Source organism: Heterocephalus glaber, unplaced genomic scaffold (assembly GCF_053883595.1).
Source record: "Heterocephalus glaber isolate CG9 unplaced genomic scaffold, H.glaber_assembly_v1.0 deba00001457, whole genome shotgun sequence".
In the NCBI taxonomy this organism is placed as follows: domain Eukaryota; kingdom Metazoa; phylum Chordata; class Mammalia; order Rodentia; family Bathyergidae; genus Heterocephalus; species Heterocephalus glaber.
In genome coordinates, this window is record NW_028258305.1 from 16,739,736 (window position 1) to 16,811,824 (window position 72,089).

At 34.7% G+C, this 72,089-nt stretch overlaps 1 pseudogene; it reads left to right on the forward strand.

The window, feature by feature from the left end:
- Positions 1-35,885: 35,885 nt before the first annotated feature.
- LOC101717027 (serine/threonine-protein kinase VRK2 pseudogene) lies at positions 35,886-37,476 on the forward strand (annotated as a pseudogene).
- Positions 37,477-72,089: the final 34,613 nt, after the last annotated feature.

Below are 72,089 nucleotides of genomic sequence, written 5' to 3' on the forward strand. Positions count from 1 at the left end.
ACAATTTTCCTGAAACAACTTTACAGAAGACTGGAGTGTTCATAAACACTGAGGAGAGCTAGTGGGGGTGTCCTGGCTGTCCCTAAGGGTGGAAGTTGGTCACTGTGATGAGGCTTTCTGTTTTCCCCTAATTGGTACTTAGGGAAGTTAGAGTCCTAGCATACGTAATCACTGGTGGTAAGGAGTCTTATCTTCATGATGATAATATTTCCCAGGTCTTTGGGGAAGATATTCCTATATTCTAAGACTGCAAGAGTTTAGGAGAAGATTTATACCTTCAAGGAGCAGGAAAAGGATTGACAATTACAAATTTTCTTGGGTAAATACTTGAGGACAAAGAAGGTCAGGACTCTGGAGCTATGGAATAGACTTTAAAGATTAGTCAAGCAGAGAACATCAAATGTATCATGTTCACTATCTTTCATTTACCACTTATAACACTTTGCATAGTAACGTATCACTGTCAAGCTCAGATTTATGAAAATATTTATGTTGATTCATTCCTACACAGAGTGGGTGTTTGGGGTAAAGCAAATGTACCAGATAGGTAAGATAAACAGTTGAACAGATCACAGTGTTTTTGTTTTAGACGGTTAATAATATTGTGTCCTAAATGAACCTTAGTAGATATTCCTTTTGAGAATATAGCTTGGAGAAAGAATTTTTGAGCTACAGAAAAAAAGAAAAATAGTTCAATATGGTGTGCAATACTTATTAAATCTTTTAATAATAACTGTTTATGACAAAGGGAATTTTTGAAATTATTGCCCAGTGATTTAAATTTTTTAATTAAAAAGGGGTTGAGGTTATATAATATGGCACAAATCTATTCAACTTATCTTTTAGTGCAGTGTATTCCCTTCCCAGTTTCTCATTATTCTCTTGTATAAGAAAAAAATGAGGCTATATAAATTTTTAAGATGTTATATTATTTCAGGTTTTATCTCTATTGTTGTGGCCCAATAAAAATTGCTTGTGTATTTCATTTGTTACATATACTATATCTGGTTTATTTTGAGTCTTTTAGGGATGAGCAATCTTCATTTAACTGACAGTATGTAACAAAGTAGGTGGAAAATAACATTTATTGCTAAATCTAGTATTCCGTATCAAACATTTTAGAATTTTACTTATATAAGTTCAACTTTCTTATATAGTAGAACCTGCTGTTTCTCATTTTTATATATGTAAATAATAATAGTGGTAAAATCTGTCTTGGTTGATTTGGTGGATTTTTTTCCATTCTACCCCTACAATCTAATTGTAATATAAAAACTCACCTCAAACTGCTTGCCCACTTGTGATTTTGAGAAATGAATACTTTTAGCAAGGCTGACACCAACAAATTTAGGAATGTGTGTTGAATATATGTTATGGATGATATTATTATTCCAAACAATTTTTTCCTGTAAGAGACATGCATTCTCACACTTTGCCTTGCGATATTCAGTGTTGTCAGTAGAGAAATCTGTGTTTCCATGGTATTGTTGTACATGTCCAAGTGACTGGTCTGGTTTTAACCAATAAAGTATGAGTAGGTATTTCTTAGGCATTTGCTTTTTTATTTGGACAAAATACTCAACACTCACAATTTATTTATGTATGTATGTATGTATGTATGTATGTATTTATTATTCTTAAGTTCTTTTATTGGTACATTTTAGGTATAAAAAATTTACATTTATCATTGGGTGATTGTACCTGTACATGATGTATCTTGGTTCTTATTTTTTTCCCCATTATCTGTGCACCCTTCACCCCCTCCACACTTCTCTATTTACATGGACATCATTTCCATTTTTTTTTCTTTTCTCACAATTTTTCCTTTCCTACCTTTCCTTTCCCCTTCCCCTCCTTTCACGCCTACCTCTTTGAACTTTTTCCTATTTTAAATTATCAATCATTCATTTTAATCATTTTAACCCTTATTTACACTTTCAGTTTCTCATAGTAGAGAAACTATTTAGTGTTTACACATGTGTCCTATTTATTTCACTTAGGAGTATGGCCTCAATATGCATCCATTTAGCTATAAATAATTCTAGTTTCTCATTTTTTATGGCTGAGCAGTACTCCATTTTATAAAAAAAAACAAACCACATCTTCTTTATCCAGTTTCCAGTTGATGGACATTTGGTCTGTTTCCAAGCTTTAGCTATTACAAATTGTGTCACTATAAACATGTCAACACCCACAATTTAAAGGAGAGTTTTATATTTTCTTACATTTTCTGTCCATGGTTGGGTGGTTCCAAGGCAGAAAGAGCATGGTGGAAGGGTCTAGTAGAGGAAAGCTGCTCATATCATTGGGGCCAGAAAGCAGAGACAAGGGAGGAGACAAGGAGAGCGATATACCCATCTAAATCACCTGCTGAACTTGTTCCTGGATGACTATAACATCCCCATAATCTAATCATCTTTCTAAAGCCCCACTTCTGAACACATAAGACTTTGGGGGGAACATCCTAGATCTAAAGCAGAATAAGGTATGGTCAATCTATTTGCTCATTTCCTATTTTATAGAAATACTGCATTGCACTTGCTTATGGCGTATATAAAACACAAAGAAATACTATGTTGCAGCTATGGGCTCCTAGATCCTAGGATTAAAGGAGTAGGGGAAGTGGGACAGGTAGGGGAAAGGAAAGAAGGAAAATAAAAATATATGAGAAAAGGAAAATCATGGAAACAAAGTCTTTGTAAACAGGGAAGGGTGGAGGGGGTGAAGGGAGGGCAGAGGAATGGGGAAAAAAATAAGAACCAAGATACATCATGTACAGGTACAAGATCCCAATGATGAATGTAACTGTATTGTATACCTAAAATGTACCAATAAACTAAATGGAAAAAAAACCAAACAGGAGTCGCAAATTCACAGTGATCTCTCTGTGATATAAGTAGAAACAAATGTCTGCTTCTTTAAGCCTCAGAGATTTTGAAATTGCTCATTGTAGTGCCAATATTAACTAATATGGTACATGTCTTCATTTAAGTAGGGAACTATTGATTTATTTATCTATGAATAACAAAAGTTCAAATGATATAGTAAAGTCTGGGGTGATGGAAATTCTTAGCACTAGTGTAATTTTATTGTACAGAATGAAATTTTAATAAAAAAACAATAGTGAGGAAATTCTTTGAAGTACAGATACAACTCAACATAAAGACCTCTTGCTGTACAAGGATTGACTCATTTTAGTACTTCCTGTGGCTTTGGTCAGTAACATACATTTTCAATATGTATAATAAGATCCATTCTTTGATCTACTACTCTTAAAAAGCACATTCACTCATACCTGCCATAGTTTTACTTGCTATGATTCATGACTCTCTCATTAACATTTAACATCTTGGTTTGTTATAGTCTGGGTACCAGGCAGAGCCCTTGCAGATACAGATTATCTTTAAAAGATTTGATTCCTGCTAGACACACCATTACCTGAAAATAGGACTCTTGGTAAAGCAGAGCTTAAAACTGAGTAGAAATGTATAGAAATTGTCAACTTACTGAGAAACACATCTTTCCTCTAGACGGCCTAATTTATGTTTCTGGTCTATATGACTATCTTTCTTTCACTGGCACTAATCACTATCATATTAAATGATATATAGGGGCCGAGGATTTAACTCAGTGGTTTCGCCGCCTGCTGCGCAAGCGCAAGGACCCCAGTTCGATCCCCGGTACAAAAAAAAAAAAAAAAAAAACTTGTAGCTTCTACACAGTCGGCTTTCCGGCTATTGATTGTCTTGTCACTTACCTACCTGTAATACTGCAAATCTATATTGCTTGGATTTAGGAATGTAGAATCATTAAAAAGAATAAACATACATATTTACATGAAGCTTTAATAATTGGAAACATAGGACATATAACTTAGCTAAACTGGGTACATATAATTGACCTGACTGCTCTCTTTTTATAGGCAAATACCACAGAAGTACTAAATCTCCAAATTTCTGATACATTTTGAGGTTTATGCTTAAAAATATCTACTTTCTTTGCTTTTTTATGGGGGACATTACTGCTGCCTTTATGTTCTATTTCATCAACTAATATGGGACAGGCATTCTACAATGTCAGAAACATTTTATCTTCATTACTCCTGGAACACCTTGTATAGTAAGAATAATTAGAGAAATGTAACACAGACTTGATTGATGAGATCGCACACATGAGCAAATCAGAGGTAGAGACTAAATACACTTAACAGTTTCCATCAGCACTGCTTTGTTTTCATTTTCTATTCTAGACTCCACAATAGTATTGAGTTGGGCAGGGAGAATGCAGGTGTAATAGAAAATGATGCTGTAATTTTTCTCCTTAGATTTTCAGCTATGAGGTTGTAACCTCAAGATAATTATCTTTTCCTTCTAAAACTTTAAACCAAAAATGTTAACTTACGTATAACTTTGCGACTGGAAAGTAAAAATAGCTTTAATTCTTTTTTTTTTTTTTTTTTTTTTTGGTACCGGGAATCAAACTTGGGACCTTGCGCTTGCAAGGCAGGCACCAAAAATAGCTTTAATTCTACACCAGAGAACTATTACCAAGCCACTAGATTGGATTGTAAATACTGATAACTACAGTTTTTCCCGTGTTAGAAAATAAAGTTCTAATTACCTAAAACATGCCCACCTTGGCACTCTCAGTATAAACCTCCTCCTTGTCTTTCCACTTCTTTACCTCCATAAGCAGACCACAATAAAATCCCTTGCTCAATACTGTTGTGCTATTTAAGCTTTCCTATATAAATGATCTGAACACAGCTTTCCTTCTCACCTAGCTTCAAGATTTGTGTTTATCTATATTCATAGATCTAGTATTCTAGAAAATTTTCTTTTCTATTTAAGAAGCTTCTCTCTTTGAGCTTCATTTGAGCTTTCCTTCCTAACACTAGCACATTCTTAGCAAGCAGCTGCCATCCCTATACATCCCAATAATAATAGGGATCACTGACATAGTCACTATGTGCCTTTTCAACCAGTTAGGAAAACATCTCATTTAGTCCTCATGACAACCTGATGTGCTAGTTACTATTATTTTAACCATTATAAAGGGAAAGTGAAATACAGATGTTCATTAATTTGCTCAGAGCCATACAGTTAGTAAATGTCTTAACCAAGATTTGAACTAGGATATTTGACTAAAGAATCCACATTCTTAACACTGTTTCCAAACTACCTTAAATCCCAAGTCTAATCCATTAATAACTCTGTCAGTATCTCTGATTCTATCCCCAAAATTTCTCCCCTAGAATATTTTCAATAGATCTTGCTGAATGTTGTCCTCATATCAAAATGATTATCTAGATCTTCTTGGATTGAACTCAAGCAGAATTTAAGGATGAAGATCATTTTGTAACCTTTGTGTGTACTTTCTTGAGCTTTTAGATCTCTTTGGAAATGTTCACTGGCCCCATGACTCGATGTAATACAACATACTAATGGCAATAATAGGCATCATTTAGGAATTTTCATATGGTGAGAGTGATTGCTAGGCATATCTATTTTGTTTTATTTTGCTTAGATTTATGCAATTATATACCTTTAAAATCTATTTTCATTACCTTTTCTCTTTCCTCTTGCATTCCTCTATCTCTTCCCTTCCTTTATTTCTCCTTCACTGTCCTTTCTCAGAAAAAATTCTGCCAGAAGATGAGTAGGAGAACTTAGCAAAGTAGGCTTGGATGTGGGACTAGGGGGAAGGAAAGACCCAGCCAAGCTGAATAGAGGCAATGGTAGCTGTGGGGCGGGTGCAGAGTGCCACTGCACAAGCAGTGAGGAGAGTGTCCCAGCAGGAGAGCTTAGGGTTAGGGACCAGGCACAGAGTGCTGGATTCTGAGCAGGGAGAAGGGACCTTCCACAGGAGATGAGCAGAGGTAGTCACATGTCTGTTTCACCTGGGCCTCCCTGGCTCCAACAAGCACTGCACTGAGACTAGTGAAGTTTAGGTCTCTCACTTCCAATGAAAAGAGCTACAGATAACAAAATTTGTAACTAAACCTGGGGTGTCAGGCCTGGATTACAGATATGAGTTTAAATAGAGTTATCAATATAGGTATATATGGAAATGAATATAAATGTGTGCGCATATATGGACACATAAAGTGTGTCTAAATGTATGTACGTACTAATTTGCACACACACACATGCACACGCACACACTGGTGTATATATTCACAAGCTTTGTCCTCTGAACTGAAAAAGTACCAGCACCTTGATATTGCAGTGGCAACATCTCAGCACACCTAGCACCCATATCTTAGTTTTTAAATGCCATTCTCAATTTAAAAGAGCCAGAGATTCTGGGAGAAAGTTGTTGTCAAGACAGAAACAGGAGGAGTCTGAGATGAGCCTGGTGCCCAGAGTACAATAACAACATAGCCAAAAAACACAAAATGTAATTTGAAGAAGCTTCTAGGAGGCAAATTTGGGCAATTTGAGCATCAGAATAATTAGCTGCAATAATCGATTACAACTCATCAGTACAGTAGTAATCCATGAGTTCTTATTCACATAAATAAATCAATGGACATATTTTCAGAAAGATGTGTAATAGAATATTTACATATTGTTACAAAGTATTTTCTTTAAATTAATTATTATTAAAAAGAATGAAGAAGAAGATAACTTCAAAGTGCAGAAACCTTCAAGCCCTACCTGGATTAAGTGATTACATTAACTTTATTAATACAGGACACACTGAAATAGTCTGCTGAATGATAGGATCAAACAAGAATGCATCTATTTTTTGATGACCTTCCCTGAGATTCACAACTGCAGCTCCTTATTAAGATCAGAAAATGCCAAATTGAGGCATATTCTACAAAATAATTTTCTTGTTATCCTTGAAATAGTTAAAATAACAAAAGTAAAGGAAAGATTAAAAGACAGAAAAGATGTGATGTCAAATGAAAAACATGATCTTGTATTGATTCTTTTTTAGAAAAAGAAATTATTGAGACATTTGCAAAAGTTGAACATTGGCTACAGAAGGGATATTAGCAATGTGTCAATGTTAATTTCCTGGTTGTGGTGGTTGTGTTACAGTTATATCAAAGAATGCCCATGTTTATAGAAAATATACTTTTAGGTATTTAAGGATGACTAAACATCTTGTGCGCAATTGTGTTCAAAAGGTTTAGGGAAAATGTTCTTTGCACTTTTTATGCAAATTTTCTCTGTGACAAAATAAAAAAATTAAAGACATCATTTTATATGTTCTTATAAAATGGAGAGAAATTTAAGGGCTATTTATATTCATCCAATGATATTTTGTGAGCCCCTTTTTTTTTTTGGTACCAGGGATCAAACTGGGGTCCTTGAGCTTGCAAGGCAGGCAGCGGAGCCACTGAGCTAAATCCCCAGCCCTGTGACCCCTTTTTATCTGAGATACATCTTACAGTATCTGATAGTCACATTGCTCACTACCTACAAGGTATTAATTTCAGGCAAAAGATTGTTGCTTTATGTAGCCCTAGACTTCATCGGTTTTGAAATTTTATTTTGCATTTGGTGAGTTGTTCAATTAAGTCAATCATTGAAGACAACCAATCTAAAATATTAGTCTACAAGATATATTTTGGGCATAAAACTGTCAAGCAAAGCATATCTAATTAATACTTTCCCTTTTCCATGGGTTGTGTCAAAAGAAGAAAAAATCTACATATTAGTACTTGTTTTGACCTATGAATTTGTCATATAAGACTTATTAACTAATCAAGTCATGGATATTTATTGAAAAAGTAATTGAAATAATGATAAGTGCATGATTTCATACTTGAATTGATGTGTATGTTGTATGTATGTAGTCTTTTTTCTGACTTTCCTTCATTCCTAAAAAATCAAACCCCTAAAGGATTAAGATAAAATCATAATATCTGGGAGTTTTGATTTTCAATATATTTATTATTTCATTAACATACTCTTTAGATTTGGTTATCCTTAACCTTCTACTCATTATTATTATGTACTTGAAGTTTTCATCATCCACTCCAACTAACTACCCCCAGCTAGCCTGAAGATTTTCTTAGTGGATTAGAAATAGAACTGGAAGAAGAAAACACAATCTAAAGTAAATTTTTAAAGTTTTTATCCAAACAATCTTGCTGAAATTGTGAGGAAAATAGTCAAATTTGTTTCCATAACCTTAAATGTACTTCAAATATATGTCTGTTCTTTATGTTATGTTTTCCCACAAATATTTATAAAGATGAGTTCTTAAACATTTTCTTTATAGATCACACATATCTTCCTTTTACTGGGTCAGTCAATGTTATAGATTTAAATTCTACTTTTTATATAACCAATAATTAATGTAGTTGATAGTTTGGGATCAGTAATAATATTATTATTTCCTTATCTCTCTCTCTCATCTATCCATAACAGCTTTTGATATTTATAACTTTTGCTTATATTTTAAATCATTATGATTCACTTTATAAAACATAAAATATTCATTTTTTTTCTTTTTTTTTTTTTGTACAAAGGATCGAACTGAGGACCTTGTGCTTGTGAGGCAGGTGGCAGCACCACTGAGGTAAATCCCTGGACCAAATTTTCATTTTTTAATGGATATCTAAACGGAGAGAAGTCTTCACAAAAAATTAATAGAAATAAAAGATCCTGTAAAATTTAAAAAAATAGGTACTGTAGGTATTCAGATGCTGGTTTTATACCTGTTGGTAAATTTTTATACAACTGGTACTAGATTGGAGCCTAGAAATTGATTTAAAAAAAAAACCTCGAATACTTTGAGAGTAAGAAGTTGTGGTGATAAGAAAGTAAGATTTTTTTTCTAAATTATTTGACACTGTTTCCATTTCAAAGATAATAAATACAACCAGGGCCTTATTCTACAACATAAAATATAATTTATAAATCATTTTGGAGAGCACATGAAGCCCCAAGTGTGCATCACTGTCCCTTTCTACTCACTTCTATGCCTTCAGAGGTAGATACTGAGATCTGCAGAGAAATTCTCTTGGAACCACTGGGTTATACCAATTAAACGGAGTTGTAAAAGTAAATCAGTGAAAGAGTGGTGAAACTTAAATGTTAGGAGGAAAATCTATCTCACATGTCGCTCGATACCCACTCAGCCTAGTTAGAGAACCAGTGAGATAAATATGGAACCCTTACACTCAAAAGATAAATACAGATTGGTCTTGACTAGGACCTTTGGCAAATCAAATCAAATGATTCTTTCCTCCTTCTCTTCCTCCTCCTCATCCTACTTGACATTTTTATTTAGATATAGGCACAGAATCCTTGTTATTTATAGACATGGAGAAATAGAGCAAACAAACTCTGAATAATAAGAGCATTTACCTCTAAAACTCAAGTGGGACTATGGAAGCTATGCAGTTTTAATAAGGATTGAGCAAAATTGATTTTAGGGTATAACACATCATTATGGTTTCTTGCTTCACTGTGGTCTTTATTTCCAAGCCACTGTGATAATTCATATCATCCTAAATAGCAATTAACTCATTCACCAATTTATGTACTAAGCCAGAGCAATTGTTGATGGAGAGTAGAGAAGGTTGAGATAGGGCATTCAGCTTAGGAGTTCGTGGTCTAGTTAAGGAACCATGTAAATAAGCTTGGCACAGAATGAGGCCTTTCTGCTCTGCCTACCCATGGGCATCAATTAGCATTCTCTCTGCCCAGATACCTTAAAACAATTCCTCTAACTCTAGCAAATAAAGAAGCAACCAGACTTACCATGGGTGCAAGGCAGCAGTCTTATTACAGCAGATCTACACTCTGCTGAAGAACACCATCTTTTTTTTTTTTATTAGTATGTATTTGCAATACACACAGTTTACAATGATCTTGGAAAGTGGGTACGTGTACATAATACGGCTTGATTCTTTTTAAAAAATCCTCCTACCCTTTCCTCCTGCCTCACTCCCTCCTTCTCTAGATCTCCTTTCCCCATTTTCATTCTTGTTGATACTATATAATGAATAGATTCTGTCCGAGGACTTTTATGTTGACCTAAACTACTGGCCCTACTGTTTCTGTATACTATTTGTTTAGTCATGTGCTGAATATCTCATTCAGACTGAACAGGAGTTTCTCAATGTCATACTCTGTTCAAGGTCAAATTCAAAAGGTCAGTGTGTTAGTTACTTTTCTCTCTTGCTGAGACAAAATACCGAATACCCAAAGTTAAAAGGGAAGGGGTTTATTTGGCTTACAGTTCATAGGGGTTTCAGTCCATAATCTGCTGGATCTGAGGCTGGGATGGCAAGCAAGCATTACAGAGGAGAAACAACATGGCATGGACAAGGTAGCAAAGGCAATAAGGGTTTAACTGTCTTACTGCCCCTTTTATCTTATTCAGACTACTTAGGGCTGGTAGCACTCACATCTTTAATCCTAGTGCCCTTGAGCCTAGCATGGCATCATGAATCAATTCCAGCTTCATACACTAGATCAAGCCTATGACCACATGAGGCTTTGAGGGGACATCTAGACCCAAACCATATCCATCAACTTAGACAAAATATTCTATAATTGTAAATGCTAATAAGATAGAGCAAAAAAAATGTTGTATATGGAAAATGTATTAAAAATTAAAAACAACTTTAGAAGAAAAAATGTGTTACTTTGAACAAAGACAAATATTTTTTTCAGCAGAAAAGCTAGTGATTCTAACATAGTTGATTTCGCAGTCTAGAATATATCACTTTAGGTTAGCCGTAATTTAAAAAGACAACCATGCTTATTTGGCAGGAGGAGAAATACCTGACGTGTCTAGAGCTGTTTTAACTGTGGTCATCCTCAATGATGAAATTTCCTTATTACATAAAAGATTTAATTTAGTCTTTTGTAAGTGAATTTATCTATAAAAGAATGCAGAATCTTCTGTTGGAAGTTACTTCATTGTCTTGAAAAACAATCCCTTCGAAATAGCTGAGAAGAGTAAGGTCACTATGAAGACTTTTTCAATTAATGTGTTAACAGATGAACTAACACTCAAATATTCTCCAAAAGCTAAACAAAATAGATAAAAGGGGTAATAGAGTAAAACAAATAAAAAAGCTATAGATTTCTAGTGGTAGAAGTAGTCAATTCTAATTTTTCTCTTGTTATTTTCTTTTATTGAAATAATATTCAACAATATTGGAATTGTCCAAATGTTGGATAATGAACTAGAATATGTTTGCAAGCATTCCACAATAACTAACAAGGAATAGACATTTTAAAAAGGAATAAGTCATAGCCATTTTGCTCTATAAAACAAGATATTACTGACAAAGTTAATCCAGTATTAAGACAAAATGGATACAATAGCAAAATACATTTGGAATGAATTGAGTTAAAGAAAAATTATCTTATTGTGATAAATTCTCTAAATGTAAAGACTATCTATGTAATTGGTAGCATAGATAATATTTATGTAACAAAAACTAGGTAGGCATGTAACTTGCTAGTTTGAATAACAATCTGTTGTAGATAATTTATTATGTCCATACATAAAAATCTACCTTATTCTTTTTCACTGACTGGTGTTCCTTAGCATATATGAATCATCAATAATCCAACTTTTATATCCATGGATTCTTTTCAAAATTTGCAATTTCAAAATAGCAAAGACATGTATATAAGAATAGCATCATTTAATCCTGTTCTTATTTAAATACTTACTCTTCCTGTTTACTTTCTACAGGTTTCTTTAGTATTTTTCCTTCTCAGTACTCCATAGTAATATGATGTCAAAATGAAAGAGAAACCCTGCTAAAATCCTTATTGTTAATGCTTTATATATATTTCATTTTAGAACAGATTGGATTGTTAAAATATTAAAAATTTTTTAAAATTTTTAAAAAAATATGTTAAAAATTTACCTTGAGGAATAAACATTTCTTAATATATTCTGAACTCTCTACTGTTCAGAAATATGTAGAGTTTTATTCTATTAAAGGCATTGTGACATTTTCTCAAATGCATTACCATGTGTTTTAAAATTTTTGTAGGTAGCAAAATCTTTTAAAGTTCTTTGGCAACTGATTGCCACTAATATAGTGAGATCCTATTATTTATACTGAATTTTATATTATGAGAGATTTCTAAATATATTCTGATAATATTTCAATGAACTTGTTGAATCCAACCTATTTCAAATTAGTGAAGTTTAACCTAATTGTTCCCATTTTTATTTGTTTTAGACTGTTCTGTCAGATTCAGATACTGGAAAACAATGACTTTACTCTTGACCTAGTTTTTAAATTGAATGAGAAATTTTATAGTATTTCATAATCAATATCTACTTTCGATTCCAATGAAAACTGTATTTATCTTATATTGGAAATTTTTAAAAATCCTTTTATATTATATCTATTAGGGTAGGCTATGAAGTTTCAGTAAATGTATTGGCTTATAGATTAATTAAATGGCATTTCTTCTTAAATTAATAAATATAACAAATTAGGTTGTATAGCTCCTATTTTGATACTGGGAGATTTATTATATTAATTTACAGAATTTTCTAACCATACTATCTAATTTGCTGAATAATCCCTACAATAATTTCAGTTATGCTTAATTTTACATCATTTTTCTATTTTACAGGTCCACTTGGTTTGTATTTTTAAGTATCTATTTTCAAGATATTATTCTCTAATCACACTTCAGTATTTTTAAGCATTCATTATATTACTTCTTTATCTGATAGTGGGGGACACATAAGAATCAAGTCTTGTGGATTTCTTCCTACCAGTCATCATTCATGGTGGCCCATTTCTTCCATGATTTGCACTTGTGGCTTGAATTTCAGTCATTTTCTGAAGCCAGTGTTGAGGATTCAGTCCTTGGTTTGGTTCTTCTAAGTATTCCAGGAACTTTACCAATGCAAGTCTAATGTTTGCATTATTTTTCTTGACTTGGGCATTCCTGGGCAATTTTGAGTATGTTTAGACTCCAAATGTGAAAGACATAAACCCTAAGTGCAAATTTTCAGGGAAAAAAACTTTTAAACTAACAATGCCATTCCTAGGCAAACCCACAAGCTTATAATCTTTTATAGATTTTCTTTTGTTTCTGAACCTAGAAATGAATTCTACTGTCTTTAAATATGAGCTGTGATTATAAATGTACAACTTCTATATTTCTAGGTGTTTTCTCAAATCTGTAGGTTTTTAGTTTGCCAAAGTTTAACCATTAGCTTTTTAAACATTAGCTTTTTTTTTTATCTATTATGAACATTTCAATATTCAACCTCTTTCTCATCTCCAAGTTATATCCTATTCACCAGCTCCGTACCCCACTAGACTTTTGGAAAATGATAAAATGCAATATACTTTCTCCTACTTTCTTTCTTCCCTTGAACTTTACATTACTCTACTCTTTTAAAACAATTATTAGTATATGTTTGTGAAACATAATAAATATATTTATCATTGTACATACACATATCACATCTCAGTTATTTTTACTTCCTCTCCACTCTCTCTTTTCTTCATCCCCAGATACCCTTACCAGCTCCACAAAGTCTATCTCCTTGTTGCCTATCATCTTTTTCTACTCTTTAAGGAACTGGTAGAATTGATATTTATCTGGCCTTTTCTGTGTAGATGGTACATTTTAATAAGATATAGAATGTACTGAAGAGTGTGACCTGGAACAATAGCACTTTGGGAATGTACTCATGAGGAAGAGGGAAAGAGGGCCAAAGGACACACACCAGTCCATAGGAGGCTGGAAAAGAGTCAGAAGAAAAGGCACTTCAGGGACAGGTGAGGAGAGTCTGATAACTTTTCTAGAAATGACAATAATTAGGTTTCCATTCCGTAAAGCCGAAATTTGTTTTATTTTGTTTTGTTTTCTCCCCATTAACTTTATTGGTACATTTTAGCTATAAAATACAGTTACATTCATCATTGGGATCTTGTACCATTACATGAGTCTCTTGGTTCTTATTTTTTTTCCCCTTCCCTTGCCCTCCCCTCACCCCCTCCACCCTTCCCTATTTGCAAAGACCTTGTTTCCATTTTTTTCCTCTTCTCATATTTTTTCCTTTCCCTTTTTTCCCTTCCCCTACCCCTCCCAATTCCCCTGCTCTTTTAGACCTTTCCTTCCTGTTACACAATATCAGTTATACATTTTTTAAATTATAATATCAAGATCTAGGAGACATTACCACAGATTTTACAGAATTTAAAAGGATATAGAAAGCATATTACAAAAATCTTTTTGAAATAAATTTGACAACTTCTAAGAAGTAACTTAGAAAACAAATTAATCAAGCTAACTCTGGAGGAAATATAAAATTTGAATAGCACCTATTAAAGAAAGTATATTCCTAGCTTGAAAACCTACCTATATGACAGCAGCAGGCTCATAAACATTTTAACTGATAAATTATATCAAATAATTAAAGCAAAAAAGAGAAGGAACACTTCTCCCCTCATTTTAGGAACTCAACATTGTGCTAATCCTAAAATTGGATAAAGGATTGATGAGAATTTTGGCTGTTTCCAAGATTTAGCTATTACAAATTGTGCTGCTATAAAGGCATGGTGGCACTTGCCTGTAATCCCAGCACTTGGGAGGATGAGGCAGGAGGACCTCTGTGAGTTTGAGGCGAGCCTGGGCTACATCCATTGAGGATGCCCTACCGAGATCCCGAGTTGCGAAAATGCCGAATCACCCCACTGCAGACAGGCAGGTCTGCCCATGCCCTACCGAGGTCCTGAGTCACACGGAACATGCCGAATAAGCCTGATGCAGACAGGCAGGTCTGTGCATGCCCTACCAAGGTCCCAAGTCACGCGCAAGACAGTGAATCACCCTGCTGCAGAGAGAACACTACAAAGATGCAGAGGACACCAGACCACCAGACCAAGGTACTGAGTCCCGCTGCTCCTGGCCCAGAGGTAAGGGTTTCTGAGCCGCAGTCCCACTGCTCCTGGTCCACAGGAAGGGGCTTCCCGGTCACCATCCCTCCCGCTGCTCCCAGCCCAGAGGAAAGGGATCTTGGTTCACCTTCTGTCCCACTGCTGCTGGACCAGAGGAAGAGGATTCCAGGCCACCATCCATCCTACCACTCCCAGCCCAGAGGTAGGGGCTTCTGAGCCACCATCCCACTGCTCCTGGTCCAGAGGAAGGGGCTTCCGGCCACCATCCCTCCTGCTGCTCCCAACAAAGAGGAAAGGGCTTTTGGGTCACCATCCCTACTGCTGCTCCTGGCCCCTGAACCACCTCACCCAGCTCAGAGGAGGTAATCCCTGAAGGTGATAACAGCCACCCGCCCCAGTCGAAATGAGAAAACATGTAAATAAATCTCAAAACCAGATTTCCACATCACCTACAGCAACCCCAAAGGGAAATGAGATGGAACACTCTGATACTCAACCACCTGGACCCACTGAACTGGCAACAAAAGAGGATCTGGGAAAAATGAAATCAGAAATAATTTCTCAGATAACAGGAGAAATTGCACCCCTAGTGCAAGGCATGATTAATAAATCTAGAGAGGAGCTCAGGAACATAATGGAATCCCAACATAAGAAACAAATGGAATCCATAAAATAGATGCAAATAGATTTCCAGGACATGAAAAACTCCACTGAAAGTCTACACAGCAGAATGAGCCAATGTGAGGACAGAATTTCAGACAAAGAAGATAAGACTGCAATTAGTGACCAGGAAAAGAAAAATTACTTCAAAATTGTAAGGGACCATGAGAAATCAATCCAGCAGCTGCTAGATGATGCAAAGAAGAATAACATAAGACTGATTGGGCTCAATGAAGAAACAGGAGAGATTGGAGATGACGTAAAAAAATCTCTTCACAGAAATAATGGCAGAAAACTTCCCAAGCAGGGGAAAAGAGCTTGACATACAGATAAGTGAGGCATACAGGACTCCAAATAGCTTTGATCAAAAAAAGATCTACACATAGGCATATAATTGTTAAGATTCCAGAAACACAACAGAAAAACAAAGTTCTCCAAGCAGTCAGAGAAAAGAAACAAATCACATAAAAGGAAAGCCCATCAGAATCACAGCAAACTTCTCAACACAAACCATCTAGGCAAGAAGAGCTTGGAGTGACATATTCCAAGCCCTAAAAGAAAACAGCCTCCAATCCAGATTGATGTACCCTGCAAAACTATCTTTCAAAATTGATGGAGAAATAAGATACTTTCATGACAAAGAGCACCTTAGGAACTTCGTGAATACCAAACCAGCACTCCAAAGAATTTTACACAATATCCTAGGAACAGACATTGAGGATCACAACCCCAGGAAGCAAAGCAGAATGAACCCATCTGACATGACAAGAAATTAAATGTAAAGGGGGAGAACCCAAGAAAAACAAAAAGTCATGGCTATGACAAGTCAATACATTTCAGTTATAACCATCAATGTTAATGGTCTCAATTCACCAATCAAAAGAAATAGACTGGCAGAATGGGTAAAGAAGCAAAATCCAACAATATGCTGCATACAAGAAACACACTTCATTAAAAAGGAAACTCATAGACTGAAAGTTAAAGGGTGGAAAACAATACTCCATGTGACAGGAACCCGAAAAAAAGCAGAAGTAGCTACCCTCTTTGCAGATCAAGTAGATTTCAAACCAAAACTGATTAAGAGAGATGAAGAAGGACACTACATCCTTGTAAAAGGAGAAATCCAAGAAGAAGAGATGACAATCATAAATATCTATGCACCAAACACTAGTGCACCCAACTATATAAAACAAATACTAACGGATATGAAAAGTCATATATGCACTAATACAACTGTAGTGGGGGACCTAAACACCCCACTGTCACAAATAGATAGATCAACTAGACTAAAAATAAGTAATGAAATACTAGAACTCAATTGAACTCTTGAACAAATGAACTTAACAGATGTTTACAGAGTCTTCCACACCACAAAATCAGAATGCACATTCTTCTCAGCTGTACATGGGTCATTCTCCAAAATAGACCACATACTCACCCATAGAACATGTTTAAGTAAGTGCAAAGGAATTGAAGTTATCCCCTGTATATTATCAGACCATAGTGGGATGAAATTGGAGATCCATAGCAAAAGAAACTCAAAAAATTTCATAAACACATGGAAATTGAACAACACACTTCTGAATAACCAATGAGTCACAGAGGAAATTAAAGAAGAAAACAGACAGTTCCTTCAATTAAATGAAAATGACAATACAACATATCGGAATCTATGGGACACAATGAAAGCAGTCTTACAAGGGAAATTCATAGCAGTGAATACACATATTAGGAAAATAGAATGAGCCCAATTAAACAACCTCATGCTGAACCTCAAGGTTCTAGAAAAAGAAGAGCAGGACAACCCCAGAGCTCATGCAAGGGAGGAAATTATAAAGATCAGAGCAGAAATCAATGCAATGGAGACTAAGAGAAAGATACAAAAAAATCAATGAAGCCAAGAGTTGGTTCTTCAAAAGAATCAACAAAATGGACAAACTTTTAGCCAACCTTGTCAGAAAAAGGAAAGAAAAGGCCCAACTCCATGCAATTAGGAATGAAAAGGGTGAAATTACAACAGACCCAGCAGAAATCCAGATGATCATCAACACCTACTTCCAGAACCTATACGCCAATAAGATGGACAACACAGAAGAAATGGACAGATTCCTAGATACATATGAATTACCAAAGTTGAACAAAGAAGACCTAAAAATCCTGGACAACCCAATATTAACCAATGAAATTGAAAAAGTAATTAAAAACTTATGAACTAAGAAAAGCCCAGGCCCTGATGGCTTCACTGCTGAATTCTACAAGACATTTAGAGAGGAACTGTTGCCACTACTGTTTAAACTCTTCAGTGAAATTGAAAGGGAAGCAGTACTCCCAAATTCATTCCTGGAAGCAAGCATCACCTTGATCCCCAAAGCAGAGAAAGACCCAATTGAAAAAGAGAACTATAGGCCAATCTCACTAATGAACATAGATGCAAAAATCCTTAATAAGATAATGGCAAACAGAATGCAGAAGATCATACACCCTGATCAAGTGAAATTCATCCCAGGAATGCAGGGATGGTTCAATATATGAAAATCAATCAATGTAATACACTATATCAATAGAGCCAAGGACAAAAACCATATGATTATCTCCATTGATGCAAAAAAATCATTTGACAAAAGCCAACATGCATTTATGATAAAAACCCTACAAAAAATTGGAATAGATGGTCTCTACCTCAAACTGATAGAAGCCATCTATGAAAAACGAACAGCCAATATCATGCTAAATGGTCAAAAACTGAAATTCTTCACACTAAAATCGGGAACAAGACAAGGATGTCCACTATCACCACTCTTGTTCAATATAGATCTGGAAACATTAGCCACAGCAATTAGACAAGAGAAAGAAATAAAAGGAATAAAGATAGGAAATGAAGAAGTCAAATTGTCATTATTTGCAGATGACATGATACTCTATATAGAAGACCCCAAGAACTCCACCAAAAGTCTTCTAAACTTAATAACCAAATTCAGTCAAGTAGCTGGTTACAAGGTCAACACACAAAAATCAATAGCTTTCCTCTACACCAATGACAGACTTACTGAGAGAGAAATAGGGCAAATAATTCCTTTCACAATAGCATCCAAAAAACTGAAATACCTAGGAAACAACCTAATGAAAGAAATCAAAGATCTCTTCTCTGAAAACTCTGGCACTCTGAAAAGAGAGATTGAAGATGATATCAGAAAATGGACAGACATCCCCTGCTCCTGGGTAGGAAGGATTAATATAGTGAAAATGGCCATACTTCCAAAACTGCTATATAGATTTAATGCAATTTGAATTGAGATCCCAGCAGCATACTTCATAGACCTTGAGAAAACAATCCAAAAAATTCATTTGCAACAAGAAGAGACGCACAATAGCAAAAGCAATTCTAGGTAACAGAGACATGGCAGGGGGTATCACAATCCCCAACCTGCAACTATACTACAAAGCTACTGTGATAAAAAAACAGCATGCTACTGGCAAAGAAACAGACTGGAGGACCAGTGGAACAGAATAGAAGATCCAGAAACAATGCCAGACACACTCAGCCACTTCATCTTCAATAAAGGAGTCAAACACCCTCACTGGAAGAAAGATAGCCTCTTTAATAAATGGTGCTGGAAAAATTGGGCTTCAACTTGCCAAAAGTTAAAACTAGACCTATATCTCTCGCCATGCACTAAACTAAAATCAAAATGGATTAAAGTTCTAAATATTAAAACAGAAACTCTGAACCACTTGGAACAGAGGTTAGGTAGAACCTTTGAAGACATCGGTGTAGGAAAAGATTTTATGAACAAATCTTCAGGTGCCTGTGAACTAGCACAAGCAATCAACAAGTGGGATCTCTTCTTATTAAAAGGCTTCTGCACAGCAAGAGAAACCACCAGCAATGTGAAGAGACAACCCACAATGTGGGAAAAAATCTTCACTTGCTCTTCCTCAGACAAAGGTCTACTATCTTGAATCTATAAAGAACTTAAAAAGATCAGTCCGCCCAAATTTAAAGACCCAATCCAAAAATGGGCGTCTGAAATGAACAGATATTTCTCAGACAAAGAAGTAGAAATAGCAAATAAATACATGAAAAAATGTTCAACATCACTGGTCATTCGAGAGATGCCAATGAAAACAATGCCGAGATTCCACTTCACGCCAGAAAGAATGACTGCTATCATGAAATCAACCAATAACAAATGCTGGAGGTGCTGTGGGGAAAGAAGAATCCTGCTCCACTACTGGTGGGAGTGTAGACTGGTGCAAGCACTGTGGAAATCAGTATGGAGATACCTCAAAGAACTAGGACTGAAAGTCCCATTTGACCCCACTATTACACTGCTGGGGATCTTCCCCAAAGAATTAAAAGAAACATACCACAGTGATATATGTGCACCCATGTTCATAGCAGCACAGTTGGTAATAGCTAAAACTTGGAAACAGCCCAAATGCCCATCAACTGGAGACTGGATAAAGAAAATGTAGTTTTTTTAAAAAATGAAGTACTACTCAGCCATAAAAAATGAGAAATTAGAGACATTTATAGCTAAGTGGATGCACATTGAAGCGATACTCTTAAGTGAAATAAATAGGACACAGATGAATAAATACCAAATAGTTTCTCTGGAGTGAGAAACAGAAAGTGTAAATAAGGACTAAATGTATAATAGGTAATGAGAAATAGGAAGAAAAGGGGCAAAGGGGAAGGAAGTGGGAGGGCTTGGGGAAAGGATAGAAGGGAATGGGATTGATATGAGAAAATGGAAAACTAGGAACAAAATCTTTGTACATAGGGAGGACTGGAGGGGTTGAAGGGAGGGCTGGGCAAGGGTGAAAAATAAGTACCAAGAGAGACTATGTAAAGGTGCAAATTTCCAGTGATGAATATCATTATATTGTATACCTAAAATGTACCAATGATTAGAATGAATAATTGATAATGGGAAATAAGAAGAAAAGGTCCAAAAGGGTAGGGGTAGTGCGAGGGGCAGGGGAAAGGAAAGAAAGGAAAGGAAAAATGCTGAGAAATGGAAAAAATGGAAATAAACTCTTTGTAAATAGGGAAGGGTGGAGGGCATGAAGGGAGGGCTAGGAATGGGGAAAAAATAAGAACCAAGATGCATTATGTAAAGGTACAATTCCCAATGAGAAATGTAGTTGTGTTGTATACCTACAATTTACCAATAAAAGAATTTAATAATAAAAAAGAAAGAAAAAAATAAAAAATAAATTAAATTGGATAAAGATAAGACAAGAAAAATGTATGAACATAGATAGAAATTTGTTTAACAAAACAAACTATTAGAAGTCAGATCTGGCAGGATGTAGAAAGTGCTTTTGTTATAGGGATGGCAGTGTTGGTTCAGCATTGGAAGATCCATCCCCAAAAGTCATCATTTTAACAGAGGAAAGGAAAAAGATATATGATCCTGTCACTAGTTGGAGAAAAAGTATTAGACCAAATTCTATAGCTGTTCATGGTAAAAGCTATCAGGAGACTAGAAGTAGAACAGAAACTTCTCAACAGATTAAAGACATGTACTCCATACTTCCAGTGAGAACGCCTTGTATGAATGGAGAAGATACAATGCTTTCTCCTTAAGGTGGGGAACAAGGGCAGATACGCTTACTCTTTATCTGGCCATTAAACTTTGAAACCTAGTCCCCACCAAAATAGTCTGGCAATAAAATGACACAACTAGGATAGGATTGGGATGGCACAAGCAAAATCTTTATATGTAGATGAAATGATCATCTACAGAGAACATACTAAGAAATGTCGAGGAGCCCCTATAATTTATACTTGAATTTAGGAGGATTAGAAAACACAAGGTATATATAAAAATTCAGGTCTGTGTACACTTACTATAAATGAAGAACTGGATATTGAAATTTTAAAGTTATGAAGGAGTACAAAGGACCCAGAAAAGCCAAAAACAAAAAGAAAAACAGTGTTGGAAGACGTTTAGCACCCAATTTTAAAACTTCTTCTAAAGCTACAGTAATCAAGGCAGTGTTGTTATAAGGAAAGACATATAGATCATTTGAAAAAAACAGAGAATCTAGAAATAGAACCACACATATGTGGTCCACTGAGTTTTGAAAGATTATTTAACATTAGCATTTTATAGAATATAAACTCGATTCAAGAGCTGAGGAAGAGATAGTCTCTTCAGCAAACAGCACTAGAACATCTGGTATCTGTATATAAAAAAATTAACCTCAACCCTTTTTTTCCATACATGAAAATAACTTGAAGGGATCTATGAACCTAAATAAGAAAACCTAAAAGCATAAAACTTTAAGAAGAAATTATAAGGGAAAATATTTTTGAATTCAGGGTAGACAAGAACTACCTAGGATACAAAAAACATGATGTATAAAAGAAAAAAAATTGATAAATGAGATTCCATCAAAATTTAGAACTTTAAATGACATCATTAAAATGAAAAGTAGTTCTTAAACAGACCATATTCACAATGCATATAACCTATGATCAGAATATATAAAGAATTCTTAGAGCTCATTAATAGACAACCCACTTAAAGTATAGACATAAGAAGACGATAAATAGCCAGTATAGCACAAGGAATGTTGTGCAACTCTAGAATCAGAAAAATACTAATCAGTACAATAATAAGATTGAATTATACACTCAGTAGGGGGATGAAGTCAAAAGTTTTAAAAGCCTTGTCATGACTTTTTCTTTTTGTTGGATTCTCCCCTCTTGCGTTTAATTTGTCACACCCAATGGATTCATTCTGCTGGGTTTCCTGGGGTTGTGATCCTCATTGATTTTTCCTAAGGTATTGTCTAAAATTTTTTGGAGTGCTGATTTGATATTCATGAAGTTCCTGAGGTGCTCTTTGTCATCAAAGTATCTTATTTCTCCATCAAATTTGAAAGATAGTTTTGCAGGGTACATCAATCTGGGTTGGAGGCTGTTTTCCTTTAGGGCTTGAAATAGATCACTCCAAGCTCTTCTTGCCTTGAGGGTTTTCATTGAGAAGTCTGCTGTGATTCTGATGGGCTTTCCTTTGTATGTGATTTGTTTCTTTTCTCTCACTGCTTGTAGAATTTTGGTCTTCTGTTGGATTTCTGGAATCCTAACTATTATATGCCTATGTGTAGATTTTTTTGATTAAGGCTAGCTGGAGTCCTATATGTCAAGTTCTTTCCCCCTCCTTGGGAAGTTTTCTACCATCACTTCTGTGAAGTTTTTTTATGTCATCTGCACTCTCTCCTCTTTCTTCATTGACTCCAATCAGTCTTATGTTATTCTTCTTTGCATCATCTAGCAGCTGCTGGATTGATTTCTCATGTTCCCTTACAATTTTAAAGCAATTTTTCTTTTCCTCCTCACTAATTGCAATCTTATCTTCTATATGTGAAATTCTATCCTCACATTGGTTCATTCTGCTGTGCAGACTTTCGATGGAATTTTTAATCTCTTGGAAATCTGTTTTTATCTGTTTTATGGATTCCATTTGTTTCGTATGTTGAGATTCCATCATGTTCCTCAGATCTTCTATTTTTTTATCTGTGTCCTCTCTAAATTTATTAATCATGTCTTGCACCATGAGCAAAATCTTTGTTGTTATCTGAGTAATTATTTCTGATTTCATTTTTCGCAGATCCTCTTTTGTTGCCAATTCAGAGAGTCCAGGTGGTTGAGTATCAGACTGTTCCATCTCATTTCCCTTTGGGGTTGCTCTAGGTGATCCAGAAGTCTGTTTTTGAGGCTTGTTTATGTGTTTTCTCATTTCCACGGTGGGGTGTGGGGGTGCTTCTGGCACCTACGCAGCTCACCTTTTCTGCTCTAGGAGCTTGGTATGGCAGCCGGGGAGCTTCCTTCTGGCTGCTGGGACAGGCTGAGTTTCTCTACCCTAGGAGCCTGGGATGGAGCCAGGGAGCTTCCTTCCAGGTGCTGGGTCAGGCTCACCTTCTCTGCCCTAGGAGCCTGGGATGGAGGCGGGGAGCTCCATAAAGCCAAAATTTGACATGAAATCACTTAAGGGCCTTTATGTACCCTCACTTTATAGGGTTGTAGGTGGCAGAGCATCAGAGGGGTCAGGCTGTGCCTTTAAACCAGAGGGCAGTCTGCACAACTGGTCTCAAAGGGAAAATCCATAGCGCTCTGCAAACTCCACAGCTGCAAATATTTGGAGACTGAATCAGGCCTTGAGTAATTATCTTGACATTCCATTGTAATCATTTGATAACTCAATAAATAATCAATACTGGCTATGTAATTAAAAAATAGTTAGAAATTTCAGCCCATAATTTAATAAGTAAAGCAAGTGTCTCAGGCACTTGTTTAAGTTATTGTAGAAATAATTTTTCAGTATACATTACATTGATCCTCATCTTTCAAATGATAATTTGTCTTAACATCTTATTGACATTTTAATAATCTTTAGAAAACCAGGAGACCTATGATGTGAGCCAATCCTGGTTCTCTTCCCTACTCTCTGGGCTCCTCCACTAATCCTTGAAGAATAGTTCTGGGGAATAAGTGACTTCCATAAGGCCAGATGACTAGGCTTAAGTTTAAACTTTTTTGAATAGTGTTTGTTCATAATGTGATGTCACATCCTTGTTTAAGGAGAAACTAAGTAATTAGTGACTAAGTTAACAGTTTTGCAACAAACAGTACCATCTGCTTCCTGTGAGAGATGTAGGTAACATGAAGACCGAATTTATAAAAATGGGTAATGTGGGCCAGGGATTTAGCTCAGTGGTGCCACTGCCTTCCTCTCAAGCTCAAGGTACCAAGTTTGATCCCAGGTACAAAATACAAAAGAGCAATGGGCACAGAATAATCACACACCAACCCCCCTCCCCCCATATATATAGGATTCATGCATGACAAATTATTTTTACCCTAAATTCATAAAGATGATCTTTCCTCAGACAGAATATTCCTATATGCATCTGACCAATTTAAATCACATTTATTAAACCTTATCTTTTCTACCTTCAGGGAAGATGCTGAGTGTGCTTATTCTGTTTCAGAAAATTCTGTTCTAAAAACTCATTTAATTTGAATAAATGTCTTATACAAGAAGACTGGCGCATTTATAAATGAGGTTAAAAAGAAAAAGCATTGCTGTCTACATGAAATAAAACCTTTCAAGTGAACCTATTTGCCTTTTAAACCAAGAAAATTCCGGTGTTCTGTGATCTAACAGCAAGGCACAGAACATTACCCGACCACTCACCCTGACAGAGGCTGCTTTTCCTGCGTAATTGGTGACTTTGAAAACAAACCACATGCTACTGTGCAAACAAAAAGCGACTAAATGGCAAGGGGGCCCAATCTTAGGTTTCTAGGATGTTTCATTATCACTTTTCTTGTTAGAATAACAGAAATGTTTTAATTATTTGTGTTTCTTCTTTTAAGACTGTCTATGTTTTACCAAAGCAATTATGGTAACTAGATTAGCTCAGTTATTTGGAAGCTTCTTTAGCTCATGGAGTACAGCCAGGGCTAAAATAAAATGCACATCTTGCAACCTTGCTACATAATGTGTAGCCCACAGACCTGCATCAGAAATATCACTGGGAGCTTGTTAGGACGTCTCAGCTTCCGATCCACACTTGAAAATTCCAAATGTGCATTGTAATAAGATCCGCAGGTGATTTATATTCTAGAAGAGATGAATAAATGCATACTTTGCATTTTTCTGTCAGTTTCCTGTATTGCCAATCTCTGACAGGTCTCCATTTTCAACCCCGCGGCCCCTAAGTTTATCACATCAATTTCCTGCTTACAAAAATTGCCTCGGTCCATTTGGCTGTTAAAATTTTCTTTTCATTCAGTGGTTGTCTGGGCTCACTGGCCAATTATCCTGTCCCTTTTTGGGGTCTGTTAGCTCTCTGCTTTTCTTCTTGTATCCTCTTGCCTCCCATGGCTTGTGTTTCCTGTCCCCTATCCTCCAGCTCCACATATTCCCCACTCTTAACACATAGATATGCATGCTTCATTAGATTTGCACACTCATATTTTATTATGTTGAAAAATTTATGGCAATTTTCTTTTCTTAATCAGAAAAATATAGTAAGTAGTATATGGGAGAGTTTTCTTTAATTCTAGTTATTTTGTGTACATGTACCTCACAACCTGAAGAAAAGCCAAGGATTCTTGCCATAAGAAGGATTTTAGGTTGTCGTTTTAGAAACTCAAAGTCTAACCTTTTTAATGACTAAATGTCAAACAATGTTTGAAACAAAGATCCATCATGGGATTTCATAGTGCTATCAGCATATTTCAGTTTAAAAAGTCAGTATTGCCTGATTAGACATGCAGTGTACTTTTGTCTCCAGCATTTTTAAAATTTGACAGAACAATATATTCTGGAGTCTAACCACATCTCCGATACATAGCTATATATTAATATCTTCTAATAATGTATAAATTAAGTCACAGTTAATTCCATGAAAAAAATAAAACAGCTAGTTTGATGCAGAGAGAGGAGTTTTTACTGATTGGTGGATTGTTTTATTTCAATGTCCAAACATTTTTAAAAATGTTGACCTAATAGAGACAGTCATACAAAATTTACCAAACTTAACTTTTACTTAAGATACAGTAAAAATACAATATTAACAAGACGTACTTCTATATCCGTAGCTTTCTGAAACATATTGATCATTCATGAATCTATGTCAGTTTCTTTGGTTTATATCTCCAGGTTTTTTTCTAGTTTACTTGTCTGAATTCTGCTATTGAATCATATTTAAAATTTGTCTATAAGGAATATAAAATTATAGATGAAGTTGTCAGTGAAGAAGACACTGTGAACTGGCAGCCCAGACACCTGAGTTCTCTCTAATTCAAACCTTGAGCCCTCAAAAGTACAATTTAATTTCTCACCTTCCATGTCCTAATCACAAAGTGAAGAACGTCCATCTCTTCTCTAAGGTCTCTTTTTTCTGTGGAAATCTCCCTTTCCTACCTCAGCTAAGATGTTCAGTCCTCTTTCAATTTGTGAGACACTATTTTTGAACATTTTTTGTGTGTCTGAAAATTTTTCCTTTTTGGCAATATTTTTTGTCCCACTTAGTTTATTGCTCTGGATTTCTGGGCATAGAGCCTATTTTGGTTTTATTTTTGTTTATGTTCATCTTTATTTCTATTTTTGAAGTTGATGCTTCATAAATATATTATTATACCCTGTAAAATTGGATAATAATAGTACAAAATTGATTTTCTATATTTACACATTCCTTGAGAACCTCCAGTGTTTACTGCAATTAGTCTAATTCTTCAAATGGAAGTTGTCACCTCCTCCCTTGCCTGAGGCAAAGCAGCAGGAAGTGCAAATCACACTCCACAGCCTGACACCGGGAAGAGGAAATAAATACCTCTGCATAGAATTTACACATCTGACAGTCTGTCAGCCTTGCAGGAATGGAAAAAAACCCTTTTATTGTAAAGAATCCTGGCACACCTTCTAATAATTAGAATAGCAAAATAATCAACATCTGCAGTGGAAAGGGATTGCACAGGTACACTTGAGTTGCAGAGTGGCCAACACATAGTATAGTGCCTAGCATATCATATCCTAGGTACTCAAATGTTTGCCAAGTAGAGTAAATGAATCAATATTGTTTCAAATAAATGTGTGTTGTTAATAATTACTAACAACTCCATTGTGTAAAGCCTTTGAGAGTCATCATCTCCAACCTTACAAAAATGATAACACAAAGTTTGACAAACTAAAAAATCAATGAACTGGGTTGGATTCATCAGACAGGTGAGATTGCAGAGCAGATAGCCTCTTGATGGCCAGAAATACAGAAGAACCTGGAAAGTCACAGCTGAGATTTGCTTTCTTGAGCCAGAAACTGCTGGCAATAAAAACTAATAGCCATATTTATATGACAACTTTGGCAAATTGCTGCAGGCTGAACATGAATTATTGTAAGAATGAGAAAACCTCAGGGTTTTAGGAGAGCCTCTCCTGTGGGCCTTACCTATGGAACTTCAAGTATTTGAGAAATATTTCTTCAAGGCTCTGGCAATGGAGGGAAGAATGTCTTTTGTGAAGTATGGCTAGAGATTTTTTTCTGGAACAAAGGGCTGCTCTCCAGGAAGAAAGACTTTAGAGAACCCTCTGCAGAGTGCTTGAGAGAGTACACTGATTCCAGTCCAGCTAGTGCTTGTCATCCTGTCCCACCTAACCTGCTAGGCTAGGGGCTGAGAAGCAGTACAGGAGGAAAGCAGTCCACTGTAAAGGCACAAATCCAGTGAAAGATGATGAAAATTATAGAAATATAGAAAATTATAGAAATATATAGAATATAGAAATATAGAAAATTATAGAATAATCTCTCTCTCCGCACCTGGACCTTACTAACCACACAAGCAGGACTTCAGTGTAACTGCAATGCATTCTGCTGGGTCTATCTCTGGGGAATATGGAGGGAACACCAAAGTCAGGAGGCCGGATAAGGACAAGGACATTATAGGAACATGAATACTGACATCAACAGATACAGCAAACATCTTACAAAGCCTAATATCTAAATATATCTTTTCACCTTGGTTTTTATTATCTGATAAAATATGTCTGGCTTTCAACAAAAAAAATTACTAGGTACACCAAAAGGCAGAAAAACTTTCTGGTGAGACAAAGCAAGCATCAGAACCACTCAGTTATGATACAGATGCTCATATTCTTCAACAGGAAACTTGAAATAACTGATTAGCATAAGTTTCTAATGTGAAAGAAGACAACAGTCAAGAGCAGAAGGCTAATAGAAACAGAGAGGTGAAAACTGTAACAGAATTTTAAGAATGAAAGAAACTAAAAATAAAAAAGGCTGTAACAAACAGAATGCTTCCTTTCATGGCTTGATCATCAGAGTGGCCACAAATCACTACTGTGTGAAAATAATTTGACTGATGAAATGCCACAAAATAATTCAATTCAGTAATCAAAAATAATGAGACTTTCAAATTACACCTATTTTTTTAAGATTGTTCAGCTGAGAATGTATAAGAGTTTCACAAATTTCCTACCCTTGAATATACATGGAATAGAATTTTGTTCAATTTCTTAAGAGAAGAAAAAAGATTCGTAAGCCCTCTTAATGGTCATACATTGTTCAGATAAAATGGAAGAAATATGTACAACTGAGCTATATTTTTAAAAATTAAAATTGTAAGTAACATTGTTTAAGGTTTAAAATTCAGAAAGCATATTTACCCAACTTTATCAAACTAGATAACTTATTAATAAAAAATTTACAAATGAATGGGAATGAAATAAAAGCTAGCAAGTGAAATATTATGGGGTTCAAAAAATAATAAAAAAGGCAAAGATGCTTAAATTACATAAGGAAAACTAAAAAGCAGATGGCCATTATTCATAAGATGTAACAGGGAATATGAAAAAATTATTTTATATACTAATAGATAATTTACAATTATGGCTACAGAATGAAAAATAACTGAACTGTGTGCATGGCTTAAAGTCTGAATGAAAATAATGTCCCTTTCTTTTCTCAATTATAATGCCAGTTCCTTGAAACTAAATATTTTAAGTTACCAAATAATTTAGAAACAATTTTTGATATTCACATACTCACCATTTTCCCTTACCTGCTCCTTCAAAACTGTTACATACAATAAGTAGAATTTAATTGTATTTTTGTACAATTTTACAGGAATTCTTTCTCATGGTAGCAGCTCACTCATAGTGGATTGATGAAAACACAATTCAATCAGCAGCCCTAATCGAACACCTACTGTGTATACATTACCATGTTCAAGAAACAGAAATACCATGGACAGAGGTACTTATCTTCATGATCCAAGAAAGGAGAACTCTCTGAAGGCTTGTAACAAGACACCAGTTAGGAACAATGACCAAAGCACTTAATAAAAAGGTAAAAGCAGCATACAGAAGAAATAAAATGCAAAATACAAAAATAAAGGTCTATATCATAGATTTGTCTGACAAGGCTTCCTAAAGGAGAAATCTTATGAGCCAGATTATTTTTTTAAAAAATCATTAACCTCTTTCACAGAGTCCCAAAAAATTACTTTATTTTGGGAAAAAAGAATACCTCAGTCACATTAATTTCAGTCAGATTCCAAGACTGTCAAATGCAAAGAATAAAATTATACATGGTGGTTTAACATTTTGTCTGTGTCCACACTGCTAGCAGAGAAGTGTTCTATAAGGTAGGTCTCTAGTAGCTGAAGCCACATTCTAAAATCTTCTCCTATCTAATGATAGGCTTGAGTACTTCTTTGTGTGAAATCTTTTTTATAAATAACTGACTCTGAATATCTTTTTTTTGGCTTAAATTCTTTTATTGGTACATTTTAGGTATACAATACATTTACATTTATCATTGGGTGCTTGTACCTGTACATAATGTATCTTGGTTCTTATTTTTTTTCCCCATTCCCTGTGCTCCCTTCACCCCCTCCACTCTTCCCTATTTACAAAGACTTTGTTTCCATTTTTCCCTTTTCTCATAATTTTTCCTTTCCCTTCTTTCCCCTACCTTTCCCCTCCCACTTCCTTCCCCTTTGCCCCATTTTTTCCTATTTCACATTATCTATTATTCATTTTAATCATTATTTACACTTTCAGTTTCTCACAGTAGAGAAACTATTTGGTATTTACACATGTGTCCTATTTATTTCACTTAAGAGTATGGCCTCAATGTGCACCCATTTAGCTATAAATGTCTCTAGTTTCTCATTCTTTATGTCTGAGTAGTACTCCATTTTATAAAAAAACCCACGTCTTCTTTATCCGGTTTCCAGTTGATGGACACCTGGGCTGTTTCCAAGCTTTAGCTATTACAAACTGTGCCACTATAAACATGGGTGCATGTATATTGCTGTAGTATGATTCTTTTAATTCTTTTGGGAAGATACCCAGGAGGGGAATAGCTGGGTCAAATGGGACCTCTAGTCCTAGTTCTTTGAGGTATCTCCATACTGACTTCCATAGTGGTTGCACCCGTCTACACTCCCACCAGCAATGGAGAAAGGTTCCTTTCTCCTCACAGCCCCACCAGCATTTGTTATTGGTTGATTTCTTGATAGCAGCCATTCTTTCTGGGGTGAGAGAAACCATGAACAGAGCTAAGAGACAATCTACAATGTGTGAAAAAACTTTTAGCAGCTGTACCTCAAAGTACTACTAACTAGAATATATAAAGAACTGAAAAAAATCAGACCCCCCAAATTCAAAGACCCAATTCAAAGAAGGGCATCTGAAATGAACAGACATTTCTCCTGCAAAGAAGTAAAAGCAGCAAATAAACATATGAAAAAATATTCAATATCACTGGTCATTCGAGAGATGCAGATGAAGACTCTGAATATCTTGGTTGTCTATATGAAAAAAGATTTTTAAAAAGAGCTATGTAAGTTTTATATGAGTGCATTAGGCCTTTATTCAATTCTCTTTTAGGAAAAAAACAGAATTATGCAAGCTAATTATTAAATATTATCACATTAGCTTCAGAGAATTTCAATAATGTTGTGAAATTGAAATGAAATTTATCTGAGAAAAGAAACATAGAAATTTTTAAAGTATAATATGTAAGAGAAAAATCTAAAAGCAGTTAATTTCAACAAGTAGGTAGTATGAACCAAGAATAAATATTTCAAATGAAAAATACATATATACAAACACAAGTATTGTATTTGTAGAAGAAGCAGGAATACCGAATATAAGAGTTGGCTCTGACATATGGATAATGTAATCTCAATTTGCAAAGATCTAAAGGACTTAACCAGAGAATCAATAACAGATTAAATTAGAAATTATTACTGGGAGGTGGAGATGGAGGGTGGTGATATCAGAACTATACACAGAGTCAAATAAATGAAATGTTGATGTCAGCAGGGAACCAAAATTAGAAAAGTGTCATGTGGAAATGGTCAAAAAAATGTCAGTCACTGGATTCCAAGGTCAAGGATCATAAAATATCATGAAATAAGGGTCATAGATAAAAGTTGAGAGATGGAGCATCACTGTTATGTTTTTCCAGTTATATGGGATAAGAGGGAAACCTACAAATCAAGCCATGTATGTATAGGGACTGTTGATCCCCTGCTTGTCATAGGATGACATGGTAGGACCAAAGAAAGTCTGTGAATACTGCAGGTTTGTGGTATTTTTGTCAGGTTAAGGAAATATGAAAAATCAACTCCACTTTTAGAAGTACCTTAAAATGAGAGAGTAGAGAGAGTGTGCAGGCAAATGAGGTTACATTTCCTGAAAAATTACAAAATCCTCTTGTAGTTCTCATTTTCTTTTCTTGTTTTCTCTCCATTTCTTTTCTTCTTTCCTTTCATTCTTCCCTTACCATTGCTCCATGCCATTTTCCTTTTTTGTTAAACTTATTTGTTTAGTATTTCTGTCTTCCCAGATGTACAAATGAACTGTTGTGAAACAAGAAATCATTCAATTTTTTAGGACCTAGACTTGTTAATGTAAAAATAATAACCCCTTTGCTTTCATTGGATAAAGGTCATGTGACATTCCATTTATTGGCATAGAATTTTATTTTTCTTCATGTGGAACAGTAGAAATGTTACTGTTTATCTAAGTCGATGTGCTTCAAAAAATGGTGCTGGGATCCACTAAAGTATAATTGACCAATATGTGCTATTCATCCAATCATAGACTGTCATAATTTGCTAGAGTAGGAAATAGTGAGGAGAGGGACAGGAGGGAAGTTCTAATCTATGGCCTACATATGTAATAAAATATTTCTGCAAAGTAGTAATTTCTCATGAGAAGAGAGAATTTAAACATAGATACATTGCATAAAGTGCCACTCCCCTCTTCCCCACTTTCTTCCCCCTCAAAGGCTGAGACACCATCACTAAATTCTCTCTCTGTTTCATAGGATATTGAATCTGAGTGATTCCTATTTCCATTCTGGACTTCAGCTTTATAAGTTAGCAGAAAGACACCCTCCAGCAACACTTTCCAAAGGATATAATTACAAATATAGCATAAGACTTTCTACTTTCAAGACTTTTAACATTGTTGTTGCTTTTAGAAAGTAATTGGTTTTTCTTTTTCTTTTTTTCCCCTTCCCAATGCTCAGCGCAATCTATACTGCCTGGAAGCCAGACTTTAAATGAAGCAGATGCTCCAAGTTTAAACTGAGCCGATGGTAAAGTTGTTTCCTAGCAACACAAAGTTATGAAAACTTCAAGAGTACCACTTCGGTCAATATGGTTTCTCCCATTTAGTTTCATGTACTCAGTGGGTTATTGTAAAATACTGAGTACCAAATAAAAATCAACTTGATCATGGATAAAAAAGAATGAAAAACCACCTCATTGATTTTAGACTAGAGATCTTTTCAAATCTTAGGTAAACAAAATCAAACTTTATACAATATTTAAAAAGATTTTCCAGAATGAAATTTGAGAAGGACTTTATAGAAAGGTAATAGGCCTAGGCCATAAACCTATCCAAGCAAATACATTATTCTAAAAACATTTAGAATTTCTGAAGATCTAGCTAACTTGATATAGAGAGGGGAAATTGTATTCAATTAAAATGCTCTATGCCAGTTGTTCTCAAATATTTTGGTCTCAGAACCTTTTTACTTTATTGGGCTTCCCAAAGTATGGCTGTTGATTTATGTTATATTTATCAATATTTACTGCATTAGAAAATAAAATGTAGAAATTTTGATTTATGCATTTAAAATGAATATATCATATCTCAAAATGAGTAATATATTTTCTAAAAAAGCTGTGCTTTCAAAACTAAAAGTAAGTACTAAGATGAGTGAAATTTTGTTACATTTTTATAGTCTTCTTTACTGTCTGGTTTAATAGATGACAGTTGGCTTTTATATCATTTTGGCACTTAAATCTGTGGTGCTATCACATATCACATATCTATAGCATTTACTATACAATCATAGTAGAATGAGTGTAAAAGACAAATAACAACCTCCCCGCTTCCTCCTCTTCTTACTTTTCATTATCTTCCTCCTCTTTTATGTTCTGAAATTAGTTTGAACCACACTTCGAAAGCCACTGTCTAACTCAGTGGTTCCACTGCCTTGAAAGCACAAGGACCTGAGTTCGATCCCCAGTACCAAAAAAAGAAAAAAGAAAAAAAAAAGAAATCCACTGTTAATAAAATGTTTCTTCAATGTATAAGGACATTTAGTTGATTTCTATGTTTTAGTCATTAACTTCAGGCAGTATGGTAAACTGATAAAGGAATTAAGTTTTTGATACTTCATATCAGCTTGCCTTAGCAAGCTTCCTCTAGCTCTATAACCTTGAATAAGTCACTGTAAGACTTACTTTTATCACATAAAATTGGGCAAATAGTAACATTAGCCAGCTCTACTGTATTATCAAAGAAACAAAAGCAAAAGCTTTAGCAGATTTCTGGCTTATAAAAGTAACCATCCAGTGAATATTTACTATTACTATCTTTGATTTTTAAACTGCTTGAAACTGTTGTTTAAAAACAAAGCAAATGGGGCCGGGCATTTAGCTCAATGGTTTCACTGCCTGCTGTGCAAGCGATCCCCAGCACCAACAAAACAAAACAAAAAAACAAAGCAAATGCATCCATCCACACCCTGACTCATTCCTGAAAAATAAAAAAAGGAACACAAATTTACTTTGAGCTCATCCGCTTATACATGTTGATAAAGTTTGCTTAGTTTTTAATATCAAAGCAAAAGTATCTGGATCCATGTTAATTCTTGCTTACATGATTCTTTCCCAATAAAGTATCTTTTCCCAATCTTTGAGAGAGAGGGAGAGAGAATATATAGATGTCCTTGCTTAAAAAAAAAATAGTAGAAGGGAGAGGGAGGAGCATTAATTTAGTTTGAAATGGCATAGTACTATGCAATTTGGTTATCTGTATTTATTTATTTTTTTCCTACCTCATTCAACACATGGAAAAACATCTCAGAAGGTAAATACTTTAGTAAAGAGTCTAAATTGACCTTCTCTTTAAAAAGTTGCTCAAGATATCCACTAAAATATATTAAAGCCAAGGATTCAACTAACTTCAATAATTTAATGATGCACCAGAGCAAGCTGCAACAGTGTTTAAAGAAATACAACAACATCTAGCACTCAATAATATAAAAATCACAATGGTAGGCATTCAATCAATGAAAGTAGAAAATATTCCTTGCACTTACGGAAAAAATTAATCAATAACGGCAGACTTAAAAATGAAACTTAACATAATTAGTGGAGGAAGTAATTTAGAAATATAAAAAGAAACTTTTACAAATATATACTCTATAATCAGGAAGAAAAAATATAAATATGATGATGAAGGAAATAAGGGATATAAAACACAACCAAAGGAAAATTTATTAAGAAAAAATACATAGTAAAATGACACACAGGATAGAACTAATAGCAGAGTAAATACTATAGGAGAAAAAACCAGAGAAAACGAAGCCATAGGAATCTAAATGAAGCAGAGATGACAGATGAGGCAGACAGAGAGAGAGAGAGAGAGAGAGAGAGAGAGAGAGAGAGAGGGAGAGGGAGAGGGAGAGGGAGAGGGAGAGAGGGAGAGAGCTATGTGCCAATAGTTGTATTTCTAACATACATAGTTGGATCAAGAAGGAGGGAGCTGGAGTTGGGGAGATGGTATTTGAAAAAGGAATAGAGAATATAAAAGTGACACAATTTTTTGTCAGAATTTATGCAAATCAATAGGAGATTCAGTGATATTGCTAAAGGACTTGCGAAGGGAAATTTCAAAACTATTAATCTGGTTGTTCTACAACTCAGAAAATGATTTTTCAAAGGTAAAAATGAGAGAAAAATTATTCAAAGAAAACCTGAGAAAATTTATCTCTAACAGATTAGAACTACAAGAAGTCCCAAAAAGGGTCTTCAGAAAGAAAAAAATTATATTAGCTACAAATTTAAAATCATAGAAATCAGTGATAAATGCCATAAATTATAATCATATTGTAAATATAAATATTTCTTCTATATATAAAACTTTCAAAGTAATTGCATGAATAAAAACGAATAAAATAATAATACAATAATAAAAATATATTTTATACTATTTAATATGTATGGGAATAAAAACAACTGTACCAATAGCTCAGAATAGGTCAAACAGATGTGAAGTCTTATTATTGTCTTTCAGTAAGTAGGTAGTGGAATTATATTTGAAAACAGAACGTGGTAAATTAAAGCTTTTGAATTGGTCAGCTTCTCCATTTCTGGGACAAAATGCCTAACATCCGGACCTTTAAGAATGTGAACTATGGGCAGTTCGTTGGGCCTCGCGGCCTGGTGGGCCATCCGGCCAGGAGCTGCGTGGGCCTAGGCGGGGCCACTCAGCTTCTGCAGCTGTCCGGCCCGGCCCGCCTTCTTCTCAAGGAACTAGAGGCCGAGGCGGACAGCGGAGACTCTGAGGCTGGAAGTGATGCCACCGAGAAGAAATGAGAAATACAAACTTCCTGTTCCACTTCCAGGAGGGAAGGTTCTAGATGATTCTGAAGGAAAATGATGGGTACTGTGCAAGATGATTGGCTCTGGAGGATTTGGATTGATATATTTAGCTTTCCCCACAAATAAACAGGACAGAGATGCAAGACATGTAATAAAAGTGGAATATCAAGAAAATGGACCATAATTTTCAGAACTTAAATTTTATCAGAGAGCTGCAAAAAAAGACTGTATCAAAAAGTGGAGAGAACTCAAACAACTTGATTATTTAGGAATTCCTCTGTTTTATGGATCTGGTATGACTGAATTCAAGGGAAGAAGTTACAGTTTTATGGAAACGGAAAGATTAGGAATAGATTTACAGAAGATCTCAGACCAGCATGGAACTTTTAAAAAGTCAACTGTCCTACAACTAGGTCTCCGAATGCTGGATGTACTAGAATAAATACATGAAAATGAATGTGTTCATAGTGATATAAAAGCAGCAAATCTACTTTTAGGTTATAAAAATCCAGATCAGGTTTGTCTTGCAGATTATGGACTTTCCTACAGATATTGTCCCAATGGGAACCACAAAGAGTATCAGGAAAATCCTAGAAAAAGCCATAATGGGACAATGGAATTTACTAGTTTGGATGCTCACAAGGGAGTAGCCCTGTCCAGAAGAAGTGACTTTGAAATCCTTGGCTACTGCATGTTGCGGTGGTTATGTGGGAAACTTCCTTGGGAACAGAACCTGAAGGACTCTGTGGCTGTCCAGCCTGCTAAAACAAACCTGTTGGATGAGCTTCCTGAGTCAGTGCTTGAGTGGGCTCCATCTGGAAGCAGTTGCTGTGAAACAGCCCAGTTTTTGTCATGTGTTCATAGTTTAGCTTACGATGAAAAGCCAAACTATCAAAGGCTGAAGAAAATTCTAAACCCAGGTGGAATACCTTTAGGACCACTGGAATTTTCCGTTAATGGACAGGGTGTAAATGTATGTACTCCAACGAATCAAAAAGTTGATTCAAGAAAGGCTGCAACAAGACAAGTTGATCCGATACAAAATAAGTTAAAAAGAAAAGTCCACACTGAGAGAAGTGCTGAGTCCTTTGCAACCTGGAGAAAAGGACAAAAAGAAGACAAGCTGATTGGGTTGATGAACAATGAATTAGCTCAGGAATGCACAAAAAGATGACAAGAATACCATGAGTCTTCAGAACTTCTGAATGAAGTAAACAGTTTCCCAGGAAAATCTAGCTGTACATACCTCCAAAATTCATTTTATGAACCCTATCAAGATTTTACAGATACTATCAACAAGTCACAGTCCCCACTTTGGCACACGAACACTTCCACAATTGGTATGGAAGTCACAGACTTACAAAGTTCTGCAAGATTTTGGCCTACAATTTCCCAGTTTACTCTTAGTGAAGAGACAAAGGCAGATGTAAATTATTATGGCCTCATCGTAGTTTTGCTTTTGATACTGATATGTCTTACTTTATATTTTCTTTGAAAATATCAAATAAAATCCTTTTTTTAAAAAGGATAATTAAAAAAAATTTTAAAAAAGAATGTGAAGTATCCTTTGGCTTGCAGTGTCAGAGGTTTTAGTCTAGCTAGGCCAACTCCCAGGCAGGAACATCATGGTGGAAGGAGGAATGGTTCTCAACTCATGGTGTTCAGAAAGCAGAGTGGCTTAGAAAGAACCATCAAGGAAAGGACCAGGAACCAGAAATAGTCCCTAAATTCATTTCCCCATAACTCACTTTCTCCACTTATGCCCCACCTCCTACTAGCCTATTCAGCTATGAGCAAATCTGTGGGTAGCCTATTAATGAGGTTAGTGCTCTCCCTCACAACCTAATCACCTCTCCCATAGCCTCTTAGCCTAGTCAGGTTGACAATCAAGATTAACTGGCACAGATATATATTATGAACCTTGGAGTATCTACTAAAAATTCAAAGAGAGATATGAGTGATAAGCCAGTAGTGAAGAGAAAGTAGAATCATATAAAATACCTGATTAATTCAAATGGACAAAGAAAAAAATGAAAAATAAATGAAACACAATAGAACAAATAGACAACAAATGACACGACAGTAAATTTAAGGCCAATTACATTTATATTTGTATTCGGTCTGGATGGAATCATCAAAAACATTTTATTGAGATCAAGTTGGATAAAAAACTAGTCTCAACTATATATGTTGCATAAGAAACTCATTTGAAACATAAACACCAAAAAGTAGAAGGTTTTAAAAGATATGATGAAAACATTAAGCAAAAAAAGCTGAATTTAGTATAATAATATTACATGAAATAGGTTTCCAAGATAGGAATACTAATAAGGAAAAGAAATATATTTAATAATGGTAAATTAGTCAATTGACCCAAAGGACACAACAATCCTAAATGTGAATGTACCTAATAAAAAGGTTCAAAATATGTGGAAGTAAAGAATAGAATTGGAAGAATTGTAGAAATATAATGGGAACTACTTCAAACTTCCCTCAATAGTTGACTAGACAGTGTGACCATTAACTGTGTCAACTTCACTGGATTAATAAACAGCAAGCAGGTTAGTAAGTACATGTCTGGGTGTGTTTGCGGTTGTTTCCACAGATGATTGGCATGTAGGCCAGCAAACCGAGGGAGGAGGAGCTACTCTGATTATGGGTGTATCATCCAGTAGGCTTGCTGGCCAAGGGTAATGAAAGAGAAAGAAGGAGGAAGTTTCCTTGCATTTAAAATGCTCTTTTTTGCTTGAGCAGCTGTATCTTTTTCTTGTGCGGTCACCTGTGAACAACAGATTCCAGTTTGATTCTCTCGGGACCTTCTAAGGTTTCAGTCCTGTACTGGCACTGTTCTCCTTCTCTACTTTCCAGGTACTATGAAGGGAGCAGCTTTGCTTCATTCCCTTCTACCATAAAGTTTCTGCCATGGATGCAGGTAACCTTGGACTGACTCCTTGGAAACTGTGAGCCAAATAAACCATTTCCTCCTTTAAATTTTGAGTGTTGAGTATTTCATCCCAGAAACAGGAAAGCTGACTAATGCAGACAGGTAGAGGCAGAGAAAATAGAAACATTTTATGAACAAACTTTCTCATGAACAAAAAGTTAACAAAATAATAGAATTTAGAACTCCTAATATATAAAAAAGAATAAGACATCATGTGTTAGTAAGATTTTCATTTCTGTGACAAAAATATCTAAGCTAAATAGCTTAAAGGAGGAAAAATTTATTTTGGCTAATGATTTCAGAAGTTTCAGTCTGTTGTTGTCAACTGGCCCCATCACTTTTAGACCTCTAGCTAGGGTAGAGACAGCATGGCAGAGGGGTATAGTGAAGCACAGCTGCTCATCTCATAGCAGCAAGAAATCAGGGTGGGAGGAAGGGGAGGGAGAGAAGTTGAGAGAGGCTTGTGGCATGGGTTTTAGGCTTGTGGCTCAGCTTGTGGTGGAGTGCATGGTGGAACAAAACCATTGTGCTCATCTCTAAGAAGTGAAAGAAAAGAGGAAGAGGCTGGACTCTCCTGGTCTCCTCCAAGCACATGTCTCCAATGCTCTACCGACCTCCTAGAAGGTTCCAGTAGTGTAAATCTGTGCATCATCCCCTTGATTCATGGGACTTTAGGATACATTCCAGATATAAACTATAACAACCAGATTCAATAGGCAATGATTGATGCTCTTGCTCTCTGTTTATGAATATATGAGTACATTTACTTTTGAAATCATTATGAGCTCACACATGCTAGTCATATTTCAATACAATTTAAAGAAAATTTAATTTTATTCAGAAATACCTGCTATCTCTGAGCACCCTGCCACATGCTATATAAAATTTTCTTAGAGATTTTTTGCTATATCACTGTAGTTTGATAAGAAAGTGTTCTTTGTATGAAATGTAATATCTAAGAACTAAATAATATCTTTGAACAATTAACTAAGAGTATATTACCTGTGTAGATAACTGGAATAGTTTTACTTATTATAAATAAGTCTTTATTAGATACATTTACATACATTGCGGTAGAATTTTGCTTTTTTTTAAACTTATGTTTCTAAACTAGCCAATTTCAGAAAGAGAATGGACTGTAGTAGCTTAGGGTTGGTTCATTGATATGTTTTATTTAGTATATATTCTGCAAAATGATAAAAGAGTAGAAAATGTTTTCCTCTCTTCAAAACATTATTACAAATTTGATATATTTATATTAGCAATGCCACAAAAAGATAACGGTGTAATTTAAAATATTTTTGTATGATCAAAGTAAGACCCCAATGTTGATGTGTGTTTTAAACACACCAACCAGAATGGTGCCTATACAGAAAGTGAAAGAAAAAAGTTACAGCAGAAACATTTGTGCACCATTGTGCTTGTGCTGACTTCCAAGGAGCTGTTCTGTCTTTGACAATTGAAGAACATCTTCTCTTCTGAATGGAGTCACAGAGGATCTCACATTGTAAGATATATTTAGCTTCATAAAAGGGCTGTGTTGATCTCAGTGTGGTTTCAGAGTTTGGAGGTAACAGGAAACCGCCAGGGAGCATATTTAGGAAAGATGTCCTGAGGTTTTCACTAGGAGTCTTCGGCAAACAAAATAGAAACAGATGGGAAGCATCCGCAGTGCCAAGTGGTGTGGGACTTTGCTGATCGTCACTCTGTCATATACGTGCACGCACACATAAGTTCTCTCAGCATGAGACTTGCTTTATTAAATCTTGGTAACTGTTTTGGTAAAAAAAGAAACAAGAATCAAAGATATTGTGTACTTTCAGAAGCATGTTAATAAAGTAAGGGAGTATCAAATTGATTCTTGGTAATAATGTGTATTATGCTTTCTAGCATTAGCCGTTATTTTGACTATCCAAACTATTTAGAGAGATAGACATGTACATATTTTCTGGAGTTAAGAGATAATAGGTTGCTTCTGATTTGTATAGATCAGGAAAAGAAATACTGACCAAAATTTCAGAATAAACAGAAAAAAGATAGGGATAGTGGCATATACCTCTAATTCCAGCACTCCGAGAGGCTGAAGCAGGTGGATCACAAATTCAAGCCCAGTCTGGGAAACTTAGTGACTTAGGGAAACTGCATTCAAAATTTAAAAAGAAAATAAAGAGGTGGGGGTGTACTTTAGTGCAGAGGTCCTAGATTCACACCCCAAGAACTAGAATGAGAAACAGAGAGAGAGAGAACAGCAAAGAATATATTTTTATGCATGATCTCTGTAGAACTTCCAAAGTTATAAAAGGTTATTTTAGTCCACTAAAAATTTCCTAGAAAACTCTGTAGAAGAGAAATTTGCAACTACTTTTTAGAAAATAAGAGAGGAAAGACAAATGTGGTTTTTAAATAAAGAAAAATGCAATTTGGTCCATAAAACAACTCATCTCACAACATTGTCCTGAGGAATGTGACTGGGGAAACTATAACTCCAATCATTAATATGTGAGGGAAAACTTCAAATGGATCTTGATAAATGATGTGTTAGTGTACTGTGTACCTCTAAAATGCCCAAGAGTGATACATTCAGAAGTTAGAGTATTTTAAAATGCCCGTAAAGAATATGATGGGGTTTCTGTGACTAGGCAGTCCTCGGGCTATTTCTCTTTCTCTCTCTCATTCATATATATATATATATATATATATATATATATATATATATATATATATATCTATCTCCACATAGTATTTGGGAATTATATATAGATATACATATGTAGATGATTTATAGATATATCTCCACATAGTATTTGGGAATTAAATAGACTATGAAACCACAAGGGTCTTATTTTTAAAATAAGAAAATGGTAGTATTGATAACTTCTAAAAATAAAGGGAAAGATCATGTATATAAATAAGATTAGCTTATTGAAGATTAAGATTTCAATGTAATTCTAGGGAATAGAGCAGAAATTTAATGGTGGGACGGAGAAAATGAGAAGTGTTCCAATAGCTTAACACACAAGTGAAGATGTTCGGAGCTAGTTAATCAGCCAGATCGCCATCATTTCTGTACTTGAAGAGTCCCTAATCTAGGAGAAAAAATTTTCATTCACTAGGTAAGGGGTGAGGTTGCATAAACAGTTCCTTTGGTCACTGATTTTCAGTCATGTTCTGGTTAGAATTAGAGAAAATATTGCCAACGATGAAAATCTTTCTCTTCGAGTTTTGGTCTTGCATCATTCTTTTGAGATATTCTTAGTAAAGCCATCCTGAAAACATTTTTGCAGCTCTGAATGTGACAGCTAATGCTGTTTGTCCCTACTCTTATCAGCTAATGTCTCTCTGGCTGTCTAAATATCACCATAAAAATAATGTATTCACAAAGGCAAACTTTGCCATTAGAAATTTGGTTGAATGGAAGTGATCAGTCTGCTTTCATAACTCTTCTTTTGATCATAGTCAGTTTATTCTCCCAGGATTATTTCATGACAATGAATCATATTAACGTAAATACATTTCAGTGAACAAATTCCTGGATTTATACAAACTTGCAATCCTGATCAAGATGAATAGCAATGATAAATCTATAGCAATACTTTCTAATTGAAATAATTATGATGTAGAAGTAAGACTTGAAATTAACATTCCTCAAATTAACATTTGATGGTAAACATAAAATCATCATTAAGTTAAAATCATATGTACTTTCATATATGTCCAATCAGATCGGTCATTAAATGTGTAAGTTGAGAAAAATGAATCAGTAGACTTAAACAAATACACAGAAGCTTATGTTTTCAGTTAATATTTTTTTGGTTTTATATAAATTCTTTAATTTATTACTTACATAGTTAGATAGGAGGAGCTATTTTCACATAGACTTTTAAGTGCTCTAATACTAGCAAACTAGAATTAGGCAAGTAGTGGAAAGACAGGCAGAGCACCATAGCAACGCAAGGTTATCACTATAGTTACAACATTATAGTATCTCCTATTGCTAGTCATAAACTCAAATTGGGGGTCTATGTCTGACATATGCTGCTCATGACTCTTCATTTTATCCTTTCTTAGATGGAGCCTTGCATCTATTTCTATAGCAGTTTAGGTATGATTCAGGCCACTTATTATTAGGCTAATTTGCAAAGTAAGTAAAGAGCTTCACTCCTAAAGTCAAATCCTTAGCCAAGCTTTTGTCAGAAGTAAAAGGAATCAGTATGCCTGGCATAGTGTACTGGATTTAGAACCTAAATTCATTTAATTGCATAAAACATGACTAGTTTGATTTTCATCTGGTGATACCCTGGGGAAAGCTTCCAGATTGCATCACCTTGAAAGGGCAACAGAAAGGGCACAAGTTTAAAGATAATGCTTTGTTCAAGTATTTGGCTTCATCTTTATGCTGTCTTTTCTGTCACCATTTAGTATTTTTTATCTGAATTTTAGCCATTTGAGATATGAGAATATACTATTCTAAAGAATAGAAATTCATGTCATCTTGATGCTATCACTGGGTTTCACAGACAAAATCAATTATAACCTTCTTCCTATGGTAAGAAGAGGCAAGGATACCATTCATTCATTTATCTATTCATTCATCCTTTAATATGTCTTGTAAATTGATAGAGAAAAGATGAAAATGAATATATCATGGCTTACAAAAACTGATGTTTCACTCTTAGTTTCGTTACTAATGATGAGAAGGAAAAAGCTCATCACAGGGCTGGGGATTTAGCCTAGTGGTTCTAGTGCCTTCCTTGCAAATGCAAGGTCCTGAGTTTGATCCTGGTACCAACAAAAAAAAAAAACACACCTCATCCCAGCCAGGTAAAAGGCATAGGGACAGTGCCTTCACTATGGTGAGGCCAAGCCTCTCCTCCAAGGGACAGGCCTGTGTTCCAAAGACACTGCCCAATACCACAATATGATCTTGCTCCATTGTCACAGAATCTATGACATACAAGGAATTTTGTCCCAAGTTTCAAATAGATAAGCAAAACTTTCAAGTATGAAAATGAATTAGAATGTTGGCAGGCAATGATTATAGCCTCAGGGGACTAGTATTTTTTAAGAATAGAAATTTCATTAAAGGCTGAGTACCACCAGTGGAGGTTCCTATAGAACAGAGCCACATCCTGTGCTGAAGGTGCTGAGTTGAGGATTAGGACAACAGTGACTCTGAAGGTCAGAGTAGGTTGAGGCCACTGCTGCCGCCCCAGAGACCAGGCTTATGACTGTGTCACAGATTCTAATCCTCGCCTGAGGCCTTGTGAGGGTTTGTGTTGTGAGGCTATTCAGTGATTGTAATTGAACTGAGTAGGTCAAGCAGAAACTGTGCCAGTATTGGTCAATGGGCCAGATTCATCCCATTACATTCTGGCCACATTGACTGTCCTTTAATTTCTAATATACCATAATCTTTCATTTGATAATCAAAGGGAGTCTCATGACTCTCTAGGGTAAGTAGTCAGAAATAAAGGAATGCACCTATAAATTTAGCTGAGTAGTTTTGGCTAATTGCATGGAGAAATTTGTTAAATGGCACCATTAGCTTGCAAATCTTTACCTGAAATTTTATGCAAAATTTATTTTTGTCTACATGAGCAAAGAGTGGTGAGGGAATCTTTACATGGAGCCTGTGGGGGAAGGAAACAAAAGGGAAAGACTGTACTTACTCTCCAATCTCAGGTCATCTTTGAGCAGCTCTTGAAAAGACTGTCATCACAGATGATATGGTGATGGTGAGGGTACAGACAGGGATCTGTAGGGTCTCTGGCTTGGCATAGGTTATGCCCACCATTTGTGTATAGAATAACATATGTCTTCTGAGGGAAGGGGTAGCACAGAAATATGGGAAAATTAAGATTTTAGAAATTTTGGAGACTATTAGAAAGTAGCATTAGAGAATCAACTGTGGGTAAGGAGGGTGCTCGGCTTGCAGCAGGAGGAACCTCAGTGTTCAGCCAGGTGGAATTGATCCACGTAAGCATCTGTACGACCTCATTCCTTCTGCTTAATGCTGTACAAGAAGAAAGAAGAAACATTTTAAACACTACTTTATTCCACCGTGAGTACCGTGTTCTTTGATTTAGTTTCCTAATTTGATTTCCATAAAGCATTATGGGTCATTTTATAGCACGTTGTCTAAGCTAGTAAGCCAAGAGTTCTTAGTTAATAGTCCCCATGTGACTATACAGGTGACTTGCCTAGACTTCAGTATTATTGTCTCTTCTTTCGCTTTAAAACATGACTCTGCTCAAATGATACATTATCTTATATGGTCAGCCCTCTATGGCCCATTGTATCTTTTCCCAAGCAAACTAAGACTGAATACATGTGCTTGGCATCAGCACCAGAGACCTCCATTCTGAATAAATGTACAGCCAATGTTCATGTAAACAATGATGTTTTAATCTCACAACTGTCCAAATTGAAAGCCTTTGTCTTATTACAAAACAAGAGCTTTTGGAAAGATACCCATGTTTGTGTTAGTGCTGAATTTCAAAACCTGGAAGTTGATTTCTTTTAACATTGTCTACATTTATGTTTTCAAATAGTAATCTAAAGGATCATGAGTGATTTGACATATTTTGTACTTCAGGCTAGAGTCTGTCCTGTACCAACAAACAAGCCATTTTGCACAATTTGATGATATGAATTTTCTTACAGTAATCATAAGGAATATGAATATATGAAAGCAAATGATAACTGTGCAAATTTGAGAATGCTGTTTGTTAAACATATTTTATATTTCATTTTGTGTGAACACCTGAAAAAAAAGTAGACCAGGTATGAGATGTTGACCACTTGAAAGATGGCTGAGGTTTCTTGGGAGGCAGAGGCTGGTACAATTTAATTGTATTTGTTGTATTTTATCACCAATGAAATACCATTGAACTTTTTATTTCCTAAAATAGGATATTGAAACAAGTGAAAGCAAAAATATTTTTCTAAGTGGGTGTAACACACAAAGTTAAGACACTACAATCAGTAAAATAAAAACAAGTTTAAGAAAAGTCACACATTGTCTCTTCAGAATAATTTTGAATACAGTTCTGGCTCTTCATCATTTAACGTTCTAGTGCCTTGGTAGCATATGTTTCCTGGTTTTGTTTCTTCTTTTCTTGACATTATCCAAAATTTACAGAGCTTCAGATTTCAGTATCCAAGCAGAACTAATTATCACAGTCCAGCAGATGGTGTGCTCCAAATGATATGTAACCAGAGCTGCATGAATATCTTTTCGTACTAGACAGACCGCAGAACACGATTTCCTTCTCCTTTTCTCTGTGAGGCTTTATCTTAGGGATGTTGGGTGGTAGGCAAGGACCAGCCACAGAAGAAATTTCTTGCCTCTTCCATGGGAAACCCTGTTCAGCTGACAGGGGCTGTTGGATTTGCCCTGAAAGGACCTAATAGTGACCAGCTTATGTGAACTAGTGCACTTGTTCAGATCATTGAGTTTGGGAAGGGATTCCTCATCATGGAGTATATTTAGGACAAAATAGTGCTCACTTCAGCAGCACATATACTAAAATAGGACAAAATAGAACTGGCCCTGATGCCTTAACATAATTTTCATAGGTTCACCAGGAGAATGCATTACTGAATAAATAAGTAATTCATTCAAAACCAAACTCAAAAACTTGTATTTCATTTAAATAACAAGGCACTACATTGAAGAGTCTAATCTGTGCTAAAGATGTACATATTCAAGTGTCATCCAGGTGAAGAAGATCAAGATGAACACCTAGGACTGCTAAAACTTAGGGAACTGGAACAATGAAAGTGCAAAATAGTAGAAAATGGATACACCTTGAGAACATAATGCTACATGGAATAAGCAGACACAGAAGGTTAAATTTCACATTATAGCTCTTAAATGAGAAATGCAAAAAATAAATAATTTAAGAAACAAAATAAAAGATTGATGATAAGAAACAGGAAGGTAGATTTTTGGGAGATGGGAAAGAAATCTGGGGATGGAGGGAGAGGGGAAGGACAGGAGGGCAAGAGAAAGTAAAATGATTAAGGGGTGATGTGTGTGTACCAACTCCCCACAATGTATGCATTCATGCTTTCATTATGTATCTAAATGTGTACTAATAAAAATACAAAATAAAAATATTAAAGAAACAGCAAAATGACCTAATAAGGAAAGAAAAATTAATTTATGGATATAAAAAAAAGATTTTCTTTTTTTTTTTCTGGTACTGGGATCGAACTCAGGACCTTGCGCTTGCAAGGCAGGCACAGTGCTACTGATCTAAATCCTCAGCCTAAAAAGATTTTCTGATGTTTACTTTTAATTAGAGATGAAAGAAACAAGGAGAGAAGAAAAAATTCTAAACTTCTAGAATACCAACTGAGAAAAGTCCTTACAATAATGGGTTAAAAGAAGGAAATAACAAAAATACAAATGCAGAATTACAGTACAAGTTAAGGAAAACAGTTGTTAAACAAGAAAAGTTCCAGAGACAGAAAGAAGGGAAAGATGGAGGAAAAATAATTATAGTATTAAAATATGAGTGTTTAATATTATAAATATCATATTACTAGCTTGAAAAATCATTTGAAGTTCAAAACTGTGTTGAGAGTATCTAGCGAAATTTACTGGCCTATTTCTTACTGAAATTTTGAATATCAATTTTTAAAAAATAACATTTTATAAACAACTATACTAATAAAACACAAATTTTAAAAATACTTCTCATCTGCAAAACTACAGCTAGAAAATAATGAAAATACTTTAAAGACTGTTCTAGATTTTTAAAGCATAAATGATTATTCTTTTGTGCTCATGTACTCTAAAAGAGATACACAAATTCATACTCTAAATAAAACATTCTAACTTGTAGTTAATATATGTAAGAAATAGTTTCAATTTTAGTGTGACTACTTATACATAGTCAATATAATGTATGATTAAGACATGACCAAGAATTTTTGATACAGAGGTGAATCATTTTGCAATGAGGATGGAATCATTTTAAAGTGTGTTGGCCAAATGCAGGACTTGGAAGGAAAGTCGTTTTCTCCAGTTTCCACAGTGTAGAGAAATGGGTCTACAGATATAAGGTCTTGCTTGAGAGTGAGCATGGACATAGATGTAATTTACTGTCAGTTCTTTAATATAGAAATGTAAATTAATTATACCTCAATATAAGAAGAAAATCATCTGTATGTTGGAAGGACATCTGAGTGAATAGAAGTGGTAAGAGAATGAACATAATGACAAATCTAGAAAAGGGACAAAATTGGAAAATAAGAAACAATAAATCTAAGTGACAAATTCTCAATTTGAACCATAAATTAAAAATGTGGAACAAATATGTACTGTGTATGTATATTTCACTAATTACCAGTTGCCTTTAATTTCTTATCACACAAATGTTGGAACTTATATGGAAGTAGGCTTCAAGGAGGCCTTCTGTACTCAAAATTCTCACAAGTTATGTGATTCAGCAGAAAATATTGGGTAAAAGAGATGGACTGTCTTTTAGTCATGTAAGTCTTTGGATTCTAACATGCCCATCCCACTAACACAAAAGGTAATAGGCACATAATTCTGATTGCTTCTGGTTTGTTGTACTTTAATGCAATGCAGGCAGCATAGATAGTGAGGTTTGACCATGGCACTGAGATCAAAAAAGGAAATATCAGAAAGATAAGCAGATATGTTTACATGTGTGTACCTATCTTGATGTTGACTGTCTGCTGGTTTGCGAGTAAACTGATTTGAATCTAAACTTAGTAATATTCAAAGTTTATTTCTTATTATTTTCAAACCAGCTTTTGTGGACTGGCTTAAATAGAATTTGAGTTCTGTTCTACTTCCACATGGAACAAATTTGTCATTATTATCATTGCTTTATGAAATTCACTCTTGTTTGGATTTGGTCTAATGTTGACTAAATACTTGCTCACCTTCATTCCTTCATCCCCGACCATTTTGTGTTCAAGATCCCTTCCCATCACATTAGGCAGCAATTGCTTCAATGATATTGTAGACAAACCTTAATGACTTACAAGAACAAATATTTATCTTTCTAACACATGAATCAATGGAGTGATTGGAATTAAATTTTTTATTTGTTTCATCCAAAAACATAAAGAATTACCATAAATGTTTTTTAAAAAGTCAATACTTTTATTTTGGCAAAGAATTTTAGACTTCTAAAGAAATTCTATAAGATACAATATGTTCTTTATTGCAGAAAGATAAAGATATAATTATAATCAAGTAATCTTGAGGAAATTATCATAAAATCATCCATAATTATTAAAGATTAAACAAGCAAACCTCTCAATTGCAAATTATGACTTACTGACTGGGTATACATGAAACCAAAGTTACCTGTTTAAATGGGGAAATAATTCAAGTGATTATCTAAGTACATTTTTCTCAGGATGTTACAAAGTTGGTTTAGTTTGATTGAAATGACATCATGTAAACAAACTAAACTAATTATAAAACAAATATGAATAAAAATTTTTGAGTTAAAGCAAAAGATGTGAAGGCATAGAGTGTCAGATGCTAGCTGATGGAGATAACAACATTGCATCATACACCTTGGGCAAATATGAAATATTTGAATGAATGACTTATGACAGATGCAATTTCAATAATCTTCAATGAAGAGTAATATTTACATAAAATGACTACTTAAAAGAAAATACAAAAATGTTTTGGCATGAAGTTGTGTTGACTTATTAAAGCAAATAAATGCTTGTAAAATAATTATTTGATTTCCACAGGACTTGATATGACTAAACACATAATCCATGTACTACCACTTTGTACACTAGTTGGTTATTTAGGGCCTGATGTTGACTCAAGCAGATTTTCAATATTCTAATTTAATGCTTTCTCTGGCAATAATATTCTAAATTTTCTATGTCTAATAGTATAAAGCCATGTTTACTATAATGTTTTGTAAATATTAGCAAATAATACCTATAATATAGTATTCTGTGTCCTTGAGGATGAAAAATATTGATAAGTAGAGTTCTGAAGTAAACAGCATTACACCTAGACTTTCAGACTGTCTTAATTTGCAATCTTAAGGGAAAATAGTTGAGGATTTTGCTGTCTTTTCCTGTGCAAGGTATGTAAATTGGTTAGTATAAAAAGAAATCCTGGGCTTTGATTTTTTTAAAAGATTAAGGAAGACAATGTTTTTCTGTTATTAAAAAAACTGGTAGGAAGTAGGAAGTAGGTAATAAAAGAAGTTAAGTCTCAGAGACCTGAAGTCAAAGCTACTTTATGCCTTTTACTGGCTTCATGACCTTGAGAAAATGAATAACCCCAACATTCAATTTTGTTTTCTGTAAAATGTGACTAACAATTCCTTCTTTATGGTGAAACCATGAATACAATAATGTATAATAGAAACTAGACTTGTTCCTGACATACAGTAAGTGACTGAAAATGATATCTTTTCAAGAAATGCTGAGTAAATTTTACCCCAAGTGACAATGACTAGCAAAGGCTGCCAGAGACTCTATATTTAACACAATGCTGATACCTCATCTCTACTCATATTCATGGGCTTATGAAGGAATGTGGCAACATGTGTGTAATATATATTTTATTTTTCTTAAAGAAGTTGTCTGATTTGGTGAATATGATATAGTCTCATCATTATTAGGATTAGGTTCTCTTTCCTCCAAATTTTGCAGACATTGAAGATGGCATATTTTCACTGAGACAGAAACTTTATCAGCAGAAGTGGAAATGATATACATATAAGAAGCAATTGATACTATAATCTGAAGACAGGTGAGTTCATGTGACATCAGTCAGACCTAGAATAAGACAGAAATCTGCTTTAGATGGATCTAAAGTATATTAGAACAATAACACTGCTATAAATACGGATCAAGAGGTGAAATTTTTACAGTTATTTATTTCTATAGTTAGCAATTTCAAGAAATAATTGGAGAAAAGTGTCTGATTTAAATCAAAAAAATTGGCCAGATCCTAAAATAATTTTTACATACTGGTAGTTGAACTGTGATGTGAATAAGAGTAATATAAATATAACATCCTTAATTTTAGTTTTTCAGTTGAACTGCTTGATTCTTGGTCTAATCTTCCTTAGCATCTGTATGCTGATCTAGATTTGGTTAGAATATGTTATGTTTGATTCACAAAAGGCTCAGATTTATGGTTATATATTTAATCATTCCTGAAATGTCATTATTTTTAGACCAGAAAAAAATGCAATATTAATTCAACAAATATTTATATTGTTCTTCTGTTAGCAGACACCATTCCACATATATGGAATACAACAATGAACAACATTGGCAAAGAAGATGTCACTGTGGGGTTTACATTTTCCAGTGTGGCAGATAATAAAATTAAATATAATAGAGAAGTAAATTATTCATTATGTTAGAAGGTGGTGGGGCCTATGAAAAAAGAAAAGAGAAGTAGAGTAAGGAGAGGTTGGAGAACTCCGTAAAAGTAGTAAATTACAGCATTAAGGTGATCATTGGCTAAAAATATTTGAAGAGAAATTTGATGGGTGTGAGGAAATGAGCATTTTATGTGCATTGGCATGCTTTCCACCTAGAGGGAACAGCTGCAACAAGGGATTTACAGTTGTAGCCAACCTGGCAGGGTGGAGGGGTCCAGTGTGGCTGGAAGAAGATAGGAGGGTCAGAGCAGAGCCTGGATTCCAGGTGCTCTAGGACCTGTGTCATATTCGGATTTGACAATGGTAGGGTTTTGAGTGGAGTAGTGACATGATATGGCATGTTATTCTGAGGGTCATTTGTTCTTCTGTGTGTTTAGAATAAATTAAAAGAGGTCAAGAATAAAAAGTTGGAGAATATTCAGTAGGCCTTTGTGACAATCCAAGCAAGGGAGGATAGCGGCTTCAGATATTAGGAATAGAGATCAAGGAACAGATGAATTCTGAACATGAAGTCAAAACAACAGGACTTACTGAAAAAATGTAAAGTGAATTTTGAAAGAAAAAAGTTATCAAGGAAAATTTAATGTTTGTGATATCACTTAGTCAATCTGGAAATCTTTTGCTCGGATAAGAATGACTTTGCATAGGGTTTGTTTTCTGGTGTATTAGAATTCAATTTTGGACAAATGTTTATTTATTGGATATTTAAAAGTAGCTATTGAGGAGATATGACATATATGAGCTTGGAGTTTGGGAAAAAATTCTGAACTGAAGATAGAAACTTGGAATTAATTGGCATGTAGGAGACATTTGCCATGAGTTTGGGTGAGCACACAAAAACACTGGATACACCTAGAAGGAACAGAGGACTGATTCCTGGAGAACCTTAAACTTAGGAACTCAGCTATCTCATCCCTTCAGTCAGTCTCTAATAAATAGTAAGATTATTTGTTTATTGCATTTAGACAAAAACATTTCTTAATGTGTCTGTAACATAGCTAATTCTCCCTCTCTGGGAGGAAAAGTCTTGTTTGAGCTTATGTAAATCTTTTGTTGTTGTTATGGAAAAAATAACTTGTCTATAAAGATGCTACTGATTATCCTTATCCTATTTTAGGATTAGCACAATGTTGAGTTCCTAAAATGAGGGGAGAAGTGTTTATTCTTTTTTCTGCTTTAATTGTTTGATATAATTTATCAGTTAAAATGTTTATGAGCCTGCTGCTGTCATATAGGTAGGTTTTCAAGCTAGGAATATACTTTCTTTAATAGGTGCTATTCAAATTTTATATTTCCTCCAGAGTTAGTTTCATTTATTTGTCTTCCAAGGTACTTCTTAGAAGTTGTCAAATTTATTTCGAAAAAGATTTTTGTAATATGCTTTCTGTATCCTTTTAAATTCTGTAAAATCTGTGGTAATGTCTCCTAGATCTTAATATTGTAATTTTAAAAATGTATAACTGATATTGTGTAACAGGAAGAAAAGGCCTAAAAGAGCAGGAGAATTGGGAGGCGCAGGGGAAGGGAAAAAAGGGAAAGGAAAAAATATGAGAAGAGGAAAAAAATGGAAACAAGGTCTTTGCAAATAGGGAAGGGTGGAGGGGGTGAAGGGAGGGCAAGGGAAGGGGAAAAAAAATAAGAACCAAGAGACTCATGTAATGGTACAAGATCCCAATGATGAATGTAACTGTATTGTATACCTAAAATGTACCAATAAAGTTAATGGGGGAAAAAAATCAAGTACACATTTTAGAACAAAAGAAAAGAAATTAAAAATTAAGATGCTACTGATTGAAAGAATTTGTTTTAAATGTGTCTGTATCTTTATATGAATTTTACTTGCTTGGGAAATCTAAATATATGTTGCCTACTATTTTATGCCACTTGCTCACCCTTCGCTACTCAAGAGGAGAACTGGTATTAAAAACAAATCAAAATCTATATTGTATCAGCCAGGAATTAAGCTCAGTGGTTCTGCCTCCTGCCTTGCAAGTGCAAGGTCCCAAGTTTGATCCTCGGTACAAAAAAAAAAAATCTATATTCTATCTAAATCTGCACTATCTTGAGTATCTTGTTCAACTTATTTGGCTTCACTGAGTGTTAGATTTCTTATGTTTAAAATAAGAATGATAATACGTCTTTAAATTTATCACGAGTATTGCTGTTAGTGGACACTAAGTTAGTGAGCTTGTTTCTGTTTATATTTCACCATGTGCATTATTATTGCTTTGTTATTTTCCAAAAAATTTTTTCCAACTTGTTTGTGGGTCTGATTTTGCACGACTGTAAAAAATATTTCAGATGCCCATTTTTGGATTGGGTCTTTAAATTTAGGAGGTCTGATTTTTTAAAGTTCTTTATAGATTCTAGATAGGAGGCCTTTGTCTGAGGAACGGCAAGTGAAAATTTTTTTCCCATATTGTGGGTTGTCTCTTAACACTGTTGGTGGTTTCTCTTGCTGTGCAGAAGCTTTTCAATTAGAAGAGATCCCACTTGTTGTTTGTTCTAGTTCACGGGCAACTGAGGTTTTGTCCATAAACTCTTTTCCTACACCAATGTCTTCAAGAGTTCTACCTAACCTCTGTTCCAGCCAGTTCAGTGTTTCTGTTTTAATATTTAGATCTTTAATCCATTTTGACTTTAGTTTAGTGCGTGGTGGGATATTTCTCAGACAAAGAAGTAGAAATAGCAAATAAACATAAGAAAAAATGTTCAACATCACTGGTCATTCGAGAGATGCAAATGAAAACAACACTGAGATTACACCTCACTCCAGAAAGAATGGCTGCTATCATGAAATCAACCAATAACAAATGCTGGCAGGGCTGTGGGGAAAGAGGAACACTGCTCCACTGCTGGTGGGACTGTAGATTGGTGCAACCAGTGTGGAAATCAGTATGGAGATACCTCAAAGTACTAGGACTGGAAGTCCCATTTGACCCAGCTTTCCCCTGGTGGGTATCTTCCCCAAAGAATTAAAAGAATCATACCACAGCAATTCATGTGTACCCATGTTCATAGCAGCACAATTTGTAATAGCTAAAACTTGGAAGCAGCCCAATTGCCCTTCAACTGGAGACTGGATCAAGAAAATGTGGTGTTTTTGTGTAATGGAGTACTACTCAGCCATAAAAAATGAGAAATTAGAGACATTTATAGCTAAATGGATGCACACTGAGGCAATACCCTTAAGTGAAATAAATAGGACACACATGAGTAAATACCAAATAGTTTCTCTAGTGTGAGCAACTGAAAGTGTAAATAAGGACTGAAAGGTATAATAGATAATGTGAAATAAGAAGCAAAGGGGAAAAGGGGAAGGGGAAGTGGGAGGAGTAGGGGAAAGGAAAGAAGAGAATGGAACTAATATGAGAAAATGAAAAAAGGAAACAAAGTCTTTTGGAGGGGCGGAGGTGTTGATTGGAAAGCAGGGGAATTGGGAAAAAATAAGAACCAAGAGAGATTATGTAAAGGTGCAAATTTCCAATGATGAATGTTATTATATTGTATACCTAAAATGTACCAGTAAAATTAATTTTAAAAATACACCTACACAGTACAGGGCCTTTTTAATGTATTTTATTTTAATACAGAAAAATTTCCTCTTCAACTGGGTATAGGCAGCAAAATATGTCATATTTTACAGTTATTTTTAATATCAATAGTAGAGATAACCTTTAGAAGGGTCCTTCTTCTAGGGCTACCAATACATGTATGTTAGATGCCTGGATAACTATACTGTGCGTGTGTTTTAATTTTGATAATTTGTATTGACCTGTCTTCAGAGTCCTCTGATCTCTTTTTCACTTCTCTATTTAAAGTTAATTATTAATGTAAACTCCACATATCTGATATTATTCTTAATTTTCTTATTTCCATTGAAGGCTGTTTTATCCTTTACTCTCTGTTGAAATAACCAAGCTGTTCATATACTAATCTTCCTTTACCACTAAATACATTGGTACATTTAGCATGAAAGGAATGATATGATATTCATGTCATAGAGGATAGTCCTTACTGTGAGGAATAAATATTACTGGAGTTGAAAGAGACATTTAAGAAAAATAAAAAGGACAATTTCTTAGGAGGCATAATAATCCAAAATAGGCATGCTTCTGATAAAAGAACATAGAAAACATGTTTGGAAAATGAACTGAATAAAATGAGGAATAGATAAACCTGCAATCCTAGTTGTAAAATATAATTCACATCTTGATCCATTCATAAGACACAAGGTTTTAATCACATTGTCCTTTACTTGCCCTAAATAAAGTTAAAAGGACACTACACCCAACAACCACAGAATACGCAAGCTTTGCAAGCCTGCATGAAACACTCATTAAAATGAGCAAGCTCATCTCTAAAAGAAGTCATCCTAAATTTCAAAGGCTTGCAGTCAGGCTGACTATACCTTCCAATTACCTTGTAATAACTCAAGGTAAGTGACAATAATATCTATAAAATAGTCAAAAATTCAAAAACTTATTAATATACTGCTACATTTGTAATGAAACTAAGAAAAATCACAAGGGAAAGTACATATATGCAGAGAATCAAGATGAAAACAATAAGAAAACTTAGATGATAAGATAGTGTTTTCAGAAAGCTATAATGTTTAATGTATATATTAAATATTATAGAATTTAATATTCAGTGGACATATGGTTATACAGGAGATTTTTTAAATTAAAGAATTCTAAGCTTCCACTTTAAGAAATTAGACAAAAAACACATTAAGGACAAAGAATATAGAAGAAAGGAGAAAATGAATGTAAGTTTAGAAAATAAATAGAAAACAGACACAAAGTAGATGAAAAGGCCAAACCAAAAAAAAGTTGAAAATATTAATGAAATTTTTATGTCCCTTGTCAAACTAGTCAAACAATAAAAAGAGAATGCCTAAATAATAATAACAAGAAGAGAGGACAATACAGGCAGATTCCACACACATAAGAAAGAAAAATGGCATTACATTACAAATTTATAGAATTACAGTCAATACTAAGAAGAAATGGAAAAGAGCCTTATTAAAGAAATTGGATTTTTAATAAAAAAATTTCTGCAAAAATAACTCTGGTCCCAGATGGCTTGACCAGTCAATTCTATTAAAGATTAAAGGAGGAAATAACATCAATCTTACAAAAATTCTTTTGGAAAGAAAAACACCTCTTGATTCATTTTATGAGCCATGAAGATGAGAATACAAAAACCAGAAAATGCAACAACAGCCAGACCACTATTCTTCGTGAATATACACAAATATTTTTCACAAATTTTAATAATTTGAGCAATATAGAAAAAGGATCATACAAGTATATTTTGTCCCTGAATAAAAAAGCTGGTTTATCATTCAAAATTCAATCAATATATAAATTATTGTATCATTAGACTACAGGGGAAAATTATACATAATCAATAAACACAGAGGAGACATTTGACAAAATTCAGCAACCACTATTAAATTATGTTAGCAAACTAAAAATAGGTGCCACTTTTTATTTTATAAAAGGTAGCTTAAAAAATTTATAGATGATATCATACTTAATGTTGAGACATTATATGAACTCTTGTTAAGAACAGAAAGAGGGTAAGGATATAGTCCAGAAATGAAAATCACATATACTGAAGTAATTGATTTTTGTCAAAGAAGACTGTGTAATTCAGTGTTAAAAGGAAAAGCTCTTCAACAAATACTGCTGTAATAATTGAACATCCATATGAAATAAAATGAACTTTGAACTCCAGCTCACTAGGTAGACAAAGTTTAATTTGAGATGGATAAGAGACTTGAATCATAATTAAAGTCAGTAATTCTATTAAAAACATAGCAAAATACATTCACAATGAATAGTTTAAAATTTCTTAGATAGGACAAATAAGCTATAGCCTTAATAAAAGCAAAATAATGTTAAATTCAAAAACATCATAATTGAATATATCTATCCGTAAAAAGATACAATAAATATGAACAGGCAACTCACATATTGGGAGAAAATATTCTATTCTCAGTACATATATCTAGCAAAGTGTTTGATTTCAAAATACAAGATTTGCATGAATCAATAATAAAAATCAAACAATCTAATTTCAATAGGAAGATTTGATTAGATTCGCTTCAAATAAATATATTAAAATGACCAGTAAATCCATGATGACATGCTTAACATAATTAGTCATCGGACACGCAGTATTTATTTTTTTATTTTTATTTTATTGGTACATTTTAGGTATACAATATAATGACATTCATCATTGGAAATTTGCACCTCTACATAATCTCTCTTGGTTCTAATTTTCCCCCCTTCCCCTGCTCTCCCTTCAAACCCTCCATCCCTCCCTGTTTACCAAGACTGTTTCCATTTTCCCATTTTCTCATATTAATTCCATTCCCTTCTTTTCTTTCCCCTACCCCTCCTACTTCCCCTTTCCCATTGCCCCTTTGCTTCCTATTTCACATTATACCTTTTAGTCTTTATTTACATTTGCAGGTCCTCACATTAGAGAAACTATTTGGTATTTACATATGTGTGTCCTATTCATTTCACTTAAGGGTATTGCCTCAGTGTGCATCCATTTAGCTATAAATGTCTCTAATTTCTCATTTTTTATGGCTGAGTAGTGCTCCATTTTATAAAAAAAAAAATTTCTTTATCCAGTCTCCAGTTGATGGCCAATTGGGCTGCTTCCAAGTTTTAGCTTTTACAAATTATGCTGCTATGACCATGGGTACACATATATCACTGTGGTATGATTCTTTTAATTCTTTGGGGAACATACCCAGCAGGGGAATAGCTGGCTCCAATGGGACTTCTATTCCCAGTTCTTTGAGATATCGCCATACTCATTTCCACAGTGGTGGTTTTACCACTCTACACTCCCACCAGCAGTAGATTAGGGTTCCTCTTTCCCCACAGCCCCACCAGCATTTGTTATTGGTTGATTTCGTGATAGCAGCCATTCTTTCTGGAGTGAGGTGGAATCTCAGTGTTGTTTTGATTTGCATCGCTCGAGTGATCAGTGATGTTGAACATTTTTTCTTATGTTTATTTGCTATTTCTACTTCTTTGTCTGAGAAATGTCTGTTCATTTCAGAGCCTATTTTTGGAGAGGGTCTTTAAATTTGGGAGGTCTGATTGTTTTATGTACTTTATAGATTCGAGATAATAGACCTTTGAGGAACAGCAGATGAAGATTTTTTCCCACATTGTGGGTTGCTCTTCACACTGTTGGTGGTTTCTCTTGCTGTGCAGAAGCTTTTTAATAAGAAGAGATCCCACTTCTTCAATGTTTGTGCTAGTTCATGGGCAACTGAGGTGTTGTTCATAAAATCTTTGCCTACACCAATATCTTCAAGAGTTCTGCCTAACCTCTGTTCCAGCCAAATCTTTTCCTACACCAATATCTTCAAGAGTTCTACCTAAACGCTGTTCTAGTCTATTCAGCATTTCTTTTAATATTTAGATCTTTAACCTATTTTGGTTTTAGTTTAGTGCATGGTGAGAGATATAGGTCTAGTTTTAATCTTTGGCAAGTTGAAACCCACTTTATCCAGTACCATTTATTAAAGAGGCTCTTTCCTCCAGTGAGGATGTTTGGCTCCTTTATCAGAAATGAGATGGCTGAGTGTGTCTGCAATTGTTTTAGCATCTTCTAATCTGTTCCAATGGTTCTCAGGTCTGTTTCTTTGTCAGTACCATGCAGTTTTTATCACAGTAGCTTTGTAGTATAGTTGCAAGTTGGGGATTGTGATACCCCCTGCCATGTCTCTGCTACCTAGAATTGCTTTTGTTATTCTGGGTTTCTTCTTATTCCAAATGAATTTTTGGATTGTTTTCTCAAGGTCTATGAAGTATGCTGCTGGGATTTCAACAGGGAGTGCATTGAATCTATATAGCAGTTTTGGAAGTATGGCCATTTTCACTATGTTGATCCTTCCTGCCCAAGAGCAGGGGATGTCTTTCCATTTTCTGATATCATCTTCAATCTCTCTTTTCAGAGTGCCATAGTTTTCAGAGAAGAGGTCTTTGATTTCTTTTGTTAGGATGATTCCTAGTTATTTCAGTTTCTTGGATGCTATTGTGAAAGGAATTATTTGCCCTATTTCTGTCTCAGTGAGTCCATTGTTCATGTAAAGAAAAGCTATTGATTTTTGTGTGTTGATCTTGTATCCAGCTACTCTATTGAATTTGGTTATTAAGCCTAGAATACTTTTGGTGGAGTTCCTGGGTTCTTCTATATAGAGTATCATGTCATCTGCAGATAATGACAATTTGACTTCTTCATTTCCTATCTTTATTCCTTTTATTTCTTTCTCTTGTCTAATTCCTGTGGCTAATGTTTCCAAAACTATATTGAACAGGAGTGGTGTTAGTGGACATCCTTGTCTTGTTCCTGATTTTAGTGTGAAGGATTTCAGTTTTTGACCATTTAGTATGATATTGACTGCTGGTTTTTCATAGATAGCTTTTATCAGATTGAGGTAGAGACCATCTATTACAATTTTTTGTAGGGTTTTTATCATAAACGCATGTTGGATTTTGTCAAATGCTTTTTCTGGATCTATTGAGATGATCATATGGTTTTTGTCCTTGGCTCTATTGATATAGTGTATTAAATTGATTGATTTGCATATGTTGAACCGTTCCTGCATCCCTAGGTTGAATCCCACTTGATCGGGGTGTATGAACTTCTTGATGATCTTCTGCATTCTCTTGGCCAGTATCTTAGTAAGGATTTTTGCATCTCTGTTCATTAGTGAGATTGGCTTATAGTTCTCTTTTTCAGTTGGGTCTTTCTCTGCTTTGGGGATCAAGGTGATGCTTGCTTCCAGGAATGAGTTTGGGAATATTCCTTCCCTTTCAATTTCATCGAAGAGTTTAAACAGTAGTAGGAGTAGTTCCTGTCTAAATGTCTTGTAGAATTAAACAGTGAAGCCATCGTGATCTGTACTTTTCTTAGTTGGTACATTTTTAATAACATTTTCAATTTCATTGATTGATATTGGGTTGTTTAGAATTTTTAAGTCTTCTTCATTCAACTTTGGTAATTCATACATATCTAGAAATTTGTCCATTTCTGTGTTTTCCTTCTTATTGGCATGTAGGTTCTCGAAGTAGGTATTGATGATCCTCTGTACCTCTGCTGGATCTGTTGTAATTTCACCCTTTTCATTCCTAATTGCATGGATTTGGGCCTTTTCTTTCCTTTTGTGATAAGGTTGGCTAAGGGTTTGTCCATTTTGTTTATTCTTTCAAAGAACCAACTCTTGCTTTCATTGATTTTTTTGTATCATTCTCTTAGTCTCCATTGAATTGATTTCTGCTCTGATTTTTATAATTTACTCACTTGTATGAGCTATGGGGTTGTTCTGCTCTTCTTTTTCTAGAAGCTTGAGGTTCAGATCACATTGTTTATTTGACCTCGCTCTGTTTTCCTAATATGAGTATTCACTGCTATGATTTTCCCATGTAAGACTGCTTTCATCGTGTTGCATAGATTTTGATATATTGTATTGTAATTGTCATTTAATTGAAGGAACTCTGATTTCTTCTTTAATTTCCTCTGTGACCCATTGGTTATTCAGAAGTGTGTTGTTCAATTTCCATGTGTTTATGAAATTTTTTGTCTCTTTTGCTGTGGATCTCCAATTTCATTGCACTATGGTCTGATAATATACAGGGGATAACGTCAATTCCTTTGCACTTACTTAAACATGTTCTATGTGTGAGTATGTGGTCTATTTTGGAGAATGACTCATGTGCAGCTGAGAAGAATATGTAATCTGATTTGTGGAGTGGAAGACTCTGTAAACATCTGTTAAGTTCATTTGTTCAAGAGTTCGATTGAGCTAGTATTTCAGTACTTATTTTTAGTCTAGTTTATCTATCTATTTGTGACAGTGGGGTGTTTAGGTCCCCCGCTACAATTGTATTAGTGCATATATGACTTTTCATGTCCATTAGTATTTGTTTTATATAGTTGTGCACACTAGTGTTTGGTGCATAGATATTTATGATTGTCATCTCTTCCTCTTGGATTCTTCCCTTTACAAGGATGGAGTGTCCTTCTTCATCTCTGTTAATCAGTGTTGGTTTGAAATCTACTTGATCTGCAAAGAGGATAGCTATTCCTGCTTTTTCTCGGGTTCCTGTCACATGGAGTATTGTTTTTCACCCTTTAACTTTCAGTTTATGAGTTTCCTTTTGAATTAAGTGTGTTTCTTGTATGCAGCATATTGTTGGATTTTGCTTCTTGACCCATTCTGCCAGTCTATTTCTTTTGATTGTTGAATTGAGACCATTAACATTGATGGTTATAACTGAAACGTATTGACTTGTCATTGCCATGACTTTTTCTTTTTGTTGGGTTCTCCCCTTTTACATTTAATTTCTTGTCATGCCAGATGGGTTCATTCTGCTTTGCTTCCTGGGGTTGTGATCCTCAATGTCTGGTCCTAGGATATTGTGTAAAATTCTTTGGAGTGTTGATTTGGTATTCATGAAGTTCCTAAGGTGCTCTTTGTCATGAAAGTATCTTATTTCTCCATCAATTTTGAAAGATAGTTTTGCAGGGTACATCAATCTGGGTTGGAGGCTGTTTTCTTTTAGGGCTTGGAATATGTCACTCCAAGCTCTTCTTGCTTTGATGGTTTGTGTTGAGAAGTCTACTGTGATTCTGATGAACTTTCCTTTGTATGTGATTTGTTTCTTTTCTCTAACTGCTTGTAGAACTTTGTTCTTCTGTTGAGTTTCTGGAATCTTAACAATTATATGCCTATGTGTAGATTTTTTTTTTTTGATCAAGGCTATTTGGAGTCCTATATGCCTCACTTATCTGTATGTCAAGTTCTTTTCCCCTGCTTAGGAAGTTTTCTACCATTACTTCTGTGAAGAGTTTTTTTTATGTCATTTCCACTCTCTCTTGCTTCTTCATTGACTCCAATCAGTCTTATGTTATTCTTCTTTGCATCATCTAGCAGCTGCTGGATTGATTTCTCATGTTTCCTTATAATTTTGAAGCAATTTTTCTTTTCCTGGTCACTAATTGCAGTCTTATCTTCTTTGTCTGAAATTCTGTCCTCACATTGGCTCATTCTGCTGTGTAGACTTTCAATGGAGTTTTTAATCTTCTGGAAATCTATTTGCATCTGCTTTATGGATTCCATTTGTTTCCTATGTTGTGATTCCATTATGTTCCTCAGCTCCTCTCTAGATTTATCAATCATGTCTTCCACTCTGGGCACAATCTATGCTGTTTTCTTAGAAATTATTTCTGATTTCATTTTTCCCAGATCCTCTTTTGTTGCCAGTTCAGGGAGTCTGGGTGGTTGAGTATCAGAGTGTTCCATCTCATTTCCCTTTGGGGTTAATGTAGGTGATCTGAAAGTCTGGTTTTGAGACTTATTTATGTGTGTTCTCATTTCAAAGGGGGTTTTGCTCTTGGCACCTGCGCAGCTCACCTCTTTTGGGCTGGGACTGATGATGCAATGGCCCAGAATCCCCTTCCTCTGAGCTGGGCATGGTAGAATGGCAGCCTGGAAGCCCCTTCCTCTGTGCTGGGAGTGGTGGAACAGCAGCCTGGATGTCCCTTCCTCTGTGCTGGGAGCGGTGATACCCACTGTTAATGAATTAGCAGTTCAGACCCATAGAATTGGTTATAAATTTTAAAAAGGCTTATAGAACAAAATGGTAATGAGGAGGTGGAGCATCTGGAGTTTTTACGTTTTGTTTTGTTTTGTTTCTGGTACCAGGGATTGAACTCAAGATTTTGAGTTTGGCAAGCATGCATGGTGCCACTGAGCTACATCCCTGGCCACAGCTAGAGTTTTGTTTTTTGTTTTTATTTTTTTAAAAGGACAACTTTTTATTGCTACCAGAGGCTTTTATCATTGGTACATGGTTCTGACTGCGATACCTTCTTCAGACTGCAAAGTGAGCTCAGGATTTTAAACTTTTTAGAAAATGCAAAATTGGTATAATTTCTAGATAGAAATGTGGTGGTTTCTTATAAAGTTCAGGCTATACCAACCTTATAATTTAGATTCACCTCTTGATATTCACTTTGCAGTATGAAATATCCACAAAACATTTGTTCATAGCCACCTTATTTACAATATTCCCATTATTCCACCTTATTCTCATCATTCCCACACCATTATTCCCATTATTTCACCTTAATTACAATATTCCTTATTTGCAATAATCCCAAACTGGTAACTGTCCAAATAACCATGAGGGAGAGAGTGAGCTCAGAGATTTTAGTACATTGATACAAAGTGATATTACTCAACAGAAACTATATTTCTGTCCTTAAAATTAAGGAAAGCATTTTAGAAAAGTTTTCCTTAGAGTATGAGTGTTTAAAAATCATGGGAAATTTAAAGATTGGAAATTTAAGTCTTTACTTCTACACAAATGACAGGTATTTTGTACTAGGACTTTATAATTGTTCTTCTGATTTTCCTCATGAAGTTAGTGACTTATTTGTTTATTACTTATTGCATTATAGTCAATATTTCTATTGCTATATCTAGAAACATCTAAACAAGTTTCCTGATGTCATGAAACCATCAACAGGAGACAGCAACAATAAAACAATAATTTTGTTACAAAGGAAAATAGAAAAAATATGACAATGAGAAAAGATAAGTGAAAACCAAAGGGATTAACTCTTTATTTGGAATACAGATTAACTCTTAAAGATAGAAAATACTTGCACTGATATCTGAATGATGAAAATAAATAAACTGCAAAAATCTACAGGAGAAGAAATGAAGATAATGGAATAACAAGTGGTAAATCGATCTCAGTGATACTATTTGGGATTATGGTTGAGTCGTGTCTCAAAATTACCTTTAATTTGCCCCAATATAATCATTTTGTTAATGCTCACTAATTAAATCCAGTTTTTTAAAAAATGTAGCTAATTCATTTCACCAATTTCAATTCTGTACTTTATAAAATTAATAGCTAATAAACTTTTAATTATTGAGTATTCTAAAATAATTTTAAAGAATTGGATATAGAACTCAGAAATGACACTCTATGTATGTAAATGGAAACACTAAAATACTTTCAACAAATTCAGAGCAATTTAGTCTTACTTAGGCGTGCTAGCCAAAACCACGTTAATTCCATTTAGAGTATTATTTTTCACAGGAAAAGCAAGGCTCTACTATTTTAACAAGGTAAAATAGAAAACCTGACACAACTCTTCAAAAAAGCAGAAATTTAAATTATTACACGTTTTATGTATGAAAAACATCATTATAGAAAAACACCGATCCATAGACATACAATTTCAAGATATGATTTAAATAATTTTCCAGACTTTTGATTTTTAAAAAATCTAGATTAAATCATCCTAACACCATTAGTATAAATATTTATTTCTAAGCATGTATTTCTCTGGGATCATTCTCTGATACTCACTGATTAACCAATTTAAATTCTCTCCTGGTACATAAAAGTGGACAAGATACAGAAGACATAATTCCTTCTAGCTACATTTTGTTTATTTTCACTAATCAGTAGCAACTATAGACCTCATTATTTCAGACCCAAAACAGTTTTTCCCTATCTTTCCTTGTTATTTCACTTACTCCCCTTATATTTGGAAACTTTAATAAGCCATGTCCATTTTTGAAGCGTTGGGTAGCTGGCTGAAAAGCTTAGGTAAATAAGAGCAGCCAATTTCTGCTAGATGCCTCTTTTGATTAGAAAGCATGTTTGTATTCTGATTCTTAAAGCCAACCCAAAGACCTCTATACAGAGTTTTCCTCTGTAAAAATGAAGAATTCCAGAGGCCCTTTTGTTAGTACTGTGTAAATCAATGTAGCACTATTAAGTCAAGGAAACCACTGAATATAACTAATTTATAAACTTTTAAATTGTAGAAGGAGGGCTTGGAATCCTTTTGCACTACTCTGAAATCTGTTGTGAACTAAATGTGTTCTGAAACACTTGAGTTATGATATAATATCAAAGCTTTCAGTGAAGGCTTTTCATCAAATTGCATAGTTATTTTAGAATAGGTATATTTTAAATCTATTTATTGTATCAAAAATTTTGCTTTTGAGGAATAGCATTATTATTATTATTATTTTAGAGTTTGTGCATTTTATTTAACAAATTTGGGCCACAAAAACTTAAATCTCTTCCATACACTGTATTTATATATCTTGGCCTGAAGTAAATGCTTGCTGGGAAGATTGTGTTCATAATTTACTTTTTTTTTTTTTTTTGGTACTGGGGATCAAACTTGGGACCTTACGCTTGTGAGGCAGGCAACGGCTCATAATTTCTTTTTAAAGTTATCAATTATCTTCTCCTTTAAATTTAGGATTATACCTAAAGAGATCATCAGCAAGAGACTCTTCTTCTGGGTGTTGCTTTTATACCTCCATTTCCTGTCTCTTAAAATCCAAAAAGCTCCCAATGAGATTCCATCCAAATTATTTATATACTCTGTTAGGTTAGTAAATAACATATGTGAACAAGGGAAAGCTGATTGTACTCAGGTAGGAGAGCAGATTACAGAATTTATTGTCAGGTGTCAGGTGGCTTTGCACTCAGGCCACAAAGTGACTCAGAGGGGCAGTTTGATGAGTGGCCACAGGAGCCCTGGGCAGCCAGAACAAGGCTTTGGAAAATCAACATATGAAAGAAAAGGAAGTGGCTAAATTAACTATGGGCATTCTTGAAAAAGCCCACAAAATGCCCTTGAATTTCCTGTCTTTGTTGCTATTCTTCATGTTCAGATGCTTTCATCACCCAGAGTATGGTAAAGGCCCTGAAAAAGTTATGATGTAGCCAATCTTCACTAATCTATGTTTTTTTCTTGTCTTTAACATTTTTAGAAACCATTGTATGTTGAGAAAGGGTAATTGTGAGTGCCTTTGATAATAATTAGAAGGAAGGTGTACAAGACCCTGGAGTTCATAGAGGACAAGAATTTCCAACACTCGGGCTGGGGATTTAGCTCAGCAGTGCCACCGCCTGCCCCTGCATGCGCAAGGACATGAGTTCAATCCTCAGTACCAAAAAAAAAAAAAAATTCCAACTTTTTTCACTTGCCTGGAGCCCCTTTGTAAGTCTAGTAAACTAATTTTTCAAAACAATGTTTTATATACAAGTATGCACAGGTTTATAAAGGAAACAAGCAATATTAAAATACAATTATCAACATTTAAAAAAACATTGAGTTGAGTGCAGTGGTAAATACCTGAGAACCCAGCTACTCTAAGGGCCTAGGCGTGAAGGTTGCCAGTTCAAGTTCAGCCTGGGGAAATTAGCAAAGCTTGTGTCAAAATGAAAAAGAATTTTAAAAGTATTGGGGATGTAGCTCAGTGTTGGAGTGCTTGCCAAGCATGTACAAGGCCCTGGATTCAATCCCCAGTGTCACACAGACAAAAAAATCAAAGTTGAGATAATGTTCTTTTATAGTAACTGTTACATAACCAGGATGAAATAATATTATCACAATAATAACTTGAAATATCTGCAATATCTGTAATGTCATATGAAAATATCTATGACTGTGATTTCTCATGGCATTACTATTAATTCTATGCTTAGCTGTCTATATTCGGAGTGGAAAGAAATAATACATTTTTATTAGACATCAATAAATTTAAAATTTTTTCCCCATTCAAATTCACAGACCCTGTGGGTTTCAACCACAGCCATCTTCCTAAGTGTCAGTGGATCCCATAGTTCTTTCTCATGCAGCCTTTCCATTCACAGATGAGGAAGTGATGGAGAGGGTATTGTAGGTGGCTAGCATGTGAAACTTTGTGACAGTATTCAACTTGCATAGATTCCCAACAAGGCCTGGCCTCTTAACAACATGCATGGCCAATTCAGGACCTTTATTTTAAGATGGTCACAAATACTAGTGTGTACATTGGAGGCATACCTTCGTAAATCCACAGTAAGCATCATATAAATGGAGGATATATTACAGAATATTCATCTCTGCCTTATAAATTACTGAGTTACACTGGGATGTTCTGTACATCAATCTCTACTGATAGTGAATTCTTAAAGAAATATCGCTGTGAAAAATATATCTTATGATCCCTGCATCCTTGTATTGCACTTATTGTGCTTATCTGAATGGAGTTTTATTACTAATTTGTTAATTATTTATTAATATCACTGTCCTTCATAATTTTCTTTTGTTTCCTGACAGTATATTCTTGTTTCCTTGCTGGAAAGAAATCTCCTGGTAACACAGTCAACTACATATAGTTCTTTACCTTCACAATGCTTAACACTATGCTTATATACTTAATAAAGATTTACACAGAAGAAACGAAGTACTTTAAGGAAGGTAAAGTAGTTTATTGGCTAAGATCACTTAAAATGTATATTTTAAAAACATTTTTCCAAACTATTAAAGAGAAATCAATTACCATGGAATTTTATTATTAATAAACAATTTTGTATATGTTATGTTTATTCCTATATTATGATATAATATTTAAAAACTCCTGTAGGAATGTATTAGTTTGGGAAAGTCAAAACTTTTCATTATTCTCCAAAATAGATAATCTAGTCTTGTGTGGTACACAGCCTATAATTTCAACTATGTGGGAGCCTGAGACAGAAGAATTGCAAGTTTGAGGCCAGATTGGGCAACATAGTCAGACTTTGTCTTAAGAATTGAATACGTAAAGAATCAGACATCCCAAATTCAAAAACTCAATTCAAAAATGGGCATATGATTGAACAGACATTTCTCAGACAAAGAAGTAAAAGCAGCAAATAAACATATGAAAAAATGTTCAACATCACTGGTCATTCAAGAGATGCAGATGAAAACAATGCTGAGATTCCACCTCACTCCAGAAAGAATGGCTGCTATCAAGAAATCAACAAATAGCAAATGCTGGTGGGGGTTTGGGGAGAAAGGAACCCTTCTCCATTGTTGGCAGGAATGCAGACTGGTATAACCACTGTGGAAATCAGCATGGAGATACCTGAAAGAACTAGGACTAGAAGTCCCATTTGACCCAGCTATTCCCCTGCTGGGGATCTTCTCCAGAGAATTAAAAGAATCATAGCACAGCAATATATGTGTGCCCATGTTTATAGTGGCACAGTTTGTAATAGCTAAAGCTTGGAAGCAGCCCAAGTGCCCATCAACTAGAAACTGGATAAACAAGATGGTTTTTTTGTTGTTTTGTTTTGTTTTCTTATAAAATGAAGTACTACTCAGCCATAAAGAACAAGAAACTGGAGATATTTATAGCTAAATGGATGCACACTGAGGTGATACTCAAGTGAAATAAAGTGTAAATAAGGCTTAAAATGATTAAAATGAATAATTGATAATTTGAAACAGGAACAAAAGGTCCAAAGGGGTAGGGGAAGTGGGAGGGGAGATGAAGGGAAAAGAAGGGAAAGGAAATATTAAAAGAAAAGGAAAAAATGGAAACAAAGTCTGTAAATAAGGAGGGATGGAGGGGGTGAAGGGATCACAGGGAATGGGGAAAAAATAAGAACCAAGATACATCATGTACAGGTACAAGCACTCAATGATAAGTGTAAATGTATTGTATACCTAAAATGTACCAATAAGAAAATTTAAGCAAAAAAAAAAAAGAATAAAATATAAAAGGGTGGAAGATATAGCACCATGATAGAGCTTTTGCCCACTAATATGCAAACATCCATGTTTAGCACTCAGTACAGCAAAAGCCAAAGAAAAACACATAACCTAAGTAAAGACCGTTTGCCTGGCTCACCCTTGGCAAAGGATGCACTATTGGGATTCAAAATATGGTATATCAGAAGGATCATATTTTTGCCTTTTGAAGTCAGGTTCAGATCCAAAAATTATGCAGAGAGTATGACAATATTCACTTATGGCATGGGTGATGGTCTTATCCCACTAGTAACTTTCTTCTCTTTTCTTTCTTTGCTTTGTTCTTTTTCTTTACATTTTTTCTTCCTCTCTCTCTCTCTCTCTCTCTCTCTCTCTCTCTCTCTCTCTCTTTCTTTCCTTCTTTCTTTCTGTTCTTTTATTGTAAGTCTGGCTATCAAACTCAGGGCCTCAATGTGCTTAAACACATTGTTTTATCATTTGCTATACTCACAATCCCAATTTTTCCTATTAATACTATATTTGAAACAACTTTTCTAATTAAGGTTTTTAAAAAGTTTAAATCCCATTAGTGACATGCAATAATATAAGTATTTTTCTGTCTTACTTATTATCATCTAGCATGAGATTCTGTTACTTTCTATACCAATTAACATCTAAGTCCATGTGTTTTAGTATACTTGATTCTGGGAATTATATCAATAAAAATAATTATGTATTATTTATTTGGTTTTTAAATTAGCTAATATAAGGTGTAATACCAATTTTCTCATGCAGAGGTTCTGGAAATATTCATATGAGAGTGTATGACATGGCTTTAAATTATTCTAATGATCTAATAATTAAGATGACAGTTTAAAGTTTTTACTGTCATAGAAATTCTGATTAGTGAAAATGAGATTTTTTCTAGTACTAGTTTTTTTTTGTTCTTTTTGTCTTCTATCAAATGTTCATAAATAGTAATGATGAGTTCACATAATGCTTTCAAATGTTGTCATATTGTCAACGGAAAGCTGGATCCTAACACCAAGAGCTCCTACCACTGCGAGGAATGGATGAAAATCCTTGATTCCTTGTTTCATTCACAAAAGATGTCAGACAAAACATGTAGCTGTTGTGTAGAGTAAAGGTAGAGTTTATTGCAAAATGATAGAGAAAGAGATGGGAGGAGAACCCACTATCAGGCAGGATGATGGGCAAGCATTAAAATATTGGTTGCATTGAATGAGGGCTCAGGTTACATTTATATGATTAACTGAATCAAGGAATATCACTATCCTTTCTCTGAGGTCATTGTTCTTTTATGAGGAAAGCAGGCTGTGTTGACCTCCTAAATCTTTATTTATTCCCCTGGTAGATGGTTTCTATTTAGTTTGTTTTGAGACCTTGAGGCTTTTCCCTAAGCCTCACCCATGGTCTGAACTTTGTACAGTGCTGATCTTACCAGCACACTCAAAGGAGACCATTCTCTTACAGGCCTGTAATGTCCAACTTACTATCTAATGATATCTTTAAAACAACCATGTGTGATAGACATTCCTTTCTAGTAGGAAATACTCCAGAGGATAGTCACTTGTCCTTACCGATCAAGCTATTCTTTATTCTTCCATGTTAATTAAAAGCTTAGTCAATTAAAACTATATTGTTTATTTTCAATTATTTGATCTTTAAAAAAGAAATTAATCTTTAGGATAATAGTATTAGTATTCATTATGATAAGACTAAATACATAATCAGTTCATTTTATCATTGTAGAATATACAATTTCTCCAAATCAAATTAAACAAAAGTGTTTTACTCATAAGGAACTCCATATTTTGACAATGTTCTCATCACAGTTCACATCTTGATTTCTTGTTATTATTATTTTATTTATGTATTTTTTTGGTGCTGGGGATTGAACTCGGGTCCTTGAGCTTGCGAGGCAGGTGGCAGAACCAATGAGCTAAATCCCTGGCCCTCTTTATTATTTAATGCAGCTGATAGAATGACATTGTCATGCTTTTATAATGCCACAAACATTGTGAGAAGTGATGTGATACAATTCAGTGAGCACTGGCAGTAGTTAACCTACACAATCTCCTCAAAAGATTAGGTAAGAAACTGAGTTAGAACTGAGTTATAACTTAAATATATGATCCTACAAACATAAATGTAAGAGCCATCTCGTTCTGTTTTCCTTTTTCTTTTCAAAATACTTCCAATTTCTTTTAAAAGGAAAATTATTTCTCATTTTCTACTCAGAGGTGGAGGGAAATTTTTGGTTGACTAGGAAAAATAAACAGCCCCCCAAAAATCTATTTAATGTCAATGTAGACATTATTTCTAAATTCTAATCTTTTATCCAAACCTTCATTTGGGACAAAATTTAATGTCTTCTATTTTAGTCTGGTTAGGCTGCCATAATAAAGTACTACAGACTGGGTCACTTATAAGTAACAGCAATTTATTTCTCCCAGTTCTAAAGGTCGGGAAGCCAAGATCAAGGAAAGAATTCAGTGGCAGGTTTTGACATCTGGTGAGGCCGTGTCACTGCCTTTGCCATGGCCTAAAGGCCCCACTTCTTAATATTATCACTTTGGCAATTCAGCTCCAGTATATGTATTTTGGATGACATATACACAAACCCTAGCACCTTCCTTTAATGTTGTTTAAAATTTCAAAGTATGTCATTTTATTGGCCCAAATGAATCAAGGCAAAGGTAATTTAAGAGCATTTGTTTCGGAAATGTGTGTATTACAATACCAAATCAGTTTAGGCAGTGAGTCTTACTACCAGACTAAAAATTAGCATTACAGGTGTATAAGTTCACATCAAATAAATTTAGTCATATAATTCTGGCATTATATCTATAATACCAATTTATTCCTCAATACTTACTGACCATGAACTGCATACTGTACAATTTGCTAGGTGCTGGGAATACAGCTATGAACTCAGCATATCACTATATCTGGTTACTTGGAGCTTATAATTGAATTGGTAAAATGCATGTTGGAAAATTATAAGTTTTCTGATGGAAAAATTAAGTATGGTAATGAGTAAAGGATTGGTAATCTGTAGAATACTTAAATAAGGTGGTCTCTGGTGAATTTATTGGAGAAGCGATTTTTGAGCACTTAGTGAAGGAAGAGAAT